This window comes from Musa acuminata, chromosome BXJ2-8 (assembly GCF_036884655.1).
Source record: "Musa acuminata AAA Group cultivar baxijiao chromosome BXJ2-8, Cavendish_Baxijiao_AAA, whole genome shotgun sequence".
Taxonomy (NCBI): domain Eukaryota; kingdom Viridiplantae; phylum Streptophyta; class Magnoliopsida; order Zingiberales; family Musaceae; genus Musa; species Musa acuminata.
In genome coordinates this window covers 41,750,341-41,822,429 of record NC_088345.1, presented here as the reverse complement: position 1 = coordinate 41,822,429, position 72,089 = coordinate 41,750,341, and the positions used below count along the sequence as shown (strand labels likewise).

Genomic DNA, 72,089 nt, shown 5'->3' with positions numbered 1-72,089 from the left:
CTAACCTCGCTCAACTCTATCATGCTCCCACTATCTCCACCAAGAATATGTTCCTTCTTAAGAAACATCGCTCTCTTGGCTACAAAGACATTTTGGTCCTTAAATGATAGAAATAATACCCATAAGTTTCCTTGGGGTATCCCACGAACTTGCACCGCTCCGTCCTTGATTCCAACTTATCGGGGTTGTATCTTTTAACGTGGGTAGGGTAGCCCCAAATCTTAACAACCTTAAGATTGTGCTTCTTCCCTTTCGTATCTCATATGGTGTAGGTACTACCGACTTAGTTAAAACTCTATTCAGAAGGTAAGCTGCGGTCTCTAGGGTATATCCCCAGAATGAGATAGGTAGGTTAGCGAAACTCATCATGGATGGTACCATGTCTAATAGCATACGATTCCTCCTTTTAGACACACCATTGAGTTGAGGTGTATAAGGAGGTGTCCATTGGGATAAAATCTCATAGTTATTGAGGAACTGGGTAAACTCTGTACTTAAGTACTTACCTCCTCGATCTGATCGAAGAGTCTTGATACTCTTTCCAGTCTGATTCTTCACTTTATTCTTATACTCTCTGAATTTCTCAAAAGCCTTGGACTTGTAATTCATTAAGTACACATATTCATTCCTTGAGAAATCATCAATAAAGGTAATGAAGTAGGAGTAACCACTAATGGCATGAGTTGACATGGGTCCACATACATCACTATGTATGAGTTCCAACAACTCAATAACTCTCTCTCTAGTTCCAATAAATGGAGAGTTGATTAATTTTCCACAAAGGCAAGGCTCGTAAGTTGCATATGACTTATAGTTAAATGGATCTAGATATCCATCCTTTGGTAACTTTTGAATCCTTCCCTCATGGATGTGACCTAGCCTACAATGCCATAGGTATGCATTGTTCACCTCATCTCATTTCCTCTTAGACACACGTATATTCATGATATGTGGAGTAGTATCTAGCATAAATATACCATTATGCAAAGATCCTTATGCCAATCTCCTAGGCTTTGCTAGAATTTGCAACAAATTATAGATATAATAAGCACTGCCGATATCCAATACCATGCACTATCATAAAAATCGAACAACTAGAGACAAATCATGAATGTACCTAAAGCTTCTCCAAGCTTCTGTTTCGCCCTCTCTATAAGGTACTCTTTGCATAACTTCTTCCAGTACTCATCTTTGCCATAGTGGAAGCATTAGCCTTTGTCTTTTGCTGGGTCTTTCTTAGCAACCTTTGCTTTACCTGGTCTTCCCTTGCCCTTGCCCTTCTTAAGGGACTTTTCTACTTTCCTTTTATTTCTAGTCTCACTAGTGTAGAGAACTAGCTTCTCCTTTTTTATAGTGCTCTTTGCCTCCTTCAACGTATTAAGGAGCTCCAAGAGAGTCACCTCAAGCTTGTTCATTTTAAAATTCATTATGAATTGTGAAAAGGAATCTGGTAGGGACTGATGTACAATGTCCATACATAAGTTATCCTCTAGGACCATTCCTAGACCTATGGGTTTCTCTATCCACTCAATCATTTTTAGGACATTATTCTGAACCGGTGTCCCCTTAGTCATCTTAGCTCGAAAGAGGCTCTTGGATATCTCATATCGTTAAGTCCTTCCCTGTTCCTCAAATAATTTACGGACATGTAGTAGTATGGATCTAGCATCCATCTTTTCATGTTATCTTTGTAACTCAAGAGTTATAGAGCCCAATATGTAACACTGAGCAAGAGTGGAGTCATCAATGTACTTCACGAAGTAAGCGATCTCATCCTCACTTGCCCCTTCCTCGGGCATAGGCTGATCAAGGACATATATGATTTTCTTTGTCATGAGAAAAATTCTCAAATTGTAGAGCCAATCCGTATAATTTGGACTAGTGAGGCGGTTGACATCAAGTATGTCACGTAAGAGATTTGAAAGCGACATTTTCTTAAAATAAAGATGTAGAAGAAATAAATAACATGCAAATTTTGTTAGGATCGGAGCGGCACTAAGAGGGGGGGGGTGAATTAGTGCAGCGGATTAAAACTTCGGTTTTAGAAAATCTTTCGTACGATAAAAATAATGTTTCGTATGAAATCGTCTTAATTGCGTTGAAAGCGTACGTAATAAGATGAGGGCAGTGAACTTAGCAAAGTAAAGGTTTGCAGAAAGATAAATGCAGTAATGAAATGCAAACCAGAGATCACGCCGATTTTAGAGTGGTTCGGTCAAATGACCTACTCCACTTGCGAGGCCCCTCTTCGATGAGGCTACCACCTTCCACTAGCAACTCTCTTGAAATGGAAGGGCAAATACCCCTCTTACAACCTTTTACAAGCAGTTCAACCTCTTACAAATTTTCAATAAGAAAGAAGGAGGAGAACTCTCTAGCAAATTGAAAACAAGACTTGCTAAGACTTTCTAAGACTTTTCTCTCAATCAAAATGCTTCTCAAAAGTTGTAATCTCAGCTGAGATTTGAGGGGTATTTATAGGCCTCAAGAGGATTCAAATTTGGGCTCCAAATTTGAATTCTCGTGGAGTTCCCGATGCTGGCGGTGCCACCGCCTGTCAGTGGCGGTGCCACCGCCTGCTACTGTCAGACGTTGACAGTGCTGGACGGTGCCACCGCCCAGCCCAAGCGGTGCTACCGCCCAGCTCTCGGGCACTAGGCGGTGCCACCGCCCAGCCCAGGCGGTGCAATCGCCCAGTCTGGCAGTGCCACCGCCAGACTCTTTGGTTGACTTGGTTTGGCTATAAACTTAGCCCAAACCAAGTCTAATTTTGGGCCCAGTTGGCCCTTAACTAGGATATAGGATTGTCTCTTAATCCTAATCCTAATTACAAGTTAACTACATAACAAAACACATCCTAAGCAATTTTTAACTGCGAGCGTCGAGTCTTGATCCGGCGAGCTTTCCGACGAACTTCTTCCGACGGACACCCAGTAAGCTCCCGAACTTTGTGATGACTTTAATGAGTAGCCGAGCCTTCTCGGTGATCTCCGTGAACCTCCGACGATCTCTTCGGTGAACTTTTGAAAATTTCAACAGGTTCCCGATTTTTTCTTGGTTGGTTCCAGCAGCATCTCCGACGATTCTTCGGACTCTTAAACGTCCATCGAACTTGACTCCGGTATCCTTGCTTTGTGTTTTCTGGTTATCGTAGTTAATCCTGCACACTTAACTCAATAATATGGATTAGATCAAATAACCCATCAATTGATTTTATCATCAAAATCTGAGATTCAACAATCTCCCCCTTTTTGATAATGACAATCAATTGATGACGGAGTTAAACATAACTTCCCCTATCTATATGCCATATTATGAGAAGATAAAACACTTGAATTCCATCCCATTGAATTCAAGCATAAACTGATAAGTTCTAATCGTATAACTTATCGTTGTTCTCATTAATTATAATGTAAATGCGAAACTTCAATCTTTTTCATGTCGAAAGAGAAGAGACAAATTTTACTATTACAAATGATTTTCAACATGAATTTCATGATTATACATTTTAGACACGCATTCAATATGATCAATCGATTGTGCGATATACTCAAAGATTAAGCAAGGCACATAATACATTCATGTCACATTAGCTTATGTAAGTCGTCACTTTTCTCCCCCTTTGTCATCAACAAAAAGGAAAGAATAACCCTTTGAAAAATTCATCAATACAAGTTTACCAAAAATACTTATCCAGAATTCAGCTTAAAAAGAAAAAGATCAGCATTCTATCAGAAGCATATATCCAGAATTTTAAATATGCATTTAAGAAGAAGGTTCAGATTTTGTTCAAAAGATGACCCGCTCGGAACATGAGATCAAGAGTAAAACATAACATAATACAAAGATACATCAATCTGTAGGAGGAAACCCAAAGTGCTGATATATAACATTTATTTTTTGGTTTAGCTGTCGTAGCTCCTTTAAAATTTCAAGTTGCTGGAGTTGAATTTGTTCTTGCTGCGATTTGAGTTGGTCTTGTTGGAATTTGATCTGAGATAGTTCTGCCATAATGATTCCTTCAGAGGATGAAATAGGAGCTGGAGGCGCTTCATCAAAGGGACTAGGAGGAGGAGATTCATTTCCCATTAATATTGGTGATTCTGGTTGTTCTATTGGTGGAGGAATAGGATCTGTCCTTCTAGGTTGCCTTATCCATATTCCATTGTGAAATATGCACCTAAGTCTCTTCAGTAGATTTTTATTGATGACATTATATCTATTACTCTGAAGTGTTTCTTCATCGGGTGGGATGCAAATGTTATAGGCATGAAGAAATCTAGTGATTAAAACCCATATGGCAACATAAGATCTTTAGCTGTAATGTCCTGCATGTGTTGCCGTATAGAGTATCCAAAACAGTTTTGTTGACCGGTCATGATCCAATACATGGTGCTTATCTCTATTGTACTCAATTCATCAAGATGATATTGCTTAGGGAATAGTATGCTTGTCATGATATGATGAAGAATCTTAGAGTTAAAAGGTAGTAAGTGTTCACAACTCTTGGGTATTATTCCGAAGTTTGAGTTTGCAAAAATGGTTTCGATAGCTTCGGCGTAGGTTGCTCCTATTATATTAACATCCCATTTTCCTCTAAAATAACAGCCCCTATCTTTTTCAGTGATGCCGATGAGTTCACAAATAGAATTATCATAAATCCTAATTTGTGTTCCTAAGACGTAAGAACTTAGGCTATCGTTATCTACCCATAGGTTTGCATAAAAGAGCTTAACTAATCTAGGATAAACTGGTTCATCTATTTGTAAGAGAGGTAGAGCCTCTAGATGAGCAAACCACCTAATAGGTTCCAAATCTCCTAGTTCATCAAGATCAACGTATTTTCCCTTATGAACATATCTTTTTTCAAAATTTGGAAACCTAATGGCGTCTTCTTTGGATCTAAAAAGATTATGGTCATATGAATTTCCTTCAATCCTCTTCCCTTTTGATCTCTTAGGAGGCATTTTCTAGACAAAATGATAAGAGAAATATGAATTGTAATGAATAGATGAAACAAGAAGAGAGTTTAGGGAAGATTTTACCTTATAGAGTGTTTTTTTGAGATGATGGAGAGTTTGGACCAACAAAATTCCTTCTCCAAGGTCTGTAGCAGTTAGAATGAGAGATTGAGAGAATTTGGGAGGGTTGAAGCAGAGGTTCCACGGGTTGGGGGCGGTGTCACCGCCGGCCCTATCCCTCTTGGGTTTAAAAGGGCTCTCGGGCGGTGCCACCGCCTGGCGCCCGAGCGCTCAAGCGGTGCTACCGCCAATTCTGGTGGTGCCACCGCTGGCTGGCCTCGGAAGAATAAAAATTTCTTCCTTCTTGATTTCCAGAGTTCTTTGACGTAAGCAAAGGTTGAGATATTGAGTTGTAATTTCTTCCGTTTTCAATAATAGTCCAAAGCTCGAAATCCATAGAAATGAGGAAGATCCTCATCCGAGTCTTCCAATACGTGTAATCCGACCCATTAAACATAGGTGGACGTGTGATAGAATGACCCTCTTGCATGCCGGAGTAAGCCATCTCTCTTGGGTATTAAACCAAATATGAGAGAGAACCTGCCTCTGATACCAATTGTTACAATCGGAGCGGCACTAAGAGGGGGGGTGAATTAGTGCAGCGGATTAAAACTTCGGTTTTAGAAAATCTTTCGTACGATAAAAATAATGTTTCGTATGAAATCGTCTTAATTGTGTTAAAAGCGTACGTAATAAGATGAGGGCAGTGAACTTAGCAAAGTAAAGGTTTGCAGAAAGATAAATGCAGTAATGAAATGCAAACCAGAGATCACGCCGATTTTAGAGTGGTTCGGTCAAATGACCTACTCCACTTGCGAGGCCCCTCTTCGATGAGGATCCCACCTTCCACTAGCAACTCTCTTGAAATGGAAGGGCAAATACCCCTCTTACAACCTTTTACAAGCAGTTCAACCTCTTACAAATTTTCAATAAGAAAGAAGGAGGAGAACTCTCTAGCAAATTGAAAACAAGACTTGCTAAGACTTTCTAAGACTTTTCTCTCAATCAAAATGCTTCTCAAAAGTTGTAATCTCAGCTGAGATTTGAGGGGTATTTATAGGCCTCAAGAGGATTCAAATTTGGGCTCCAAATTTGAATTCTCGTGGAGTTCCCGATGCTGGCGGTGCCACCGCCTGTTAGTGGCGGTGCCACCGCCTGCTACTGTCAGACGTTGATAGTGCTGGACAGTGCCACCGCCCAGCCCAAGCGGTGCTACCGCCCAGCTCTCGGGCACTAGGCGGTGCCACCGCCCGGCTCTCGGGTGCTGGGCGGTGCAACCGCCCAATCTGGCAGTGCCACCGCCAAACTCTTTGGTTGACTTGGTTTGGCTTTAAACTTAGCCCAAACCAAGTCTAATTTTGGGCCCAGTTGGCCCTTAACTAGGATATAGGATTGTCTCTTAATCCTAATCCTAATTACAAGTTAACTACATAACAAAACACATCCTAAGCAATTTTTAACTACGAGCGTCAAGTCTTGATCCGGCGAGCTTTCCGACGAACTTCTTCCGACGGACACCTAGCAAGCTCCTGAACTTTGTGATGACTTTAATGAGTAGCCGAGCCTTCTCAGTGATCTCCGTGAACCTCCGACGATCTCTTCGGTGAACTTTTGAAAATTTCGACAGGTTCCCGATTTTTTCTTGGTTGGTTCCGGCAGCATCTCCGACGATTCTTCGGACTCTTAAACGTCCATCGAACTTGACTCTGGTATCCTTGCTTTGTGTTTTCTGGTTATCGTAGTTAATCCTGCACACTTAACTCAATAATATGGATTAGATCAAATAACCCATCAATTGATTTTATCATCAAAATTCGAGATTCAACAAATTTTACAGAAATAAATAATCAAGATATGGAATTCTATCTTAATATGCTCCCACTATTTTACTAGCGAGTCACGTGACACCCTCAACAGGTGAAACAGAAGTCTCCGGTAGACTTCTAGTAGGGATCAAGATCCAATCAGCGTCTCAATATAATCTCGAGGGACTCGACCAATCACACTATGCCCAAAAGATAGGCAACTCTTACCGATCATAACTCCGTGTGATTCCCGTCTTGTTCGGCCTCCGAATCACCATGGTCTTGAGGGACTCAACCAACCATGATGTTCGTTTAAGTCAATACCATCGTTACAAGATGAGTTTGATTCGATGATATACCCTCGAGTGACTCGACCAAGCATACCATGTCCTTAGGTTACCGGTGACATCTCTATATCGTAGGCAAGATAGTGAATCTCGATGTAGGTGACCCTCGAGGGACTCAACCAACTCAACCTATACCGGGAATCGGTCTCTATCTATAACGATGGAAGGCCATGTGGGTCAATCTAATTGCCTCACGTTTATCGACTTAATATTATCGAGAATGGTTTCTATGATTTGGTAATATATATATATATATATATATATATATATATATATATCTAGTAGTTGTATAAGCAATCACACCATATGATCATGGACCACAACCTAATGCGTTCAGGACCAAACGAGTGGGCCTAATCACATACATTAAGATCTAAGTGTGCAGCGGTGCATTTCCATACCCTATGATCGTCCATCTCGTCCTTGTCGGTTCCATTGCCATCTTGACGTATCTCCATGCATTGCGATCGTTCATCTTGTGGGTCCTACTATCGCTTTCACACTCCAACTGTGCCTCTTCGTGTAATTACAACTTAATCATAGGCACATAGGCCCAACAATAAATGAGAAATAAAATGTGTTAGGATCGGGGGTCGGCACTAAGAGGGGGGGTGAATTAGCGCAGTGATAAAAATTACATCTTCAAAAACTTTCATATGATTAAAACCATTTCCGACGTAAAACCATTTCGTAAAGGTAAAACTTTGAAAACGTATATAAGAGAGTAGTGGATGTAAAGAGCTAGTAAGGCGGTTTGCAGTTAAAGTAAATTGCTCAAAGAAATGCAAACCAGATTTTAGAGTGGTTTGGTCATCGTGACCTACATCCACTTCGCCGATTCCTCTTCCGTCGAGGCCACCGGAATCCACTATCGATCTTCGTTTAATAGGTAAGGATCAACCTCCTTCTTACACTCCTCTTCTCCTTTTCATAGGTTTAGGAGTCAACCTTTCCAAGCACTCACTCCTCTCTTATAGAATTCTAACACTTAGCCTAGAGGAGGATTCCCATAAGAGATTTCTATAGCGTTTTTCTATTTTCAAACTCTCTGTGCTTGTGTCTTTTAACCAGGGATGAGAGGGATATTTATAGGCTTTAAGTTGATTTAAACTTGGACCCTAAAAACATCTCATCTCGGGTTTCCCGGGCACGGGCGGTACCACCGCCTGCATTGGGCGGTACCACTACTAGTGTTAGTCTGACACTGGGCGGTACCACCACCCAGCCTGGGAGACTATGTTGGGTGGTACCACCACCCAGACTAGCGATGCCACCACTTGACACCCTTCCAGGGGTGGTACAATCACCCAAACTAGTGGTACCACCGCCTGACACACTTTCGGAGACTGTGCCACAATGATATCACCTCTTGGGGCACTGTTTGGGCCTCTCATTGGGCCTAACACTGTCCTTACATGAGCCTAGCTGGCCCCTAATTGGGTTGGCCCAAATTCAAACCCAATTACATGCTAACTACGAAATCTAAGACATAATCTGAGCAAGATAAGTCCGGTTTCTTCCGACGAGCTTCCGACGATTTTCCAGCGAACTTTCGATGATCTCTCGGCAATGTTCCGACGAACTCCAGGCAAGCTCCTGGACTTCACGAATGATCTTGTTGGCGAGTTCCGATGAGCTTCTCTAGCAAGCTCCGAGACTTCTTGGCTGGTTCCGCTAGAACTTCCGACGAACTCTTGAACTCCCAACAGAGTCGCGTCCTTGACTCCGGGACTTCATTTTGCTTCATGCCTTGCTATCATAGATAATCCTGCACATGTAAAAATATACTTCGATCTAGACAATTAATACTAAGCATTAATCATGTTGTTCGGCATGTCATTGGTCCCTTAATGCTTCATCCGATTCTTCAACGCATCGTCCTCTCTTGCAGCCTATTGCCCAATTGGCTAGTTGACTCCGCAACTCTGATATTCTTGGTGCAATATCCGCTCTTCTTGGCCTGATGCCCGAATCCATGGCCCAAAGTCTTCTATCGATATGTCGATCAATCCACCGGCTCGGCGTCCAATCTTCTTACATGTTTCCCTCGGCATAACATGATTCTTCCTGCTATAATTGTCTCATCTTGATCGAAGCATCCTGCATCACTCAAATCGCAGATTAAAACATAAATACTTATCAATTGGTTTCATCATCAAAATCCGAGATTTAATAATCTCCCCCTTTTTAATGATGACAACCAATCGACGACGGAGTTAATCTTATCTCCTGGAGTTTAAACAAACTCCCCCTATTAATATGTCATATTGATAGAACCTTGAATTCAAGCTGAATTAAAGTCATTGTAAATTTCATCATGAATATTTGCAATACGTCATCATGCATAACATGATCATACTTCTCCCCCTTTGTCATTAACAAAAAGGAGAAGTTCAATTCTCAAGTGTTTAGAAATACAAGTTCAAATCATTGTATAATAAATATAATTTCCAAGTTTATCATTATGCAAGCTAGCAAAAATTTTACAACATGCATGCTAGCAATTTTGAGATGTGCAAGTTGGCATATTTGCTTTTCTTTTGCAATGTGCAAGTTGCAAGTTTTTACTTGTTGAGATTGACAAGATGGCATTTTTGCTTGAGATTACAAGATAGCATTTCTTGCTTTTGAGATTAGCAAGCTATCAAGTTTACCTCTTTTCGAATTGTGCAAGCTAGCAAATTTACTTTCTAGCAAATTTTGCTCCCCCTTTATCATTGTCAAAAAGAAGGGAAGACCATTTACATCAATTTTCAAATCATGACAAAGAAAACTAGCATAGATGAAAATTCAAGTCATGAATGTCGAAACAATTATTTTATCATGAATATTTCATTATTGCATGCATCATTATCATTAGTTAAAGTATTGCATGCATAATACCAAATCATCATGTATATAAAATATAAAATCATCATTACATGCATGATTCCAAATCATCATTCTATAGTATTATTTTAGAAAATGATAATTATCGATTTTCACATTATTTTAAAAAATCACAGTGTTGCATGTATTTTTATCTAAGGGAAAAATCATAGTGTTGCATGCATCATTCCAAAACATTTCAAGTCATACAAGCCATCAATACAAAGAAATCATGTCATAAAGAATAAGACCAATTAAATACAAAAAGATATGATTCATATAGTAAATCTTTTTTTAAATAAAATACCAAGAAAAAATCGAAGATGTACAAAGAAGATATCTTGATTAAAAAAAATCTCAAGTAATAAATCAAAGAACTCGCAAGAAAAAATCAATATTCATTTAAAAAATCTCCTCTTAAGAAGATAACAAGTATAATCATAGGAGAATGATTAATAAAAAAATGTTGATCCATAACAAAACTTTCAAGTTATAATCAATTAATGAATATCGAAAGAACATTCATGATTCATTTAGATAATTTTTCTTTTTTGTAAATGACAAAAAGAAACATGGAAGTTGAAAAAACAAGATCTTGGTTCATAAACAATTTCATGTTATAAATCATGAGAAATCAAGATCATGGTTTCGATAAAAATTTATTCAAATATAAATCATCAAAATTATTTTCAAAGTCCAAGAGATACGTAAAAATGATACAAATGGATTCATCAAAATCAATAGAGAAAAATAATTTTCAAGAAAAATGTTTTCCTCTTTTTAGTTGATTCAATTCATATGATTTTATTTTATTTATGCCAAATAAAAACGTGTATTATGTTTAAAACTGAAAGTTCAAGATTTTCATGAAAAATAATTATTCTAAACTAAAAAAAAATACATCATGAAAGGCATCATTGATTACCTTATCGTCGAAAGCCGTTAAGGTGTAGTTTGCCTCCTTGCCTTTGTTGACTTTCTTCTCATCTTTGGAGGAGATCGATTCATCCAAGCAGTTGTATTCTTTTTAAGTTTATTTTTGTTCTTTAATTCTTGTTTCATGAACCTTTTAAATTTCATTATGATGAGTTCAAGTTCACCATCACTTGAGCTTATGCTCGAGTGGTCTTCGATTGTTTTAAGTCTGAAATCCTTCCTTCTTTGGAAGGTGGTTCTCATATTCGTCAAGTGCCACATTAATCATTTCATAGGTCATTAAAAACCCAATTAGTTCTTCAAGTGATAGGTTGTTTAGGTTTTTAGCCTCTTGTATTGCCATTACTTTTGGATCCAAACTCTTTGGAAGGGATCTTAAAATCTTATTAACAAGTTCAAAATCTAAGAAACTTTTACCAAGTCCTTTTAGACTATTAACGACATCCGTAAAACGGATATGAATGTCTCCAATAGTCTCACTTGGTTTCATTCGAAAAAGTTCAAAATCATGCATCAAAAAGTGATTTTCGAATCTTTTAATCTACTTGTGCCTTCGTGAGTGGTTTCAAGAATATGCCAAATGTCGAAAGCTTTTTCGCAAATAGAAACCCCATTAAACTCATTTTTGTCTAAGGCGCAAAATAGAGCGTTCATAGCTTTAGCATTTAACAAAAATGTCTTCTTCTCCAAACCATTCCAATCTTTCATTGGAAGAGAAGACCTTTTAAAACTAGATTTGACAATATTCCATAAATCGAGATTCAATGAAAGCAAGAAAACTCTCATTCGAGTTTTCCAATATGTGTAGTCCATCCCATCGAAAAAGGGAGGACGAATGAGAGAATGACCCTCTTGAAAGCCGAAAAGAGCCATTTCTCTTGGATATTAAACCAACATAGAAATCACAAGGCTCTGATACCAATTGTTAGGATCGGGGGTCGGCACTAAGAGGGGGAGTGAATTAGTGCAGCGGTAAAAATTACGTCTTCAAAAACTTTCGTACGATTAAAATCATTTCTGACATAAAACCGTTTCATAAAGGTAATACTTGAAAGTATACGTGAGAGAGTAGTGGATGTAAAGAGCAAGTAAGGAGGTTTGCAGTGAAAGTAAATTGCTCAAAGAAATGCAAACTAGATTTTAGAGTGGTTCGGTCATCGTGACCTACATCCAATTTGCCGATTCCTCTTCCGTCGAGGCCACCGGCATCCACTATCGATCTTCTTTTAATAGGCGAAGATCAACCCTTCTTCTTACACCCCTCTTCTCCTTTTCACAGGTTTAGGAGTCAACCTTTACAAGCACTCACTCCTCTTTTACAGAATTCTAACACTTAGACTAGAGGAGGATTCCCACTAGAGATTTTTACATCATTTTTCTACTTTTAAATTCTCTATGCTTGTGTCTTTTAACCAGGGATGAGAGAGGTATTTATAGGCTTCAAGTTGATTTAAACTTGGAGCCTAAAAACATCTCATCCCGGGTTTCCCGGGCATTGGCGGTACCACCGCTTGCGCTGGGCGGTACCATTGCTTAGGAGACTGTGCTGGGCAGTACCACTGCCCAGACTGGCAGTGCCACTACTTGGGAGGCTGTGCTTAGTGGTACCACCACCCAGACTAGCGGTGCCATTGCCTGGCACCCTGCTAGGGGTGGTACAACCACCCAGACTAGGGGTACCACCGCTTGACACAGTCTCGAAGACTGTGCCATGACGATGTTACCTCTTGGGGCACTGTTTGCGCCTCTCATTAGGCCCAACACTATCCTTACATAAGCCTAGCTGGCCTCTAATTGGGTTGGCCTAAATCAAACTCAATTACATGTTAACTATGAAATCTAAGACATAATCTGAGCAAGATAAGTCTGGTTTCATCCGGCGAGCTTCCGGCGAATTTCTAACGGTCTCTCGGTAATGTTCCGACGGACTCCTGGCAAGCTCCTAGACTTCTTGATGATCTTCTTAGCAAGTTTCGACGAGCTTCTCTGGCAAGCTCCAAGACTTCTCAATTGGTTCCACTAGAACTTCTAACGAACGTCCGGACTTTCGACGAACTCTTGAACTCCGAATGAAGTCACGTCCTTGACTCCGAGACTTCATTTTGCTTCATGTCTTGCTATCATAGTTAATCCTGCACATGTAAAAATATATTTCGATCTAGACAATTAATACTAAGCATTAATCATGTTGTCCGGCATATTATTGGTCCCTTGACGCTTCGTCCGATTCTTCAACACATCGTCCTCTCTTGCAGCATATTGCCCAATCGGCCAATTGACTCCGCAACTCTGATATTCTTGATGCAATATCTACTCTTTTAGGCTCGATGCTCGAATCCATAGCCCGAAGCTTTCTGTTGATATATCGATCGATCCACCGGCTTAGCATCCAATCTTCTGACATGATTTCCCCCCATACAACATGATTCTTCCTATTTTAATTGTCTCATCCTGATCGAAGTATCCTGCGTCACTCAACATGCAGATTAAAACATATCATCAAAATCCGAGATTCAACAATCTTTCCCTTTTTGATGATCACAACCAATCGACGACAGAGTTAATCTTAACTCCTAGAGTTTAAACAAACTCTCCCTATCAATAAGTCATATTGATAGAACCTTAAATTCAAGCTGAATTCAAGTCATTGCAAATTTCATCATGAATATTTACAATACGTCCTCATGCATAACATGATCATACTTGTCCCCCTTTGTCATCAACGAAAATGAGAAGTTCAATTCTCAAGTGTTTAGAAATACAAGTTTAAATAGTTGCATAATAAATATAATTTCTAGTTTTATCATTATGCAAGCTAGCAAAAATTTTACAACATGCAAGCTAGCAATTTTGAGATGTGCAAGTTGGCATATTTGCTTTTCTTTTGCAATGTGCAAGTAACAAGTTTTTGCTTGTTGAGATAGGAAAGATAGCACTTTTGCTTGAGATTACAAGATAGCATTTCTTGCTTTTGAGATTAACAATCTAGCAAGTTTGCCTCTTTTCGAATTGTGCAAGCTAGCAAATTTGCTTTCTAGCAAGTTTTGCTCCCCTTTGTCATTGTTAAAAAGAAGGAAAGAGCCTTTACATCAATTTTCAAATCATGACAAAGAAAAATAGCATAGATGAAAATTCAAGTCTTGAATGTCAAAACAATTATTTTATCATGAATATTTCATCACTGCATGCATCATTATCATAAGTTAAAGTATTACATGCATAATACTAAATCATCATGTATATAAAATATAAAATCATCATTACATGTATGATTCCAAATCATCATTCTAGAGTATTATTTCAAAAAATGATAATTATCGATTTTCATATTATTTCAAAAAATCATAGTGTTGCATGCATCATTCCAAAACATTTCAAGCCATATAAACCATAAATACAAAGAAATCATGTCATGAAGGATAAGACCAATTAAATACCAAAAGATACGATTCATATAGTAAATCTTTTCTTTAAATAAAATACCAATAAAAAATCATATGTGTAGAAAGAAGAGATCTTGATTAAAAAAAAATTTCAAGTAATAAATCCAAGAACTCACAAGGAAAAATCAAGATTCATTTAGAAAATCTCCTCTTAAGAAGATAACAAGTATAATTGTAGGAGAATGATTAATAAAAAAATGTTGATCCATAACAAATCTTTCAAGTAATAATCAATTCATGAATACCGAAAGAACATTCATGATTCATTTAGATAATTTTTCTTTTTTGTAAGTGACAAAAATAAACATGGGAGTTCAAAAAACAAGATCTTGATTCATAAACAATTTCAAGTTATAAATCACGAGAAATCAAGATCATGATTTCGGTAAAACTTTATTCAAATATAAATCATCAAAATCATTTTCAAAGTCTAAGAGATTCGTAAAAATGATACAAATGGATTCATCAAAATCAATAGAGAAAAATAATTTTCAAGAAAAATGTTTTCCTCTTTTTAGTTGTTTCAATTCACATGATTTTATTTCATTTATGCCAAATAAAAACATGTATCATATTTAAAACCGAAAGTGCAAGATTTATTACGACAAAGTTTAATAAGGCATAAATCACCAAAAATCATCATTCATAATTTCAAAATATAAAGCCATTAAACATGATTTCAAATTAATATGCTCAAGTTTTTGTATGAAAACCATCCATCTTATTTAAAACCGAAAAATTAACATTTCATCATTATAAAAATTCGATAATCCATAAATTACAGGAATCATCATGCATAATTTTTAAAATCTCATGCATAGTTTTGAATGATAAACTCATTAAGCATGATCATTATGCATTAAAGTTTTAAGCATGATTTCATTAAACATGAAGCATCTTCAATCAAAATCGAGAAATAATACGGAAATCAACATGATACACATTAATGCCTCTTAAAAACATTCATAGGATTTATCTTAAGCATTAGATTTAAGTCTAACATTTTGTTCCTTTATCATGCAATTTTCATGATCATTTTCAAAAAATTACTAGAAGGATAAACATGATTCCAAATTTTTTGCATTTTCATTACATTTTAAAACATACAATTTTCATGAAAAATAATTATTTTAAACAAAAAAAATACATCATGAAAAGCATCATGTAATTTCGAAATAAATTAGGGGGATTTTGATTACCTCATCATCGAAAGCAGTTAAGGCGTAGTTTGCCTCATCGCCTTTGTTGACTTTCTCCTCATCTTCGGAGGAGCTCGATTCATCCAAGATTGCTTCCTTCTTCTTGCATTCAAACCAAGTAGTTGCATTCTTTTTAAATTTATTTTTGTTCTTTAATTCTTGTTTCATGAACCTTTTAAATTTCATTGTGAAGAGTTCAAGTTCACCATCATTTGAACTTATGCTCGAGTGGTCTTCGATTGTTTTAAGTCTGAAATCCTTCCTGTTCTTTGGAAGGTGGTTCTTATATTTATCAAGTGCCATATTAGTCATTTTGTAGGTCATTATAGACCCAATTAGTTCTTCAAGTGGTATGTTGTTTAGGTTTTTAGCCTCTTGTATTGTCGTTACTTTTGGATCCCAACTCTTTAGAAGGGATCTTAAAATCTTATTAACAAGTTCAAAATCTGAGAAACTTTTACCAAGTCCGTTTAGACTATTGACGACATTCATAAAATGGGTGTACATGTCTCCAATAGTCTCACTTAGTTTCATTCGAAAAAGTTCAAAATCATGCATCAAAAAGTGATTTTCGAATCTTTTAATCTACTTGTGCCTTCGTGAGTGGTTATAAGAATATGCTAAATGTCGAAAGCCATTTCGTAAGTAGAAACCCGATTAAACTCGTTTTTCTCTAAGGCGTAAAATATAGCGTTCATAGCTCTAGCATTTAACAAAAACACCTTCTTCTCCAAATCATTCCAATCTTTCATTGGAAGAGAAGACCTTTTAAAACCGGATTTGACAGTGTACCATAAATCGAGATTCAATGAAAGCAAGAAAACTCTCATTCGAGTTTTCCAATATGTGTAGTCCATCCCATTGAAAAAGGGAGGACGAATGAGAGAGTGACCCTCTTGAAAGCCGAAAAGAGCCATTTCTATTAGGTGTTAAACCAATTGAGAAATCATGAGGCTCTGATATCAATTGTTAGGAACAGGGGTCGGCACTAAAAGGGGGGGTGAATTAGTGCAATGGTAAAAATTACGTCTTCAAAAACTTTCATATGATTAAAATCATTTCCGACGTAAAACCATTTCAAAACTGTAATACTTTAAAAGCGTACGTGACAGAGTAGTGGATGTTAAGAGCAAGTAAGGAGGTTTGCAGTTGAAGTAAATTGCTCAAAGAAATGCAAACCAGATTTTAGAGTGGTTTGGTCATCGTGACCTACATCCAATTCGCCGATTCATCTTCCGTCGAGGCCACCGGAATCCACTATCGATCTTCCTTTAATAGGCAAAGATCAACTTCCTTCTTACACCCCTCTTCTCTTTTTCACAGGTTTAGTAGTCAACCTTTACAAGCACTCACTCCTCTCTTGTAGAATTCTAATACTTAGACTAGAGGAGGATTCCCACAAGAGATTTTTACGGCGTTTTTCTACTTTTAAACTCTTTGTACTTGTGTCTTTTAACTAGGGATGAGAGGGATATTTATAAGCATCAAGTTGATTCAAACTTAGAGCTTAAATAAATCTCATCCTGGGTTTCCAAAGCACGAGCGATACCACCACCAGTGTTAGTCTGACACTAGGTAGTACCATCGCCTAGTTTGGGCGGTACCATCGCTTGGGTGGCTGTGTTGGGCGGTACCACCACCCAAACTGGTGATACCACCGCCTAGCACCCTACCAGGGGCGGTACAAATAAAATCACTCAAATAGAGATTTTTTATAAAGTTTTGGCTCATTTTAGTCGATTATTACCTCGGAGATTAGAGGAGATCTTTTGGCTGAGTTAGTCAAATGGAGCTGGCCGAATGAGGGCTGGGTAAAATTAAATGTGGATGGCTAATATGTCAAGCAAACAAATGTATGAGGGCTTGGTTTCATTCTTAGAACTCATACGGGCTCTTATATTCTTGTTGGGGATAGATTTATTACAGGGAGAAAGAGTTTTTACTATTAAGGAGGGGTTGAATTTTGTTGGACAAACACACATATCTCAAATCATTATGGAATTATATTTTAGAAAAACAAACTGAGCGTCTGTGATAGGCTAATGATTTTCCTAATATAATGCCCTCCCATATATTTAGGAGGGTAATGGATGTGCTAACTAACTAGTAATGCATGCTAAGACTTCTGAATCTACTTTTGTTTGAGGAGGGAAAAGAATTCTGGTCTTCCAAAGATTGTTTTTTTTTTTTTTTGTGATGACCTTTTGAGCATAGGACATATCTGATTTTTGAATTAATATAGCAGCTATTTTTCTTTCTTCCTAAAAAAATCCTATAGGAGCAAAAACTGTGGAGAGCACACCCCTATGGGCCCACGATGTGGGGCAAAAACGTGGTTGCAAGTTCGACCAGGATCAATGATGGATTGCCAACCAACTTTTCGACAAAAGAAAGTGATGATCTACGTGCGTATGATCCGATCACATGGAACACGTCAGGTGGGACCCAGTCTGACATAAGCATTAGTCTCGTCTCTCTAGCTCTACGAAACATGAGGTGGCAAAGACCCAATCGTCAAACGCGTCTTAAAACCCACAAGCTAAAAAAGGCGATTTGATTGGGTGCAAGCAGGGAGGGATCCAATTCCAAGTCAAAAACGTCGGTGGCTACGTCCTTGTCCATTGCATCTCAAAGAAAGTTCCGAGTTCCAAGTTCAATGTTTTTGGACTCCGAGCTTGCTGACCCACCGCGAGTCAAAGTCTACTCCATTCCCCAAAGGCAGTCTTTGATGCATTGGATCAACCCACTCCAACCCACTCTTCCACCATGAAAGAGTTTGCCGTGTTGAACACCAACTCGCATACGAAATATGAAATATGAAATATGAAATATGAAATATGAGAATGAATTAATTGTATTTTTGTCCATTTCATTTTACCAGTATCAAATACAAAAAAAAAAACAGCTACAAGTTTATCCTTAATGTTCTTAACATGATATTGTGCTAAACCAATGGATTGCTGAATACCAGAGAGTTTTACACACTTCTTTAACCAAGTGCAGCAGGGAAAAGTTGTTCTCCTACAGATTGCAGTCAAGAAGCCAAAAACAACTGCAACAGGAGTAACAGAAATCAAATCACTAGTTTGGACTTGTCTCTCTGGCTTTTTGCATCAGCGTCTTAGCTTCATTTGGTAGTCTTGTTGAGTTGTATCCTTTTTGTTCTGTCATCAGGCATAAAGAACATTGCAGTAGTAAATGCACTAAGTTATTACACAGCAAGGAATTCTATCAGAAAATAATTTATACTCAGAAAACAGATGACCCTAATTGAAGGAATGTGATCATCCATTGTTTAGATTCATCAATTAGATATTTTCAGCTTCACTTCATGAAAGCATGAAATTATCGTGTGCCAAAACCAAATTTCAGACTTGGGATTTATAATGACACCATTCTAATAGCTAAATAGAAAATTTAGCTGTTCAAGATACATTTAATAAGTATAGCTTCTCCAATGAGAAGTAACATAACAAAGGACTTAGTTCAAGGCTTCTAAGTATATAACCAAAGTTCAAACCAACAAAAAACAAAAACAAAAGCTTGGAAAATTAGCCAAAGTTCAAGAGGTAGGTTGAGTATAAGATAAGAAAACTAACCATCTTATGAATAGATAGCATATCAGATTGAACCATATCTCCTCTCATCTGTTCTCTGGCTCCCTTGTGCTGAAGCAGCTGGACATTCCCAAGATGCATGGTTTGCAAAATTACGGCTATCCTCCTCTCCTGCTGAGTAGACCCGAGGCCTGGTTACCTAGTTTGATTTTAGAACATAATTAGATGCTCATAAAGTTAACAGATTGAACAGAAAAAGTGTTGGGGAAAGCATAAGCTGAAGAGATATCAATCCTTTCACAGGTCACCCACTGTTTCCAATAGAGCAGAAAGGATAGTCATTCCAGGCAACGCATCGAGACCATGCTGCAGAGAAGTTAAGGCTATTTTTAGGTCTCATTTAATTTCTCCAATGCAAGGAAGTTTATAACATATTGCTATATCTAAATGGATGAGAGTGAACTAACCTGAAGTTGTACATGAGTCTTGTAGATAAACCCTCCACAACAAATTAAAGCAGATGACACAATGAAGCTGGAAGAATCAGCTCAAGTAAATCTCATAACTGAAAGAGATACTTGGAAAAGAACTAAAAAAATAGATGATGGTTGCGGTAGTAACAATTCTCAGCTAAATAGTGATAACATTGGTATACATGCAGGAAAGCACTCCAAATGTAGCCCAGCCACTAGTAGCATCACCTTCTCTTCCTTGCTTATAATCTGCAAGAGATTAACAAGGAACTTGACTACATTTGAATTAGAAATATGTCTTTTACTAAAAATGCATCTAGAGTTTCAAACTGTGAAGAAATTTGCTTGATATCGCTTAATAAAAGCAATGATACCTGAAATAAGTAGAAAGCATCGAAGGACAAAGTAAATATTAACCTAACAAGACACTCAAGCACCTGCTATAATATGTAATCTTGACTTACTATTAAGACGACTTATACATCTGCAGGTTTGGATGATTATTCCCCTCAAAGTTTCGTGAGTCTTGGTCCAGAAGGTTTACTGATAGAAGATTCAGAGCAACAGAAGACTTTCCAATCAATTCCTTCCATATGTCAATGAAGATCATGCTAAAACATCACTTAACCAAGGGTATAGACAAGGAACGCCATATCCTGCCAATGGGGCAAATCAGTCACTCGGCAGACTGGTACATACTGGTCGATACTGGTTTTCTGAAAAATGGCCAGAAAATAGCCAAAATTTCAAAAGCCCCTTTTTTAGGGTTTTCTCCTAATTTATTGGTATAAAAATTATATCTAGATAAAGATAAAGTGTCCCTAAAGGATAAATAAATAGAAAATCTAGGTTATAAGGAGGAAAAATTGAATTGTTTTCAATTAGTAACTTTCTAATTTAGAGATTGAGTTAGTGTGAGCAATTACCACCAATCGCCAAGTAGGAACTTTAATCACAAATTAGGGTGTGAGAAAGTGCGAACAAGAATGAGTGAAAGAGGGGGAGGGAGGGGGATTTAAAGCCCCAAACGACCCCAACGGTCAATTTGACCATTAGAGCCAGATTTCACCTGTTATGGGTCAGTATAGATCAAAATCCGACTGTGACCTATCCATATCAGTCGGAAATGATTGAAACTTGATCGCATGACTGATACAGCACTGATACCAACTGATATCAGGCCAGTTTACTGCATACAACCTGAAACAGACTGGTCCACATACCGGTCAGCTAGCAAACAGGCACATACCGCCTGTCTCGTACTGTTTCGAGCGGTACATCAAATCTTGGGTACAGATTCAAAACAATACAGTAGCTCTATTTTGAAGTATCTTGGCAGTTTTCAACATCCCAGTTCCTATGGTAAATATCTCCTGATGGATATGTTATACCATTTCATTATAGAAAACCACATATTTAAAAGAACAAGTTCAACAACATGGTCCAGCTAGGATAGGTCAGTATTCCTGGAACTTCCAAACCATCTTAAATTTATGACAATAAGTGGCAACAAACTAAACCATGGGCTTTTATGACAATAACTTATTTTGGTTGTTTCATTGTTAATATTGCATAACATCCTAAATCCTTAAGATATTACAGGGTTTAATACTAAATAAGAACCAGAACTAACCGCATAACTTTGTGAGGGTGAAACCAATTGGGTCATAACCATCAACTGGTATCAAGATCTCGATCTCATAAGGAGTATCACGAGCCTGCTCACCTGTATATAAGTTAAGCAACATTCTCATAGTGACCAATATCCAGAAATGCTATATGTAGCATAAGCCTATAAATAAACATACATCTCCAGTATATGTTTAGAACTGTAGGAGATAAAGTTGTAGGGGCTCTGCCACTTTCTGCTGAACCTGTCAACTTGACCTCAAGCCCTTTATTGGGGTTAACCTGTGGAAGCCAAGTGACATTAACTAAAAAGCCTAAAAGACCTTGGACCAGAATGCTAAATTTTGTCTACCTTGAAATGTGGCTTTTTGACAAGACGAGAGAGAGAAGAGACTGCCGTCAGATAGAGAGATACATGTGTCTGCTCAGTGCCAAAACTGCAGAATTTACCAAATTCAGAATCTCTGGTGAAGAAAATGATTGTAAATGCATATATTTTCATGCAAAACTCAACATGCTACTTCTATAATTTCATGCCATAACTTAGCAGTGACAGATGCAGTAGGAGACATTGATTTACAACACCTCCATGCAGAAATCAGCAGGGCGAAAACCTGATATATGCAATAATTAAAGCAAATTGTAGTTCTCTACTATTTGCGGGTGGCTACATGCCTACATGGCAGTTTCCCATCACTGGGATCATTAGACAAATCAAGAGCCTCAAAGTCCACTGCTTCTAGCATAGAATTCACGAGCTTTCCTGTAACTCTATTAAGACCATTAATTTACACTAGTTCACCTTACCTATGCGGTGCATTTATGTGTCTTCTTTGAACATGCTCAAACCATCTTAATCATTCATTCCACGGTTCATTTCTGGTTGGTGCTACAGCTGATCATTTATAAATGTAAGCATATCTGATTCATCTTCCCTGGTAAACTAATGTATTAAGGTGGCTAGTCTCATGTCTAATTTGCATATAGGTTTTATTAGGGAATTTAAGTTTAATTTTATTATAGGTCTAAACTTATAATACAATTGGGTTTTGGGTTAAATTGAGTTGTTTTATAGTTTTTTTAGATACTTTGATGTTAATTCAATTTAGGTTTTAATTACGTTTGTGTCTTGTATTTCTCAACAGACTTCCTACAAAAGAAACACTAAGTTTGCAGTTCCCTGTAATTTAGTATGTGAACAATATCCAGTAATGTAACATGCAATGCTTCTATGTTGGGATTAATTATCAGCTCCAATTTGATACAAATTTATATTTTTTGGAACTAGTGAGAATATGTTCCTATTTATTAATAGGATTTTGGTTCACATGACCCACTGCAGCAAGTGCTTGCCAAAAAGCGTTTGTAACTAATCGTGTAGGTGATTTTGGTCTATTATTAGGAATCTTAGGTCTTTATTGGATAACAGATAGTTTCGAATTTCGGGATTTGTTCGAGATAACTAATAACTTGATCCAAAATAATGGGGTCAGCTCTTTATTTGCTACTTTGTGTGCCCCTTTATTATTCATTGGTGCAGATTTCTTATCTCTTCATATTCTACTTGAACCACTTGTTAATAGTTTCTCAGTAAAATGCCAACTTTATTTTTATCCAAGTCTGTTAGGACTCTAGCTAGGAGAATCTTAATTGAGAGGGACATTCTGTTAGGACTCTAGCTAGGAGAGTCCTAATAGAAAGGGACACTCTGTTAGGACTCTAACTAGGAGAGTCCTAATTGAGAGAAACATTATGTTATGAGGTTTTTTCTTAGAGAAGAATTAAGAGTTGTAAGGGAATAGGAGTCTTGAGTATGAGTCATATTAGGAGTTGGTTAGAAGTAAGAGTCTTAAGTAGGAGTCCTATTAGGAGTTAGGGTTTAGAAGCCCTATAAATAGCCATGTATTCCTTCTCTTTTGATAGACAATAGATGAATCTTTTCAGCAGCCTTTGAGCAGTAACTTGGAGGGAGAACCCCTATAGAGTTCCAAGGAGGCCGATCCCCTAAAGAGATCAACCCCAAGTTTAGAATCTGCAAGGGTTCTAACACCTGGTATCAGAGCAGCGTTCTTGGCATCTCGCTGCCCTTCCACTGCCATCCATCAACCCTCCACAACCGCCCAAAGCAATTCCCACAATTGCTTAAAAGATCGTCGCCAAATTCCACCGTCATCTCCACCACCGCAGATCATCCTTTGATCTCCCTATGAATTCCAACAGGTTCTGGTTTCCTACCTTACTGCTGCTGCAATTTAGTTATCCATATTCGAAAATCCAAAAAAAAAAAAAATTTGTTCCTATATTGCTGCAAATTTCATCGTAAGTTGCTGAAATTTTTCGACGAGAATTCTGCTATCGCAACTTACACCAATTTTCTTGCTGTTACTGCCGAAATTTTCTTGATTAAATTGGACATCCTTGCTATCATATAAACTGAGATATTGCTGTCAATTCCCTCCTCAAATCTCTCAAATTTTTTGTGGAGATTTCGTCGAGAAACCGCTGTTTCTTCGACGTTAATTCTGCTCTTACAAGACAACACAATTCTGCAACAAACTTTCACTGATTTCTATCAAACCTATACATGCCTTTAACCCGTCAACAAAAGAGAGATCTTAACATCACAGATTTGGAGTCATATACTATGGCATCTGAGGACGCAATCAATGCTAAATTTGAAGTCTTTGAGGCATGAATGGAGGATAAGATTCGGACTCTCCTTACCGAATTCAGTTTGGGCCGACCACCAAGCCCGAAGAAATCACATCAAGGAGAGAGCTCTAATCAATCAAATCATGCCCAAAGAGATGACTTCCAAGAGAGGGGAGGTTCTATGACCGACCCTAACTATTCGCGCATGAGAGTGGACTTCCCTAGATGGGAAGAAGGAGACCCAATTGGTTGGATCTCGCGCGCGGAGCGATATTTTCGGTACCATAAAACTGCGGATGCATCCATGGTGGAAATTGCAGCTATACATCTTGAAGGGGATGACATACAATGGTTTGATTGGTTTGAACACACTTATGGAGCCCTTTCATGGCAACAATTCAAAGAATGACTACTGATCCGCTTCGGACTAACTTATTACGAGAACATTGACGGACAACTAGCAAAGATCCGACAAACCTCCACCATTCAGGAGTACCAAACCAGGTTTGAAAGGTTATCTAATCAAACTCGTGATTGGTCTGAAAAACAGTTATTGGGGACTTTTATTGAGGGCTTAAAGCCGGAGATCCGGGGAGAAGTTAAGGCGCGACAACCATACACGCTTATGGCAGCCATCTCTTTCGCACGACTTCAAGAGGAGCGATTGAACCATGAAGCCCGAAGGACAAGGATCACTCCACGACCTACAATACTAAAGCCCTCAGCCCCCCTACTATCAACCGAGTCCCTGCACCGAAAAGGTTAACAAGAGAAGAACTTCGGGAGCGATCTGCGAAAGGGTTATGTTGGCATTGCGACGAGCCGTGGAGCCGTGAGCATCGCTGTAAAAAAGGTAGACTTCTTATGATTGAACCAGTAGAAGAAGAGGTCATTGAACATCTAGAAGAGAGCCTTGAACATGAAGAAGAAGATATGGAAGAAGAGCCACAGCCGACCGACATTACGGTACACGCACTAGCCGGCTACTCAAATCCGCAAACGATGAAAGTTGGAGGCCTTCTCAAACAACAGCCGATCACTGTTCTCATCGACACGGGTAGCACTAATAACTTCCTAAATAGTAATGTTGCTGCTCGGATGGCACTGCATATTGAAGGTTGCAGCAAGTTCGATGTAAAGGTTGCCGACGGCAGAATCCTAAAGTGCGACCAAAGATGCCCGCAGGTGAAACTATTACTGCAAGACCAAGAAATTATCACCGATTTCTTCCTCCTACCAATCGATGACTATGAGGCAGTGCTTGGTATCGAATGGCTGACTACACTAGGTGATGTCTCTTGGAACTTTTCTAAATTAATTATGAAATTCTACTATAAGGGCAAACAGATCATCCTACGCGGGAAGCGCGGAAGCAACGTTACCACTGTTTCGACCCAACGAATGGAGAAAGTTTTACACAAGGTAAATGGTGCCTTTTTTATGCACCTCCAGCAGCAACCAGAGGGGAAGAAAATAGAATTTGAAGATCAAAATCTTGCCCAATTGCTTACTGAATTTGCCGACATATTTGCTGAACCGCGCGGTCTTCCTCCTTCTCGGCAACAGGACCATCGAATTCCAATCCTTCCGGGCAAGCCACCAACGAACACTCGACCATACCGATATCCTCACCTCCAGAAAGATGAAATTGAAAAGATCGTAAAGGAGATGCTTGAAACAAGGGTGATTCGACCAAGTTGCAGCCCCTATTCCTCACCGGTGCTACTTGTACGCAAGAAGGACGGAACTTGGCGGATGTGCATTGACTACCAAGCTTTAAATGGCATCACCGTCAAGGACAAATACCCAATACCAGTGGTGGATGAACTTCTTGATGAATTGAAAGGAGCTCGAGTCTTCACGAAGTTGGACCTCCGATCCGGTTACCACCAAATTCGGGTATATGACAATGACATTCCAAAAACTGCATTTCGCACACATGATGGCCATTATGAATTCTTGGTAATGCCTTTTGGACTCACTAATGCTCCTTCAACCTTTCAAAGTCTCATGAATGATATACTTCGGAGCTTTCTTCGTAAATTTGTGCTGGTATTTTTCGATGATATTCTCGTTTACAGTCCTTCTCTTGAGACTCACTTTCAGCATTTACGGATTGTTTTGACGATCCTTCGGGAGAATACTCTTTTTGTTAAGCAACCAAAGTGCAGCTTTCTCCAGCAAAAAGTAGAGTACCTTGGGCAAATAATATCAGAAGGAGTGGCGGTAGACCCAACAAAAATTGAGGCAATGCAAGGCTGGCCGAAACCTACAAACGTGAAATTACTACGGGGGTTCCTTGGACTAACGGGCTACTACCGAAAATTTGTTAAGGACTATAGGAAGATCAGTGCACCACTCACTTCTTTACTGAAAAAAGATGCTTTCCAATGGTCGGACAAAGCCTCTGCTGCCTTCGACAAACTTAAAGCAGCCATGACAATGACGCTGGTGCTTGCGCTACCAAATTTCAATGGACCCTTCATCATTGAGGCCGACGCATCTGGAGTCGAAATTGGAGCCGTTCTCATGCAAAACGGTCGACCACTCGCATACACTAGCAAGGCATTATCTCCCTCCCATCAAAACATGTCAGTATATGATAAGGAGATGCTTACCATTGTACACGCAGTAACGAGGTGGAGACCCTACCTGATCAGCCGGTGATTTCAAATTAAAACTGACCATAAAAGCCTCAAGTACTTTTTAGAGCAAAAGATATCATCCCCTGAGCAGCAAAAATGGGTAACCAAACTTCTTGGATTTGATTATGAAATTATTTACAAAAAGGGGAAAGAAACGTTATTGCAGATGCACTCTCACGGCTACCTGAACAAGCTAAGGTTTCAGCCATCTCCCTTCCTACCACCAGTCTCCTCGAGGACATTAGGGAAGAATAGAAAAAGGATCCAAAGATCAACAAGATCATAAAAAAATTGGAGGATGATCCAAGTGCAATAGCCCACTACACTTGGGATTCGAGGGATTTACGCTACAAAGGTCGCATTGTGCTTATACCTGACTCCCCTTGCATCGCAATCATCTTGCATGAAATGCACTCTATACCTTCAGCAGGGCACTCTGAATTCCTAAGAACCTACAAAAGAGTGAAACAAATTTTTTATTGGAGAGGGATGAAAAAAATTATTGCTGAATATATGGCACAATGTGATATATGTCAACAGAACAAGGGTGAAACTGTGGCAAATCCAGGGAAGCTACAACCACTACCCATACCAGACTCAGTGTGGACTGACATCTCCATGGACTTCATCGAAGGGCTGCCATCTTCCAAAGGTAAAAGCACGATTCTCGTGGTGGTTGATCGACTTACGAAATATGCTCATTTTTGTGCTATGAGAAATCCCTATACTGCTGCTAGTATTGCCCAGATTTTCATAGAAAATATTGTTAAACTGCATGGGATGCCAAGGTCCATCGTAAGTGATCGTGACAGGATCTTCACTAGTAAATTTTGGATCGAGTTATTTCAGTTACAAGGCACCAAACTCAAGATGAGCACAGCATATTATCCACAAACTGACGGCCAAACAGAGGTGGTAAATAGGTGCTTAGAGATGTACCTCCGGTGTTTCGCTAGCGACCGACCAAAAGAGTGGGCGAAATGGCTTCCCTGGGCCGAATGGTGGTATAATACTACATATCATTCATCTACAAAATGTGCCCCTTATGAAGCATTGTATGGTCGACCAGCACCTGTGATTCCAAAGTATGTAATTGGCTCGGCCAAGGTAGATCAGGTTGACCAAGAATTGATTAATAGGGACAAACTCTTACAACTGTTAAAAGATAATCTCTCTACCGCTCAAGCCAGAATGAAGCAGCAAGCCGACAAACGACGAAGTGAAAGAGAATTTTCAGTGGGAGATTGGGTTTATCTTCACCTACAACCATACAAGCAACTCTCTATCAACACTCGAGCCTCCATGAAGCTATCCCCACGTTTTTATGGGCCCTATCAGATCACAGAGCGTATTGGAGCCGTGGCATACAGACTTAAATTACCTGAGGATGCCAAAATTCACCCTGTCTTCCACGTATCATGCCTAAAGCCCAAGTTGGGAGAACACGAGTCACCCCAGATCTAACTGTCCAACACAACTGAGGATGGAGTTATTCAAGCCCAACCACAGGCCATCCTCAATCGCAGGATCGTGATGCGTCGCCGACATCCCTCTACTGAAGTACTAGTGCACTGGAATAATCTACCACTTGAAGACGCCACATGGGAACCATATGAGGAGCTGAAGACCCGGTTCCCTGAGTTCATGGAATCTCAACCTTGAGGACAAAGCTGATTTGAAGAGGGCGGGTCTGTTAGGACTCTAGCTAGGAGAATCCTAATTGAGAGGGACATTCTGTTAGGACTCTAGCTAGGAGAGTCCTAATAGAAAGGGACACTCTGTTAGGACTCTAACTAGGAGAGTCCTAATTGAGAGAAACATTCTGTTATGAGGTTTTTTCTTAGAGAAGAATTAAGAGTTGTAAGGGAATAGGAGTCTTGAGTATGAGTCATATTAGGAGTTGGTTAGAAGTAAAAGTCTTAAGTAGGAGTCCTATTAGGAGTTAGGGTTTAGAAGCCCTATAAATAGCCATGTATTCCTTCTCTTTTGATAGGCAATAGATGAATCTTTTCAGCAGCCTTTGAGCAGCAACTTGGAGGGAGGAACCCCTATAGAGTTCCAAGGAGGCCGATCCCCTAAAGAGATCAACCCCAAGTTTAGAATCTGCAAGGGTTCTAACAAAGTCCTAATTATTTGCAGAGCATTCACAACCATGGTTTGCAATACCATATTGTACCACTCGGTACGGGTGGTACATATTGATCCGATAAAGGACCGGTACAGGCAGTATATTAATACACCTTAGTGTACCATGTGTCGGTATGCTTGGTACAGCTTGGTATGTACCATACCAACAGCTGATTGGTACATCAGTACGATACGATATTCAGAATCTTGTTCACAACTAAAATGATTACCATAGATCCACCACCGTGAACAGCTAACAAGAATACAAAGTCTGGATTCTAGTTTATTATTCCAAAGTTAGAGCATACATGTGCAATTATTGGTCATAAAGAGAATCCACTTGTATAGTATATAGTAAATGAGGTAAATAACTATAGAAGTTCATATCACCATTTTGGTCCTAGTCTTCTGTATTTACTTATATAAGAATAACTTGCATTAGAGAAAATTGATAGTCTCATGTGAACATAACTGGTTTTAGTGAGTTAAACAGGTTAAGATTAAAAACCTCATAACATATGACTTCGATTGTTATAGGAAACTGGAACTGATAATGCTAAAAGAAGCACAACACCTGAATTCATTATGAAGTTTCTCATATCCTACTTGGGTCATTCCATTGTACACCTACTCCAAAAGTAAAATGAATCAGTTATTTTTTCCTTCAAAATAAACTACAGAACCATAATAATAAACAAAGACAATGACAAATTTGTTCTTACAACTTCCCATGTGCGAGGATGAAAACCAACAGTGAAACCTTCAAATACTCGAGAACCATGTTTAACACATGGGATTGCAAGTTCAACCAAAACCCTAGTTCAAAGAAATATCTGTACTTAAGAAAGAGCTAAATGGAATAGAAAATAATACATGCAACATGTGCAATCAGACCCAACCAGATAAAATTTCAGTGAAAATATATTTATAAATTTGAGTAAACAGGTTGAGTTATATGATTAAATTTATATAAGCAATTGTCCAAAACAATATAACGATCTTTAGATATGTAGCTGATTCCATGATTTCTCCTGCCTCATACTTGGCAATGGTAGGCAATGTATATATGCATAGTATCACTTAGAAGGATTTAATACCAGTCTTCACAGTATCAGTACAGTACTGATAACCAGGTGTTATACCAACTTTGTATTACCTGATATCATTAAATAAAATAATAAAAAATCAAAATGAGTAGTATTGTACCAGTATTGAGCTACAGGTTCCAATACACTGGTACCTTTTGTCAGAACAGTAAATACCAATTGAACTAGGACCATAAGTTTTGATATTAGTACTTGGTTAGACCGAAAAACATTTGGTATAAAATGTTTAGTAGTTTCCATGCATAACCATGCACAAATTGGTATTAGAAAAATAAAATCATTGCACCTGAGTCCATCAGAACTCCACTGTCAGAACTTACGAGATATGGGAGTGAACAAGTAAAACAGGAAAACACATTGCAAAAGGGTCTGACACAGCTGCAAAGGCATCTTTCTTTCCTGTTCCAATTTAGTAGCACACATATTTCCTGTTCTTTGCTTGTGCTTTTAGCAATTTTGCAATCTGAACAGCTCAGCTATCATCATTCAAGTACTCTATAGCAATAACATTTATCTGACCATATTTTTAATTTAACATATATCTACCATTTCCAGGTATACAATTTTTTTAATTGTCTAACATCAATAGAATTTAGAAGTTGGAGCAAAGAGCTTGAAGATTCTCACATCTTTAACCCCAATGCATTCTGTTCTTGCTAGCTAACAAATATATCATTGTACATATTCATAACACGCTAACGAAAATTGTGATATTAAAATCATTACCCACATTCAATTCACTAATGAAAGTAGATCATCATATATTCGAAAAAAACAGCTTTTCTCTTGGGATTGAAGAAAAGCTGTCAATGACATCAACAAACAAGAAGGTATACACTAGTAAATCATAAAAAGATCAAAATACATGTGGCACAATTGAGATACCTGCACATTGTTTGATCATAATTTACACTACATATGCAGCCAGGTTCCCCTGCAAAAACTCTAAATATAAGTATTCTCAGGCAGAATAACTGGAAAAAAGCTACTCACGTATATAAATGTCAAACATTAAGATCGTGGTCCACTATTCATAAAGCCACACCTGAATGGTTGTGGCTTGCGAATGGCTAGAAGCACTGGAAGTTCAACAAAAGTTTCACTAACAATAAACTAAAATTTAGGGTGCATTTAGAAGATTCATGAAAAGCAGAAAATAACAATACCATTTTGTGTGCACGATTCAACATACAGAGAACTCACCAACTACAAGCCATAGTTACCAGATACAATATGTTTTGCAGTTTTTTAGGTAATATTTTACTAGCCATAATATAATGCCAACCATGAAGTCTCACATTAAGCCACCTTCAGTAAATTTCATATATTTTTTTAATCTAATACAAATTTAGATTAGTGAAACTGTTCAGAAGATTACAATACCTCATAAAGCTGAAAATTGAAAATCACCAATCAAACAAGAAAAAATAAGAAAGATCATCTCCAGTCAAAGAATTAATCATAGCTTTTATACAAAATATCACCAAAAATAAACTATATGATAATATCGATAATATTTGTGCACAATCGATGAGGGAATATGATTATAGGTTTTATGCTCTTATCCACTTTTTTTTCCCCCTTCAAGCTGTAATTTTATGTCACCAATTTGGAAGACAAATGTGCACTTAGACAATGAAACTATGGAAGATTGATAAAAGCCAAAATATATACAAAACCAGATTAGTCAAAGATGCCTCTCTTCTCCCCAATTTCACCTCTTAATCCTTACCCCTTTCTTTCACCCTTTGTATTCTTCAAAACTTCCTAGATATTAAACATACCGTTAAAGAACCATATCTAATCAAAACCTGTATTCCATCTTTCACCTTACTGTGTTCTACCATCTTTCACATATTTAATCATCATATACCTTGGAAACCAACATCTTCATGACAACGTGGAGCAGCATCAACACTGGATTGGATTGGAATTACTATACCATGCAGCATAACAAAACCATGTTTTCCCTCAAATTGATTTCCTATAATATTGGTTATATTTACACTTTTCAGATAATAGTGTCTACATACAATTGAAGCAAGCTCTAGGTGAGAGTTAACCCTCGTTTCTTGTCCACATTTATCCCAAATCTAATTCCAATATTTATTGAGTACTAGAACCCTTTAGATTGTTCTACACCAATGTTAAGACAATGACGTTTTCACAGGAATATGTGAAAAAGCAACTTTAATCTTTAAACCATTGACTGATGCAACAGAAGAGTTAGGCATCACAAGTTATCTCCTTGTGCAGGATATGCCATGTGTGAAAGAAAGATAAGAAGAAAGAAAGACTAACTTGGTGACGCACAATTAAACATAAGAGGGATCCGGATGAACTACTTCAAGGTTTTCAACATAGTTATAAATTTATAATCTCTTCTAAAGTATTTCAGAGTCAGCCTACTCTAGGTAAGTTATAATAAGACACTTATAATCCAATAAGTGAGAGCAAATGCTTACAGTTGGAGCTGTGAAACGCTTAATAAAAGCACACACACAAACAAATACCCACAAAAGCAAAGAATCAAGTGCCACATAAAAAGGAACCCACAAAAACATTCTAAATGAGTACTAAGAAAAATGGTTTGAATTTACATAGAATTATGATTCAACTGAGAAAAAATGCTTACAATTAGAGCCAATAAAAGCTAAAGAAAAGCAAACTTCACAAACTAATGTCAATTATTGAAAAAGGATCAAGTAACACATAATACAAAGCTCAGGAAACATTCTAAATTAAGACAGAAGATGAATCTATTTAATTTTGAAGGATTGATGGAGCAATAAGGATATAACAAGGATGAATTTAACTTCTAAATGGCTATTAGAAAAACTATAATAGAAGTAAAAATTTATTTGAAAAAATAAAGTTCACAAACCTTTACATGCTCCATTTAAGCAGCTTCCACATATAATCTCTACCTTAAAATAGCATAAGAAACATGTATGAATATATATGTCATCAAATAGGTTGTCTAGTTTATAACAAATCCAGCAAGTCCAAGCATCTCATGACTATTTGGAAAATCGGAGGCCAACCTGAGCTGTACGGCCCATTTTGTCAAAGCTACTTTCACAATTTTTTAGGTCTCCATTATAATACCCCTGAGGTGACACATAACAAGTCAGACAAGCAAGTACCTAAACAGATATTATTAGTATCACAAACTAACCAAGTGAAAGAAATGAATGATAGTTAAAGCATATCATAAAAAAAAACAATCACACAGAATAAAAGAAAATTGTAAACAATCTACCTGTCACCACTAATAGAGAAAATGAAAATCTAATAAGCACATTACAGCAAGTAGCCTGAATTGTAAAATTTAGGAGTTTGAATATGTCATTCATAAATATCATGAATGATTCATCCATACATAAACGTATATGTATCATGAATATTTGTCATTCATGTCTATTGCAAGTATGTACAAGGAAAAAGATGAGCACCAGTAGTTAAGCTCTCTCACTCATGATCAAACTTATTATAAAAAAAAAGTTCTAGAAAAGCTCCCTCACTCATAATCAACCTTGTAAAAATTAAAAAAAATAATAAATTCATCACTTCATGAATTGACCCTTCCAAGGCATCGTATTGGCGAGAGCCTCATGCATTGGGTATGTTTACACTTTCTTTTAAATTCATCATTTCATAAGTGATGATTCAGTAAACTAGATGACCAATCTAGTTCAATTTCCATGATCTCCATGGAGTATTGAGAAATATATTACCCACAAAATATTTCCCAAGCTTGTTACTCAACTGAAAAATAATGCTATATGAAAGTTTAATTGTTTTCCTTGTTAATTTCTAGTTTTCTAAGATCAAATCTCCCCATTTTGATCTCCAATGGGCCATCATTTACATCATCTTGATAGATGTATCAATGCATTCCTTTAAGTTCTTGCTTATGTCAATTGAACTTTATGAGCTAAATGATACAATTTTAGGTGATACTACACCCCACTTGGATCTTGGCATTGCTCACTATTGTTTCAGGTTAGCAAGTGAATGAATGAATCCTTTGTTAAACTCTAGTGAAGACCTTTGAAATTTAGCATCTTCTATCACATTGATCCTTATAAATGCTTATTCTTCTATTTGTCAAAGTTCTTTCTGAGTTGATCTACAGGATCCACTTTTGAGTTTCAGATTTATATATATATAATATATATATATATATATATATATATATATATATATATATATATATATATAAAAACTAGGGGTGCACTAGTTTGGAAAAAACTCTAGTGGTTTCCATGAGCTTGTTTGTTCCTCATCTCAAAACAACTAGAAAACTAGGAACATGGGTACTCATTCATTCACATAATTCCAACTAACAAGAATACCTTAAAGTGATGACAGTACACGAAGAAAACATTATATTGTACTGAGTCACATCATTGTCTATAACAACACAACAACAATAAGCTGTAATGTCAACTATCTGGGGTCAGTTGGAAATTTTGCCACCATTGAGCTCCTTCACATCAATGTCTCAAGTTAATATTTAAATCTGGTTTTAGATGAGCAATTCATAGCACAATAGTGCCTGCTGATCATTTAAAGTAGTTGTAACATAGACCTTTTGCTGATACCTTTGTATTGGTCAAGGTTTTCTATATTCTTCAACAGTAGGCCTGCCTTTTGTCATATTCATTGTTTCATGGTCTTACAGGACTTATCTTTTGATCTAGGCATGACAGGATTACACAGATTAAGCAGGGAAAACTCATGGCCATATATATTTTTAATCAGTGGATATAACAGATACTAAATGTTGTAACTACAACTCAAGTATTTGAAAAGGATAGTAAAAACTTGATATACAACAGATACACAATAGAATTGGAGTTTTGGTGGATATAAATATGAATAATGAATGAATCTAGGATAAAATAAAACAAATAATTGTGATACCATTTCAAAATTATTCATCAGTTTTATTTGATAGTGAAGTTCCAACGAAATCATGAAAATCAAAGTAAGCATGAAATATGTGTATAATGTCACTCCATAGAAACATCAATAATAACAACTTATCTTAGGTTAATGTAGATAACTTTTATATTTTATAAATGTTTTAGAACTTTAGATAATTGGATACTTGGAGATGGTTGCAACAAAACCTTTATCTCAAAACTCATTTCTGCCTATGTACCAAAAATTCTGGATAACCAGATTTGCATAAAAATTACAGATGTGTTAAGGATAGACACTTATGTAACCATATCCAGCTCCATTTTAGTATGGAAACAAACTCGGATGGTTATAACCCAACGTAGTTTCAACTCTACATTGACATATTCACCTGAACAAAGTCCACTGGCCCTGAACCGGATACAAAATAGTTGGAAGTTTCATAACGACCAAAATCAACATACCCCTGCAAGAATAAGGATATTTAGGATATAGAATTCCATGCAAACTACCAATTTAGTCACATATGTGCAATATAGTTAGAGTTAGCAGCAAATAACTTAAAAGGCATCATCACTTTCATTAAAAGACTCTTGTTTCACCTCATCATTGTTTGACAAATGGTAAAATCAATTATGTATACAAGATAAATACAAAATCACATTCCCTCTTCCCTGGCATTATTGGTTAGATGGTTTGATCATTAAATATTAGAGCAAATAATTTTTATAATTGTTAGAGTAGATTTTGGTTGTCGGAGTTGGAAGCTAACTCAGATCCAACCTGGTCGCTCTTTGAGCTGGTCCTAAGGTGAAACTCACGAAATCGGACATTCAAAATCCTACAAAATTGAGTTAGAGGATGTTCTCGACAACGCCCCTCTAATGCTTAAGTCAGTAATCCAATCAAACAAGTCGGATTCAAATTGTTCAGTGTGTGTTGGGCATACCTGTGCGACCCCTTTTATAGTAGGTGCTTAGGAGGAGTGTTGCACAGTCCGTTTAGTGAGAACCAATTATAACCACCTTCGTTGATCTCGGGCTGTTGCACTCGTTTTTTACCCTAGCTGGAGTTGCCATTGGTTCAAACTGCCATCGATTGGAACTGTCATTTGTTGGAACTATCGTCGACTGATATCGAGTTGTTTCATGTGTTTAACTCGACCATGTGTCAACCAGTAGTTTGATCATATGGCAATAATGATGCCATCGAGAACTGACGGGTTAGCCACATCACTCTAACTCGAACATATGCCCCCCACTTCCCAAGCTGAGCATCGTGGATAACTGATCAGGAAGTATAGTTTGGTTGGTACATATCATCTATGTAGGAGTTGATGACATACCTGACCCAGGCCATCCGACTCGAGCTACCCAACTCAGTATGCCCGACTTGGCACATTCGACTTAGTATTGCCGGTGTTACATGTTAGCTAAGTACCCTAGCTCGATAGGTCCCCGATCGGGTGTAGTGGTGCATGAAGTGCCAATAGGGCCACGTGAGGTGGCGCTAGGGGCTAGAGAGACCAGGCACAGTGACACACGATGGGCCAATAAGGCCGTGTGTGATCGTGCCAGGGGCCAACAAGCTAGGTGCGACAACACACAAAGGACCGATAGGGCCACAAGTAGTGGCGCCAAGGGCTGGAGAGGTCAGGCATGGCAACACACAAAGGGTCAATATGGCCACATGTGGTGGCGCCAAGGGCTAGAGAGGTTAGGTGCAACAACACACAAAGGGCCGGAGAGGTCCAGCACGACGATGCACAAGGGGCTAATAGGGGCATGTGCTACACGTGCCCCTTCCTTTGGCGGGCTGGAGAATCCAAACGAATCAAGAAAGGTCTAACACCTAATCTACGTTAAGCCTGCCCACGGCTATGGGAAAATGTGGCACAATGGTCTCTTGTCACATGGCCTTTGTTAAGAGAGTGGTGGATTCAACATGAGTTCTCTGACGATTCGAATAACTGTTGAGCTGTTAGGATTGCACCACGTGTCCTAGATCACGCTGGATGATGTCACTTGTCCCACTCTCATCGAGGCGTTCGGGAGCCGAATGGGCAACCAGGCAAACAAAGCATATCTTCAACCTCTATAAATAGCTGATTATTCACCCCAAATACTCCTCATCCCAGCTTGTGATTAGAACTTTCATGAACATCACCCTTAGGGCTTCACAACAACCTCAACTTCCATAGGTCTACAATGTCATCCGCAACCTTGTCCTCTAATACCTTGGACTCGGATAGGTCACCGACCTCATCACCATCCTTGGTGCGAGCAGCGGAAGCTACAATCTCGAAAGGAGTAGAGTCAACCACGCCAATGGAGGTTGCCCCCCCTCCCCTGGAGACGAATCCATCTCATGATGTGGCTCCGCCGCCTATGGCAGAGTCCTTTGACTCGAATTCGATGGTGTCGGACATCGACCAAGAGATTCTCCGGGATGTTTATCATATACTAGCTAACTTTTATTTGGTGCCTGCTCAGTTGGCTGACCGACCTTATGTGTTACGTCACATGTTTTGCACAAGTATAGATGCATTGGTGATGGGGCTTCGTTTCCCCCTCCACTCATTTTTTGTCGAGACTTTCAACTATTGAAATTTCTCCCCCACCTAGATGGTGCCAAACTCCTAGCGCTTTCTTGCGGCATTCAACAGGGAATGCGTGAAGGCCCAGATTTCCCCGAAGCCAACCCTCTTGTTTGCCTACTATAGTCTGTGATTTTAGGGGGTCAGCGTATTTCCTCTCTATCGGACCTGACTGTTAGGTCAAGGGCACTCCTACCTCCTGTAAAGGTTGGAAGAGGAGATTTTTTTGTTCTTTCGAGAAACGGTTGGCCAATCAACTTAGATTGGTCCAACCATAAGTTTTTCAATGTCGCCTCGAGGTTGCATGAGATGGAAAATGAGCAGTTTCGTAGACTGTCTGTAACCTTGTCTGAGTCCACTACCATCCTATAAATGAGAAAACAATAGCTCGTTAATGCAAGCCTAAGTTCAGCTCCTCGAGATAAGAAGTTGGAACTTTCCCTTCTTAATTTAGTTAACTTTTAATTCTTATGCAAATATGGATCTTCAAAGGAGTATTCTCAAATACAACACCCACTACCGAGGTGGGAGGACAAAGAGTGTCATCTCTTAGCCCGGGTCAACCTAGGCCCAACGAGAGGAAGTCGAAAGGGAGCATTGTCGACCTATCACTAAAGTAAGGGGGCTAGCTAGACCTCATATTGAGCAAAAACACTCGTCGGTTCCTCCTCCATCAACACCACTGCCCAACTAGAGGAGTGTTAGAACCCTTGCAGATTCTAAACTGATAGCTTATGACCGATAGCTTATGACCTCGGTCTTTGACCGAGCTTGAGACTCCCCGACCACTATTGGTCATCTCCTTCGGGAGGTTGAAGCTGTGAAACAGGAGCAAGATGACATGATTGCTATGAAGTCTCAACAGGAGAACATATGGGCCCGGCTCTAAAATTGAGTGGACGAGTTGGAAGGAGTAGCTATGGCGGCGAAGGTTACAACGGCAAGTCTGAGCCAGGCCGATTCCTTGAAGGGGTCGATTGAGGTGGTGAAGGTATAAAAGGAAAGGGTGTATCAAAGAGCCTTGAAATCTAAGGGCGATGCCGAGTATGGGGGTAGAAAATCACCATAGGAAATATTCCAACAATTTTATTACAATTAAAGGAAGAGTTACAACCATAGATTTCTTCAAGTTTTGTCACTATTCTCGAAGGAGTTACAAGTTCTTTTGTAATCATGTGGAGAATGGCAAAATCAGGGATAGTATTTCCTGAGGTGGGAAATATGTCAAGTTCTAGGAACATCTAACCCGTCGAGAGTCTCGAGTTGGTAGGTGCCGAGTCGGACTTCCTCTGTGATCCAATATAGTCCTTCCTAGGTTGGCGCCAACTTACTCTTGTTGTGAGTCGGGTCATTGACCTCAGCTTTTATGAGAACAAGATCCTCTTTCTTTAGCCGACGAGGGCAAACTTTGATGTTGAAAGTTTTAGCAAGGGCTCTTTTATAAGCCAGGTTCCTAAGGTGTACCCGAGCTCTGACTTCATTGATTAAGTCTATGTTTGCTTTAAGCTCGACCTCCGATTTCTCGATAAAGTGAGAGGTGCATGAGGTTGGCAGTGTTAGCTCAACTAGGAGTACAGCCTCCATCCCATAAGCCAAGCAAAATGGTGATTCCCCAATGGAGGCTTTTGGTGTGGTCCGCTAACTCCATAAGATGCTCGATAGCTCGTCTACCCAAGTTACTTTTTCCCCCGAGACTCTTTTCTTTAATCCCTTCAATATGGCTCAATTGGTGATCTTAGTCTAACCATTGGCTTGAGGGTAAGCTACCAAGCTGAATCTGAGTTGAATTCTGAATGAATCACATAATTCTTTGAACTTAGCATTATTACACTATGTTCCGTTGTCAGTGATCAATGTCCGTGGAACTCCGAACTGAGCGATAATATATTTCCAAATGAATCCTTCCACTAGTCTTTTGGCAATCAATGCTAGTGGCTTGGCCTCGGCCCATTTAGTGAGGTAAACTACTCCGACTATCAGATACTTCCTTTGGACTGAAGCAGGTGGGAAAGGCTCAAGAATATCTACCTACCACTGTGCAAAGGGCCAAGCTACATCAATCGGAGTCAACTGTACTACTGGTAACCTTTGGATTCGAGCATTGCGTTGGCATATGTCGCATCATCGGACATACTCCTCGATGTCCTATTTGAGGTTCGGCCAGTAATAGCCTTGTCATAGTATCTTAAATGTCAATGACCTAACACTGATATGCTCTCCATAGGTTCCCCTGTGGACCTCAGACACTACTTAAGCTACTTCAGCAAAGATGAAGATAACACAAAAACGATTGAGACAAGGATCGTTTGTAAAGCACTTCATCCAAAATATAGTACCACGCCTATTGTTGGCGTATTCTCCTAGCTTCCATTGGGTCTCTCGAGAGAGTTTCGATTTATAAGGTACTTCAAAATGTTCCTCATACATATTATTTCTGTGGATGTAGTCACTACTTAATCCTTGTGAATGCTTCTATGAGCCAATATTTTGATGACGATCCCTCTTATCGACAATAGCGAGTCCCCAACAGTGGACCTGAAAAGGGTATTTATTGCTACATTATTTGCTCTAGGGATTTGCTTTATGTGAAATGTCAGGATGTCAACTATTATCTGTTTTGCCTTTGCTAGATACGAGACCATGGTTGGATCACAAGCCTTGTAGGTACCAATGACCTGATTAACGACCAATTGGGAATCACTATAAACCCTTAGATTTTGTATTCTCATACCCTTACTGATCTAAACTCCCATCAGTAAAGCCTCATATTCAGCTTCATTATTAGTGACCTTGAAATCAAAATGAAATGCATGTTTGTAAATTTCTCCTTGTATGTTTTACAAAACAAGACCAGCCCCCCATTTGTTGAGGCTATTGATTCGTCAACATGAAGAGTCCAATATCTGGCCTCTCCAGGTGCTTCCTCATAAAGGGTCATCTCTGCTACGAAGTCGGCAAGGGCTTGAGCTTTGATAGCATCAGGTTTAGAAAGAATTTGGCGCATTGACTAGTCAATCATGACGATAATGTGATAGGCTTGGAAATATGAACAAATCTTCCTTGCCGTAAAACCCAATCCATAGGTCAACTTTTCAAAATTAAAATATCGAGTTTCCACATCTTGAAGTACATGGCTGGTGTAGTAGATTGGTTTTTGAATCTGGACTTCTTTGTGAATTAATATCATACTGACCATTGTTGGTGTTATAAACAGATAAAGATAAAAGTCTCCTCCTGGGAGTGGACAGGAAAGCTGGGGCGAAGCTGCTAGATAACACTTGAGCTGATCAAAAGCCCCTTGATATTGCTCTGTCCACCGAAAATCCTTTGGGCGCTTTAGAAACATAGAAAAGGGTAAGCATCGATCACTTGTTCAGGATAAGAACCGATTAAGCAAAGCCATTTGGCTTATCAGTCGCTGCACCTCCTTAATCGAATCTGGAGGTTTCATATTGATAATGGCCTAAACCTTTCTGGGTTGGCATATATTCCCCGTTGATGGGTGATAAAGTATTTTTACGAACTGATGCTAAGCGCACATTTTGCTGGGTTTAACCCTATACGGAATTTTTTGATAGTAGAAAATGCTTCTCCTAGTACGATCAAATATGTGTCAGCACTATGACTCTTTACCAATATATCATCTACATATACCTCCATGTTCTGCTCGATTTGATGCTGGAACATCTTGTCAACCATCCTCTAGTATGTTGCACCAGCATTCTTAAGTTTGAATGACATATTCTTCTAGCAATATAAGCCCATATTCTTCTGAACAGCAATATAAGCCCTTAAGTCTAAATGACATATTCTTCTAGCAATATAAGCCCTCATCTACATATACAGTGCTCTTTATCTTCTTGTGCCATTTGTATTTGATTGTATCTAGAAAACGAGTCTATAAAGGTCAGTAGTTCATGGCCGGAGGTCGCATCCACCAATTGATCAATCTGAGAGAAGGAAGTTGTCCTTTCGACAAGCCTTGTTGAGGTCTATGTAATCAACACACATTCTCCATTTCTCATTGCTTTTCTTGACTAGGACTACATTGGCGAGCCATCTTGGATAGTGTATCTCATGGATAAAGTTGGTGCACAAGAGTTTATCAACTCCATCTGCAACCGTTGACTGTCGTTTGAGGGCAAATCTCCGAGGTTTTTGTCAGATCGCCCTGCACTCAGTATTGATGTTGAGCCGATATTGAGCTAAGCCTCAATCAATTCTGGGCATATCATTGGGCAACCATGCGAACACTTCTGAATTAAGGCGCAAGAAGTTGACTAGCTCTTCCTTCCTCTTCAGGGTCAATGCCGACCCTATCTTGATTGTGTGATCCGACCTTTCAAGGTTCAACAGGATTTCCACCAAAGGTTCTCCAACCGCAGGATGCGGATTGACAAGCAAGGGTTCTCACGGATAGTGTACAATGAGATAGTGAACCAACCAAACTATACTTCCCAACCACTAATTCATTGTGTTCTTCAGCTTGGGAAGTGGGGGGAATGTGTTAAGGTTAGAGAGTGATGTGGTTGACCCATTAGCTCTTCACGCCATAATTGTCGCCATCTGCTCAACAAGGGCCTCCTCACCACATGACCAAACTATCGATTGACCCCATGGTCAAGTTAAATAGGCGAAATAGCCTGACATCAATCGATGGTAGTTCTAACCGATGGCAGTTCTAACTAATGGCAATTTCAATCGATGTAACAAATGGAGGCAATAGCCTAGGATCAACGAAGGTGGTTATAACCGGTCCTTACTAAACAGACTACGCAATGCTCCCCCCAAGCGTCCACTATAAAAGGGGTCGCATAGGATTTCAGACATCTAACTTGGCGAGTTTCACCTTGGGACTAGCTCAAAGAGAGACCAGGTTGGATCCAAGTTAGCTTCTAGCTTGGACAGCCGAAATCTATTCTAACAACAATAAATGAAGATTATCTATGACATTGTGTTTGATTGCATCAGATGTTAAAAAGATTATTTGGTTGGTATATAACTAAGACTTTCTTAGGCTACTTATTTTCTTTTTGTCTTTGGGTAAGAACTCACAATTACATCAAGACTTTAACTAACACCACAAACTTGGTTTCTTGTTCTTGTTTTGATAAAACTGCCAAGATTTTGTAGCCTAAGCAACATTAATAGCTGAACTTTATAGAAGATGAACGATGACAATGACACAAAATCTTAATGCTTCAACTAATTAAGATTGGCTAGATGGATCTTTGCCATCATTGAGCTTTCTTGAGAGCAATATCACTTGTCAAAATAAGGGTCATTATCTATTATATTATTGTTTGTAATAAAAATTAGCATTTGAACTTCTAAACCTGCACTGATCTAGAACAGTGCAATATTGCTTATTTATTTCTATATCTATTTTGTATAAATTAGTATGGCAATGGGATGAGTCACGTGCAATGGCCTTCTAGTTGACCTTTCGTCTTGGAACATAAGGGTGGGAATTCCTTCTGTCGCCTCCAAATGACCACTTGGCATCACCGAAATTCAGCGAAATTCCATGTTAGTAAGAAATGAAAATATCTTATACTTCTTGTTAGCTACCTAATGCAATCTTCTTTTTCCAGGCATGGGTGGGGCTAACAGTATAAAGAAGAAAAAAAAATCAACAATAAGCATGCACATATTGTGGCATTGCCTTCATTCAAAATAGGCTATAATATCTAAAAAACCAAGGAAGATTTATTATTGTGGCATTGCCTGCTACTTCTCAAGATATTACTATTCACCAACATGTTAAACTACTTAAATCTGCATGTTCCACAACATGATTTCTTACAACAGAACTGGTAGGCTATGCACCTGAACAGAATACATCATAACCACAGAAGTCTAGTTACAATGAAGCATATAAAATATCTTTGAACATACCACTTGAGATCGATGCTCCACATCCTTGCAGAATCGAACAACCAAATCAGCATCCTATTTATTGCAAATGGACAGCATTAAATTTCTTAATACACAATTCAGACATTGCAAGTTATTTGATGCCCATATTAAGCTTTTGGTATTACATCATTAAACCATATACAAGCAGAAAATTTCTAACATGAAGCAGGGATGGGTAGTATGATAAATAATACATAATAACACAAGAGACACAGAAAAGAAAATAAGCTAAATCTTTACTTGTTGCAGCCCTATCCTTGGGGGAACTGATGTTCCACGACAGATGCTTCACTGAAGCTTTGAATGAGAGATGTTTTCAAAATCAATTAAGATCAACCCTAAGTAAAAATTAGAAAATGTGAAACTTATGTGAAACCAGCCTTCCTTTTGAGATGGTCTGAACCCATTAATCATATACAGATTTCCTTAAACATCAAACTTGCAAACAGAAGCTTTATTTGCATCTTGCAACTTAAATTCAAAGAATTTATTTAAGAAGAAATGAGAACCTTAGTCCTTCAAAAAAAAAAAGGCCCTGTAACATTTTGCCAACACTTTTCCCTTAAGACCAAAATGTCCAAAACACATCTCCAACCATGTGTTACCATTGCCAAACTATAACAAATTAGCAACTTGCTTCAAGAAAGTCATTACAAAAATGAACAATTGATCAAATGGAATTCAGCCACAATTTCAATTTGATTTTCAATTTTCATCAGCATGCCCCCATGCTAATAACATGCAGCACTACAAGGCATGGTTATGTGCCTGACAGAACAAATCAATATCTCATACAAAGTTGTTTCAGGCACTATCAGCACAACATGGTCGGTCCATGATGGACCATGTGCTTATATCATGGTGTTGCTGTATAGTATGGGCAAAACTCATCAAGACTCAAAACTCTAAATCATTATGGTGATACAGACAAACTAGTCTCCTGAAATGTGCAATTTTGATGATCATATAATAGATGATACATTAGCTAAGGGGTTTATTAAAAGCTAATCAAAGATTTTGTAAGTGTATAACAAAAAAAGTAAAATGATATGAAAACAAAAATATAAACCTGCACATTTATACATATCAGCATGTGCACCATGTGAGAGTGCACACACACAATCATAGATGCAGATGTAAAAGAGAGATTTAATTACCAATGACATTCTTATTATGTCCTCAAACAACATTCAGCCTTGTTCCTTGACAAGAATTCAACTCTTTAAGTTCTTCTATCATGATACTTCTATAAATTTTAGCCAATGCCATTTAGCATGGAATGTTATAGTTGGGTAGATGCACTTGCACCAAATAGTTCAACTCTAAGCATATGTTGGGAATTTGTGTTAGGAAGCTTGTCTAAGTAACAAAAAGAGGTGCCATAGTATCAGCACATGCTTGTTCCTCAAAGTTCCAAAACAATTAAGCTTTGAAAATTTCCAGTTATCATTGTATCATATAACAGGGTTGCAACTAGTTTTGTGTTTGTTCATAACAAAGCTTCAAAGAGACTACAAGAATACAATCAGATCCTATGTTATCTTCTCCAGTATATCAAAATTTACATCTAGTTATCCATTTCCCCCAAATTTTTCATCCAACTACTTGGTTTCCTACTAATAAATTAATTAATTCTTCTCCTATTAAGAACTCACCCTATGCGTTCATCCATGCAAACAACAAAAGATTATGCAACATTCAGTTAAGCCACAGATTGTATTTACAATCTTCAGACTTTAGCACTTTAAGAAAATTCCAAACACTGAGCACAAATAATCAGAATTCTTAAGGTTTGAACCTTAAGAAAGTTGACTAAAATAAGTTTTAATACATCTAGAAATTTAAGCAAAAAAGACAAACAAAAAAGGAATAAAAGGGGTTCAATACACTGCCACAACCTCAGATTCCAAGTTGCATGAAAGCATTTTAACAACTAAATTGCAATTCCATTAATCATGCTATATAATACCTCCTATTTATTCAAGACACTCCAAAACATATTAAAAGACTCAAAAGCCTCTATACTACTGATGCCCATACTAATGGGCAGTCTTCTTCCTCAAACAACAAAACTACCTCTTGAAATTCTGTCACCCCAAGGATTTCAAAAGCGAAACAGAATAATATATTATCATCATTAGGCATCATAGCAATAACACACAACCAATATTAAGACTTTTCTTGATTCATAAGAAAGCTAAACTATATGAAGCACCAAATATATAAGGTTATAAGATACTAGTCAGAGAGGTTTTATTTAAAGCCTTCATTCAATGGTTCTCAAACACGGATAGAAAAACATCTTCAAAAAGATTTTGCGGATAAATTTGTTACCTTTCCATCAAATTCAAAAGGATGGCCAATCCAGTCAGTCTGAGTAGAAGCTCAGAGAAGACAATCCATAAAAAAATTCCAGATGATGTTGCTTTAAACATGCGGACATGTATCAGTTGATTCTGACTAGAAATGAGAATAAAGGATACAAAATCAACGAGGCGACTGGTATTATCCAGGGCATAACAACCAGAGCCCGGTACCACAACAGATACGGCGGCAATAAAATACATGAAGAATGCTGTTAAAAGGGTAACACGGCATTAGAAATGGCAAAATAAGCAAATAAGAATATTACATCCACAGGCTTGATGTAAAAGTTAAACGACAAAAAAAGCATTAAGCTCCAATCATCTTCCCAATATAGTTATTTTCCATGTGGATCAAGAAGGTAGACAACTACTTAGACATATAAACTCAAATTTATGAAGCAATATACATGTGAACTCCGTCTAAACTTATATGTGTCTAATTTTTTGGTCCTTGACACCAGAAAGTAAAGCTTTGAATATCACTAATATGAAGAGGAGATGCACGATAAATCAGCAAGTATCTTCTAGTGTTTTCAAAAGGTGCTTAGGCAAGGTGAGGCGAAACCCAAGCACCTCGGAACACCTCAGAGTGAGGCATTTCAATGAAGCGCCACTCGAGCTCGCACCTAGGCCAAATCGAGTCGACTTCAAGCTCGGATTGACTGGGTGAGTAAGTTGGTTCAATCAAACCAACTAATGTCACCTACCATAACACCCCATTGCTAAAAAATAGTTATTAAAAAACATTGCTTAGCAGTTAGCAGTTAGCAATTAGCACCATGGTTCGCCTTACCAATCCATACTGGTGTATCAACCATCTATCGATATGGTACATACCGAGCTATATCGAGTCATACTGAGTATACTGACATATGGTACATAGAGACGTATCAATATATCGCCCATATCGATCTTCTATTGGATCGATACGTACCACCTGTATCGAGCGATATGCTACGGTACGATGAACCTTAGTTAGCACTCACCTCAAATTTCATCCTTTTTGAAAATACTGCTTTAAACATAACAATATACTCTAGGTAGGAACATCACATTGATTTTTTCTCTTATTTCTAGCAAAATAGCATCCTGATAGAATTTTCTATTACCTTGTTCCATGGAAATTAATTTAAGACCTTATTAGGACAAACAACAACTTAGAATTGTAGGCTTGCAGCATACCACATCATATGCTGTTATTTACATATTTCTTAATATATGTTGTCTTCAATGTTTGATCGTTTTTATATTTTAGGAATAATGACAAGTGTCTAGAGTAATTCAAAAGATTCATCGCCAAAAAACTCAAGAAAGGATCCTATTTGGAAATACAACTACCCAAAGGATGTTAAAGATCTTAATGTTGTGACATATTTTTTGCGGGAAGACTACTGGAGGTGGTATTTTCTGTGCAAAGCAACATTAAGTAAGAAACTTTAAGAATGTATCATCATGCAAAAAGTGTCCACAAGTGTCCATCTGATGTAAAAGAAAAGTTGCTGACTTATATAAATAAGACAAAGATACAAAGGAATGAAACTTATGGAATTTTACCCAAGGATGATATTCAATATATTAGAGATGATGAAGAAGAGAAAGATCATTCAGAACATGTAAGATGCTAACGAGAAAAAAATGTCTAACAGAAAAGGAAAAGAAGTTGTGATTGTTAAGAAGGCTAAAAAGGGGCTAATGGACTTGAATATGTATCAAGAATCATAAAAGCAACAAGGTAAAAGAGAAGTAAAATTAAAACAAACAAATATAAACAATGCTTATGATAAGGAAATAAGGGCAAGAGCGATTCAACACATTGCTCGCTTACGTTGGAATTCCCATTAATGCTTGTCATTTAGACAATTTTACAGAGGTGATTGAAGCTATTAGAAGACATGGTTCTAAATTAAGAACTTTAAGTTATCATAAGTTGAGAGTTTCATTACTAAAAAAAGAGTTAGAGCACACAAATGATTTATTGAAAAGCCACAAAGAAACATAGGTAAAACATGGTTGCTTTATTATCACAGATGGTTGGACCAACAGGAGACAATGGAGTATCACTAATTTGATGATCAACTGTTCTTTGGGAACCATGGTTGTGAAGTTAATAGATACATCTTTTATGAAATCTGGAGAAAAATATTTGAGTTGTTTAACAAGTTTGTAGAAAAAATTGGTGAACAAAATGTTGTCCAAGTTATAACCGACAATTTGCTAAGATTTATCTTTTGAGTATTTTAAACTTCTAACTACTCTCTGTCTCTAATTTTTCCAATTTAAATGGAAGAGCTACGTGACTCTTAGGTCTTATCAATTTTAATATCCTCTTTCTTAGGTATATTATTTCAAGCATAAAGACAACACTTGTATTAGACTCCATGTGTTGCATAATACATTGAACTAATATTGAAGGATATTGGAAAGATTCCTAGCATCAAGAAGACCATCTAAAGCACAATTTGTCATTGAAATTCTATATAATCATAGTTAGGCTTTGAATATGATGAAATTCACAAACAACAAGGAATTGGTGAGATACGATGTCATGTGATTTGCTATTTCATTTCTAACATTACAAAGTTTGTACCATTAAAAGCATAACCTAAGAAACATATTTAGCTCGGAGAAATAGGTGATAAGGAAATGGGCAAAAGATATGAAAGGCAAGAGGGCTAGTGATGTCATCTTAATGTTACCCTTTTGGAATCGTAGTCTATACATTAAAATAATAGACCCTCTTGTTCGAGTTCTTTAGCTATCTAATAATGAAAAGAAGCCTGCAATATATTTATGAGGCTATAGATAGAACCAAGGAAATGATGCAAAAGTCTTTTGGTAGAAATGAAGATTAGTACAATAATATATTTACAATCATTGATTAAAGATAGGAATGTCAACTTCATCATCCACTACATGCAGCAGGACATTATTTAAACCCATAATTGTTTTATTAGAAATCCTCCATTGAGCTTGAGGCAAAAGTTGTATTCGGGTTATATCAATGCATTGCAAGGTTAATTCTAAGCATTAAGGTTCAAGATAAGATTGGACATGAATTATCTTTATATAAGAATGTCAAGGGTCTTTTTTAAATTCTTATGGCAATTCGATTCAAGGATAGCTAAATCCCTAAGTATTTATAACTTTATATAATTAACATCATATAAATGCATATAGTATGTTATTGTTAATAATGAAGTTAAAATTTGCAATTGAATGATGGGACTTATTTGGAAATTTCATCCCGAGCTTGCAGCAATTAGTTATCAAAATTCCCAATCTAACTTGTAGTGCTATAGGTTGTGAACGAAATTGAAGTGTCATTAAGAATGTAACTATATAAGAATATTTTCATTTCAACTAATTTATTCTTTTTTAGATGGATTTATTAATATATCTTTAATCTATATGACATGACAAATTCATACAAAGAGAAGAAATTGGTTGAAGCATCAACGATTACATAATCTGATTTATATAAAGTATAATCAAGCACTGAAAGCTCATTATAATTTATAAAATAGTATTGATCCAATCTTATTATAAGATATTGATGATTCAAATAAGTGGTTGATGGTGAAAATAAGTGTGAATATACAAAATGCCGAAGATGAGTTTGTATTTGATCCAATCTCATTACAATATATTAATGTTTCAAAGGAGATGTAACAAAAACCTCAAGTGTTGGAGAATTACATACACAAGACAAATAACAAAAGCAAAAAATAAATGCAAAAGTCTCGAGTTCATCACTTGTCATCATTAAAGAGGAGGAAACCTATCTTGCTTAAGATAAATGAGAAGAATATAAATCAATTGAAGAGGAAAAGGAAGATGATGATAAGTTTAAGAACGATAAAGTTGATAATGATGATGACTGAATTTGATGGTAAACTTCACTGTTTTGACATTTTGTTATTAGAAGATGGACAATATAATTTGGTACTTTATATGATTCCAAGTTGATATGCTACTATTATTTTTGTGATCATATTTATCAATCATAATATATATTTTTAAATTTTAATATTTGAGAGCCCCTCGTTTCGCTCGGGCAGGTGCCTAGACGAGCGCCTAGTACCTCGGGTGTTTTGGGACCATGGCACCTAGCACTTTTAATAAGACACTATCTTCACATCACCAAATAGCAACAACGAGCAACACAAAATACAAGCCTCAACTCTTTGTAAAAATAGAATAAAGTTGTTTCGGTATTCATTTAAATTACCGTAACAATACCGACATATTCCCCTTTAATTACATCAGCCAATTACAGAGAGAAAAAAGCAGTAGTTTTCATTTTTACCTAGTAATTATTCTATCATTAGATTTTGAACCATATAACAAGAAACAATAAATAGTTAGGGAATGCCAGATATGTGTGTCATCAGTTAACAAACACAGTAAGATACTTCCACCAGTGATATCATGAAATCTTATAAGACTTTGTGTGTTTATCAGATGTAAGGGAGATCAGTTTCTTATTTACGTCGGCCAATTACACCATTTCTACCTAATAGTCACTCTATTGCTAGATTTTGAACCATATGATAAGAAACAATAAATAGTGAGGGCATGCCAAATGAGTGCCATCAGTTACCAAATACAGTAAGATAATTTCACCAGTGATATCTTGTGATCTTGTAAGACTTTTTGTGTTTATTAAATGTAAGGGAGGTATATACCTAGAAAAAAACAAGGAAGCACAGAAGTGTAGGAACAAAAGCTTGGAGAACTTCCACCATGCAACATTCCTGCGAAACCAGAAGTCAGTGATAGCTACAATGAAAGATGACGCTATATGAAACCAATCAAAGCACAAACAAAACCATGACCCACTGCCGTTGTAAATCCCTACAGTGTCTGTTCACCGAGAAGGTATTGTTCATGGAAATCTTTATTTTGATTCCCTGGTCGTTTGTTCTGTAAATTTGTGTAAGGAAACAACATAACCACCACTCATGCACCGCATAGTGACCGATCACAACAGGAATATTTGATCAACGATAAAAGGCTTTGATTACTTCAATCAGTAAGAAAAACTAATTGATGCTTGTTGAAAGAAATAAACAAGGCGTGTCGATTTCTAAAGGGAGGAAGAAAGAAGGCCGCCACATTGATCTGCAAATGATTCTCGAAATAGAGGTGATATCATCTGTGCTTGATAATTTATGACGTTAAAGGAAAGGGTTAGACGAGGAGATCGATTGACCTGAGCACCTGAGCTCAGGTAGAAAGATCCAAATAAGCGGGTAGCTACACATTGCAAGAAAAGAATCGCGGTGGGCAAATGCGGCAGCGGAGAAAAATGCGTACCTGAAGAACTCGGCGGAAGTGCAAATCGAACGGAATCGAGAGAAAGGGGATCTTGGGATGTTGTTGCGTGGTCTCGTCAGTTCAATTTTGAGTGGTAAAAGAACAGGGAGGATGGGCATGCACAGGGAACGGCAACCCTTACTCAAAATTTGATGTTTTCACTTAGACAGATTCTTTATAAAAAATCTCATATTTTAATTTGAATATTTTACCTAAACAATATCTAGGTTTTTTTAGAATTTTACTAAATCACTCCTCGTAATACGTTTTTTTACTTTATGGGCTTTTTTTACCCAAATCTCTTACCCTCTACCAACGGCCTCGTAATCTCTTACCAAAATTTCCTCGGGCAGCGTAATCAAATCTTCTAATTAGTAATTAGTTTTTATTTTATTACTTACCGATTTAAAATATATTAATTTTATTTCCTTGATTATCATTATAAATTAGGAAATAACTATTAAGCATTTCAAATTAAGTTATATCATATTTATTTAGTATATTAAATGAAAATTTATATTAAAGAAATATAAAAATTAAAAAAATTCCTTAAATGTTAAAATTTTTATTGTTAGATTAAAATATATTAACTGAATTTTTTGATATTCTTTGATCCATTTTAAGGTTTAGAATTTTATTGTTTGATTAGATGTTAAAATTATTCATGTTATATATATTATATATTGAAATTATGATTTCTAATCCTTATTTAATTAATATTATTATTTCTTTATATTAAAATTTATTTTTTAATTTTATATTTTAATATGTTGTTATGTTTTTAATTTATTATTATTAATGAATATATGTTGTCACAATTTGATATTGATTAAATTGGATAGAAATTTGGTTGAAATGACTCGTATGCCAAGCCCAACCCATAGGTCAAGCCATAGGCCACTAGTTAAGCCTACTTAGCATACCGAGCCCAACTCGCCTAACTCATACGTCAAACCCTAACTCACATGCTAACTTAACCCAACCTAACATCGGCGGTCACGTGTGATGCACATAACCAATCCATGAGTCAAGGGCTAGCCTAGCTTAGTGTTATGCATGCACAGTCATGTGTAGTACACATGACTAGTATACAGGCTGGCTCAACCTAGCCTAGTATTATGTAGTTATTTGATTTGAACCCAAACATTGATTTAACCAAACTAGATTTGATCAATTAGATTGATCATAGTGATTTCGAATTGGTTTGACTTATTCAAATCTGTTTAATTTATATTGAATCTAATATAATCCAAATAGTACTAGTCTAGAGTTGTTCCAAACTAGTTAAATAAGGATTAGAGATCGATTCAATTGGATTATGGTTAAACCAAATTTAATTAGATAGATTGAACTAGGGTTCAAGTCGATTAATGAGATATTATTTGATATTGATGATGTTTTAAATATAATATTTCATCCTAATATAGACATGACCAGTATGAGATGATATTATTTCCTTATCAAAGGCAAGTAAGACGATTCTTTTTGGGGATTAACAAGCCATCGGACATGACAGTAGGACGGTTCCTCCATATGTTATTGGAAGAAATATGTTTCCACTTTGGCGGGTGAGAGATACCACTCTATCCGCTATTAGGAGTGCGATATGAGTTTGCCTCCATCTGCTGTTGGGAGTATATAAACTCATCCCATAGGATAAAGCCTATACATCCATTGTTGGCGGAGTGCTCCTTCGTGTATTTAGTATATGGCAATAGGATGATTGATTTTCAATTATATATTTATTTTTAGTTGATTTATAGGGGTTCCTACTTAGCGTTGTTGAATTTTTTTTGTTTTTTATTTTTAGAACAACCTTCCACTTATTGAATCTCGGATTTTGATGATGAAACCAATTGATAGAGTTTATGATTTGATCTACGTTTTGAGTGACGTAGGAAGCTTCAATCAGGGAGAGACAATTAAAGTAGGAAGAATCATGTTGGGCCAAAGAAAAACATGTCAGAAGATTAGACGTCGCACCGAAGGATCGGTCGACGTATCGACATAAGGCTTCGGGTCATGAGTTTGGGCATCGGGCCAAGAAGAGCGGATATTACGCCAAGGAAATCAGAGTTACGGAGGTCAATTAGCTAATTGGGCAATAGGCTACAAGAGAGGATGATGCGCCAAAGAATCAGACGAAATGTTGATGAACCAATGACATGCCGGATAATATTTGATTAGCTTAATAATAATTGTCTAAATCGAAGTAGATTTTATGTGTGCAGGATTAACTACGATAGCAAGGCATAAATCAAAATGAAGTCCCGGAGTCAAGAACGCGATTTCGTTGGGAGTTCGAGAGTTCATCGGAAGTCCGTACATTCGTCAAAAGTTCTACCGGAATTGACCGAGAAGTCCAGGAGCTTGCCAAAGAAACTCATCGAAACTCGTCAAGAAGATCGTGGTGAAGTCCAGGAGCTTGTCGGGAGTCCGCTGGAACATTACCGAGAGATCGTCGGAAGTTCGTTGGAAGATCGCTAGAAGCTCGCTGGAAGAAACCTAGACTTACGGACTTGTTTAGCTTAGTAAATATCTTAAATTTTATAGTTAGTACATAATTGGGATTGGAATTATGCCAACCGAACTAGGGGCCAGTTAGGCCCATGTATGGACTATGTTGGGCCCATTGAAAGGAGCAAATAGTGACCCAATAGATGGTACTGTCATGACATAGTCTCCGAGACTGTTTCAGGTGGTGGTACCGCCCAATGGTAGGGTATCAGGCGATGGTACCGCCTAGTGTCAGTGCTGTAGGTGGTGGTACCACCCAACACAGACGGTGGTACTGCTAGGACCCCGAAAACTAGGGATGAGATATTTTTAGACTTCAAGTTTGAATCAACTTGAGGCCTATAAATACCACTCTCATCCTTGGTTAATACACACAAGTATTAAGAGTGAAAAAGAAAGAAATGCTGTCGTAATCTTGTGTGAACTCCTCTAAAAAATCTAAGTGTTAGAATAGTTTGAGAGAAGAGTAAGTGGGGGTGTAAGGGTTATCTCCTAAACCTAGTAAAAGGAGAAAGAGTTGTAAGAAAGTGGTTGGTCTTCGCCTATTGAAGGAAGACTGTTAGTGGATGTCGATGGCCTTGACGGAAGAAGAATCGGAAGTGGATATAGGTCATGATGACCGAACCACTATAAAACTCGGTTTGCATTTATATTTGAGCAATTTACCTTTACTGTAAACTACTTTACTTGTCTATTACTTTCACTATATATACGAACATGTTTCAAGTTAAGATCTTTACGAAATGATTTTCGTCGGAATCGGTTTTAATCGAAATGAATGACTTTCGAATTGGTGATTTTACCGCTGCACTAATTCACCCCCCCTCTTAGTGCCGACTAGTTCCTAACAGTTGGTATCAGAGCCTCGTTTTTCTCATTTGGTTTAACACCCAAAGAGAAATGACTCTTTTTGGCTTTCAAGAGGGCTTTTCTATCGTTCGTCGTCCTCCCATGTTTAATGAGTCGGACTACACTTATTAGAAAACTCGTATGAGAGTTTTCTTGCTTTCCTTGAACCTTAATTTATGGAATATTATTAAAAATTATTTTCAAAGATCTTCTCTTCCAATGAACCATTAGAATAATTTGGAGAAGAAGATTTTTTCTTTAAATGCTAGAGTTATGAATGCTCTATTTTGCGCTTTAGACAAAAATGAATTCAATCGGGTTTTTACTTGCGAAACAACTTTTGACATTTGGCATACTCTTGAAATCACACATGAAGGCACTAGCAAAGTTAAAGATTCGAAAATCAACTTTTTGATGCATAATTTTGAATTGTTTCATATGAAACCAAGCGAAACCATTGGAGACATGTACACCCGTTTTACGGATGTTGTCAATGGTCTAAAAGCACTTGGTAAATATTTTTTGAATCTTAAACTTGTTAATAAAGTTTTATGATCCCTTTCTAAAAATTGGGATTTGAAAGTAACGACAATACAAGAATCAAAAGATTTGAACTATTTTCCAATTCAAGAACTTATAGGGTCTTTGATGACCTATGAAATGATATGTAATGCACGTGGAGAACTCAAGAATAACCTTCCAAAGAACAAAAAGGATTTGGCACATAGAACAAATGAAGACCACTCGAGCGAAAGCTTAAGTGATGATGAACTTGAACTTCTCACTATAAAATTTGAAAGGTTTATTAAATAAAAATTAAAGAATAAAAGTGAACTTAAAAATGTTAGGATCAAGAGCACTAAGAGAACTTGAATTAGTGCAGCGGAAAACTTTCGATAATTTAAAATGATGTTCGTATGATAAAAATGATTTCGGTAAGAAAGCCGATTCGGAAATCACTTTAACTTGTGATCAAGCGAGATGTAGTTAAAGTAAAGATATAGAGGCAGTTTGCAGTTAAGATAGAGAACAGAATGTAATTGTAAACCGAAATACGACGTTCGTACGATAAAAGCGATTTTGGTATGAAAGCCGATTCAGAAATTACTTTAACTTAAATTAGGCGAAGTGCAGTTAAAGTAAAGCTATGGAGGCAGTTTGTAGTTAAGATACAAAACAGAAAGTAAATGCAAGCCGAGATTTAGAGTGGTTCGATCAATCTTGACCTACATCCACTTTTGGCTTCCTCCTCCGATGAGGTCACCGACGTCCATTAGAGGCCTTCCTTCAATAGGCGAAGGCCAACCACCCTTTTACAGTTTCACTCCTTTTGACGGGCATAGGAGACAACCCTTATAGAATTTTCTCTCCTCTCTTGAAAGATCAAAACTTGGAAGAAAAGAGGGAGGAGAACTTCTAGCCTTTACAACACTTTTGAGCTCTAAAATCACATAGTAAGATTGGATTTTCGATGCCCTTTCATGCAGGAAAGGGTGGGATATATATAGGCCCCAAACCGGTTTGAATTTGGAGCTTAAAAATGTCATCTCCTGGATTTTCGGGGTCCTGGCGGTACTACCGCTAGACTGGGCGGTACGACCGCTTGACAGAGCTCGGAGATCGAGCTCTGGCGGTGCCACCGCTTGACTGGGGCAGTTCCATTGCCCAGTCTTGCTAAGAGACTGAGCCCAAGCGGTGCCACCGCCTGACTAGGGTGGTTCCACTGCCCAGTTTTCCTGGGAGACTGAGCTCTTGGGCGGTGCCACCGCCGGCCAAGAAATCTAGGTCCGAATGGGCTGATCCATTTAGCCCAATTTGGGTCTGTCAAAGGCTCAATTGCCCCCAGATTAAGTTAATAGGATCACCTCCTATTCCTAGCTTAATCTACATGCTAACTACGATATTTTTTAAGACATTTACTGCAACTTGCTCCGGTGCGTCAATCGCTTCTTCCAGCGAACTTCCGGCAAACATCCGACGAACCCTCGGCGATGTTCTAGCGGACTTCCAGCAAATCTCCTGGACTTACAACGATCCACTTGGCGAGTTCCGATGAGCTTCTTTGGCAAACTCCTGGACTTCTCAGATTTATTCCTGCAGAACCTCCGATGACCGTCTGGACTTCCGTCGAACTCTCGAACCCCCAACGTGATCATGGTCTTGACTCCAGTGCAACTCCTACTGCATGTCTTACTGCCATCGTAGCTAGTCCTACACATGTAAAACAAACTTCGATCTAGACAATTAATACTAAGCATTAATCAAGTTGTCCGCCATGTCATTGGTCCCTCAACGCTTCTTCCGATTTTTCGGTGCATCGTCCTCTCCTGTGGCCTATTGTCCAATCGGCCAGTTGACTCTACAACTTTGATATCCTTGACTCAATACCCGCTCTTCTTGGCTTGATGCCCGAGTCCACGGCCCGAAGCCTTCTGTCAATACGTCGACCGATCCACCGGCCCAACGTTCAATCTTCTTACATGTTCCTCCAGCCCATCATGATTTTCTTGCTTTAATTGTCTCATCCCGATCGAAGTATCCTACGTCACTCAAAACATAGATTAAATCATAAACATATATCAAGTGATTTCATCATCAAAAATCAACAAAAATAAGTTGCCAAAGAAGAAGAGAGCACTCAAGGCAACTTGGGATGAATCAAACTTATCCGATGATGGGGAGCAAACCGATGAAGACGAAATGACGAACTTCGCCTAAACAACTCTCGATGATTAGGTAAATGACTCACCCAAAACCCCTTTAATTTATTTTAAAATTACTTAATACATTTCATATGTTGTTTTTAAATTAGTATATAAAATGCAAAATAATAAATAAATAAAAGGGGATCATGCTAGTAATTTTGAAAATGATAATGAAAATTACATGTTTTATGATAAAGGAATAAAATGTTAGATTTAAATGATAGTCCTATGTATGTTTTTTTAAAGAAGAAATAATATGTATATTAATGATTTCCGATTTTGATTGAAAATACTTTATGTCCAATGAAACCATGCTTGATGTCTTAATGAAAATGTTAAGAGGTTTGATATCATGCTTAATGTGAAATTTTGCATATTGTACCTTAAAAAACTTGAACCATGTTTTGATATCATGCCCAACGTAATGATGCATAATGATCATGCTTAATAAGTTTATATTTTAAAATTATGCTTGATGATTTTTGTGATTCATGGTTTATTGATCTTTGTAGCAATGAAAGTTATTTTTTCAGTTTTAAACAAGATGGATGGTTTTATATAAAAAAAACTTGAGCATATTTATATGAAATAAATTACATAAAATGAAATACATAAAAAGAAAAATAAATTATCATTGTAATTAAACTGATAAATCAAATCTCTTGCTTAAAGAAGCCATATGTTTAATGTGTCATATTTTTTAGTCGTGATGATGAAATTTATTTTTCGGTCTTAAACCATGATGCATGTTTTTATTTGGCAAAAAAAATTCAAAGGCATGCTTGTATGAAACAAACAACTAAAAAGAGGAAAGCTTTCTCATTGAAAAATTTATCTGCTTTATCGATTTTTTAAAAAAGAGAGATTAATGAATCTATCTATGTTTCTTTTTTAATCTATTGAAAATGATTTTGATTTGACGATTTGAATTTGAATGAGCTTTATCTTAATTTTTTGAGATTTATAACTTGAGATCTTTCTATGAATTGAAATTTGTTTATCCTTGTTTCTTCTTGTCATTTACTAAAGAGGAGAATTTTCTAGTTGAATCATGATTTTGATGATTGAAGATTTTACATACATGAATTAATATCTTGTTCTCCTACGATTCTTTTTGCTATTCACTAAAATGGAAACTTGTTCTTGTAAACCATGATATGCTACTTGACATATTGATAATTTATAATTTGAGTCTTTGTTTTGAATCAAGATTGTTTCCTGTCATGCTTTTGTTGAATCTCGGATTTTGATGATGAAGTCAATTGTCATTTGTTATCTAATCTATGTGTTGAGATAAGTGTGCAGGATTAACTACGATGAGATTAAGACAAGCAGCAGGAGTTGCCCCGGAGTCAAGATCATGATCACGTTGGGAGTTCGAGAGTTCGACGGAAGTTCGGACGGTCGTCGGAGGTTCAGAGAGAACAGATCCGAGAAGTCCAGAAGCTTGCCAAGCGAAGCTCGTCGGAACTCGCCAAGTGGATCGTCGCAAAGTCCAGGAGTATGCCGGATGTCCGCAGAAGGATCACCGAGGGTTATCGGTTGATCGACGGAAGTTGGCCGGAAACTCGCCGGAAGAAGCGATTGACGCATCGGAGCAAGCTGCAGAAGTTGTCTTAGAGATAATCGTAGTTAGCACGATGATTAAGCATGAAAATGGGAGGTGATCCCATTAGCTTAATCTTGGGGCAATTGGGCCCCTGAAAAGATTCAAAGTGGGTCGAATGGAGTGAACCATTCGGACCCTGATTGCACCAGGAGGTGCAACCGCCCCAGCCAAGAGGTGCAACCGCCTGGGCTGTGGGGTTGAGAGGTGCAACCGCCCCAGCCAGGAGGTGCAACCGCCTGGGCTGTGGGGCTGGGAGGTGCAACCGCCCCAGCCAGGAGGTGCAACCGCCAGGGCTGCACGGCTGGGAGGTGCAACCGCTCCAGCCAAGAGGTTGCACCGCCAGAGCTCAAGTTCCGAGCTCTGCCAGGCGATGCAACCACCAAGCTCAGTCTTCGAGCTTTGGCAGAGTGGTGCATCAGCCTGAGCTCAGTCTCGAGCTTTGCCAGGTGATGAATTCACCAAGCTCAGTCTTCGAGCTATGGCAGAATGGTGCATCAGCTTGAGCTCAGTTTGGAGCTCTGCCAAGTGATGCAACCACCAAGCTCAGATTTCGAGCTCTGCCAGGTGATGCAACCACCAAGCTCAGTCTTCGAGCTCTGCCAGGTGATGCAACCATCGAGCTCAGTCTTCGAGCTCTGGCAGAGAAGAAGCAATCGGCAGAGCTCAGTCTTCGAGCTCTGCCAGGCGGTGCCACCTCTCCAGTTGAGAGGTGCAACCGCCTGATCCCAGAAATTCTGGGATTAGATCGATTTGATTGTTTTGAGCTCGAATTTTGAATTGGGTTGGGGCCTATAAATACCCCACCCATTCAGCACTGAAAAGACACAGACCTATACCGAAATTGTGATCTTTTCTGTGATTCTAAAGAGCTCAAAAGTGTTGTAAAGCCTTGAGTCTCCTCCTTCTGTTCTTCAAGTTTTCAACTGTAAAGTGAGGAGAGAAAGGTCTATAAAGGTTGTCTCCTAAGCCTGTCAAAAGGAGAGAAACTGTAAGAGGGAAGTTTGGCCTTCGCCCATTGAAGGAAGGCAGCTAGTTGACGTCGGCAACCTCATCGGTGGAGGAAGCCAAAAGTGGAGTAGGTCAAGGCTGACCGAACCACTCTAAATCTCTGGTTTGCGTTTATTTTCGAGCACTTTATCATTACTGCAAACCTCCCTCATCACTACTGCTCTCTGCGCTTTCACGAACAAGTTCTAAGTGCTGTTCTTCCAAATCTGCATTCAGACGTAAACTTGTATTTTCGTACATTACAGTTTACGTTTACGTTTGATTCTGCAGAACTGTTTTCTGCGCTTTTACGAACGAGCTTCCTTGCAGTTTACGCTTACATTTTAATCCTATTAATAACTGCAATCTGTCCTCTACGATTTTACGAACGAGTTTCAACTTTTAGACGTAAAACTGCATTCGGACGTAAATCGGCTTTCTTCGCTCAATCATCAGATTTCAGTTTACGTTTACGTCTTGATTTCAACTGCATACTGCCTTCTGCGAATATACAAACGAGTTTCAAAGTTTAGACGTAAATCTGCGTCTAGACGTAAAACTGCGTTTAGACGTAAAACTGCGTTTAGACGTAAATCTGCGTTTAGACGTAAAACTGCGTTTAGACGTAAAACTGCGTTTAGACGTAAATCTGCGTTTAGACGTAAAACTACGTTTAGACGTAAAACTGCGTTTAGATGTAAATCTGCGTTTAGACGTAAATCTGCATTTAGACGCAAAACTGCGCTTAGACGCAAAACTGCGCTTAGACGCAATCTGCGCTTAGACGCAAAACTGCGCTTAGACGCAATCTGCGCTTAGACGCAAACTGCACTTAGATACAAACTGAGAATTTGCTTTTGCATCATAATCGTTTTTGAACGAACGCAGCTTTTTGTTTTTAAATTATTATAAGATTTCCGCTGCACTAATTCACCCCCCCCCCTCTTAGTGCTCTTGATCCTAACAATTGGTATCAGAGCTCGGTTAACTCTCTAAAGGATTAAAACCCAAGAGAGATGGCATACGCCGGAAACCAAGAGGGGCAATCGATTACACGTCCACCCATGTTCAGTGGAACGGACTACACTTACTGGAAGACCCGAATGAGGATCTTTCTTATTTCTATGGATTTTGAACTATGGAACCTTGTTGAAAATGGATTTTCAAAATCTTCTCTTCCAATGATCGATTGGAACGATTTGGAAAAGAAGGCTTTCGCTCTTAATGCAAAGGCTATGAATGCCTTATTTTGCGCACTAGATAAAAACGAATTTAATCGTGTTTCAACTTGCGAAACTGCTTTTGATATTTGGCACACACTTGAAGTGACCCACGAGGGCACAAGTAGAGTGAAAGAGTCAAAAATCAATCTGTTGCTGCATTCTTTTGAACTTTTTCGAATGAAACCGAGTGAAACCATTGGCGACATGTTTACCCGTTTCACGGATGTCGTCAACGGTTTAAAAGGTCTCGGAAAGAGCTTTTCGGATTTTGAGCTTGTTAATAAGATACTAAGATCCCTTCCTAAGAGTTGGGATCCTAAAGTCACCGCCATTCAAGAGGCAAAAGATCTGCAAAATTTCCCTCTTGAAGAACTAATCGGGTCATTAATGACCTACGAAATGACCTGCAAAGCTCATGAAGAGCAAGAAGACATCCTTCCAAAGAACAGGAAGGATATGGCACTTAAAACTTCTGAATGCCACTTGAGAGAAAACTCAAGTGATGAGGATTGTGACGATGACTTGGCACTGTTGACAAGAAAGTTTAAAAAATTCTTCAAAAGAAACAAGTTTAAAAACGATGTGAAAAATAAACTTGAACCTAAGAAGGACCAAGTGATCTGCTATGAATGTAAAAAGCCGGGACACTACAAAAGTGATTGTCCCCAAGTCAAGAAAAGAACAACAAAGAAGAAGGCGCTCCAAGCAACATGGGATGATTCGAGCGCATCCGAGGAAGAAGAATCCAACACCGAGCAAGTTGCTCATTACGCCTTTATGGCCATCGAAGGGGAGGTAACGGATTTATTAGATGCTGATTTATCTTTCGATGAATTATTAAATGCCTTCCATGATTTATTTGATGAATGCAAAGTTATAAATAGAAAATATAAGTTGCTAAAAAGGGTACATGATAATCTTACTTGTGAGTTTGATAAGTTAAAAGTCGAACATCATGATAGTTTAAACTCATGTATCAAATGTCATGATTTAGAAACTATACAAAAAGAAAACTTGCTGCTTAAGGACACCTTGAAGAAATTCGAGGTTGGTAGCAAGTCATTAAACATGATCCTTACAAACAAGGGTCATGCTCCCAAAAGAAGTGGGATTGGATTTGTGAGGAGTCCTCACCGAAATCCAACTACCTTTGTAAAAGGCCCCATCTTACACGTTCAACACCAAACCAAGTGCAACTTTTGTTGCAAATCTGGACACAAGACACATTGTTGTCCATTCAAGAAAATAAGTCCAAACAAATTAATTTGGGTTCCTAAAGGAACCATGATAAACTCTATGCAACATGATAGAAAATATAGATCTGTTTATGAGGCACCCAAAAGCAAATGGGTTCCTAAAGATCATCCGTTCCTATAAAAACATTAAAAGTCTAGGCCGGAGCAAGAAATAATATTCTGCTCCTTGACTCTCAATGGTCATAAAATCAAAAAGGAACTCGCAACGCTTAAGTAACAAGTGGAAGCTATGAAATCACAAATACGATACAATTAGAAACATATGATATCCAAATTCACATACCCCTGATCTTCAAAACCTGTTCATCTACGAATCAATTCTTGTAGAAACTAAACATGTCATAAAAGGGACACCAAACAAACATTCGTATACACCTTAAAAGATCTATCTTACAAAGAGCTTCTTCCTTAAATGAAAATTCATACGAAATCATGTAACAAACATCAATTGCTCTGAAACTCTCCTCAAGGCAAAGGCTCCCTAAATCAAAACATCCTAAAATGCTCACCTGCTGTAGGCGGTGGCACCTCTCCAGCTGGCGGTTGCACCTCCAGCCTTCACGGGTTGCCAGAGGTTGCACCGCTCCAGCCAGAGGTGCAACCGCCAGCAGCTCTGCCCCCTTAAAATCACGCTAGGGCCGGCTAAGGAACCGACCCCAACTCACCCCCATTCCCTCCTCTACTCTTCCAAGACTCCTCCATTCCCACTTCACTCCTCTAAGCCTTCCAAATACCTCCCATTTCGGAGCAAAACATCAAGAATCCTTCCTTCTCTTGAAGATTTCACAAAGGTATTCTCTAAGAAGCGCTTAAATTCTGTTTTGTTCTTCATTTTCTTTAGCTCATCATCATCCCTTAAAAACAGCAGTAGTAATGGGATCTAGAAGATCCTCAAGGGACAAGGGAAAGAGGAGAGTAGTAGAAGAGTTTGATCTCACTCTTTTTTCCAAAAACCATGCTGAAAAATTTCTCTCCTTCGAACTAAGAAGCATCAATAAGGGAAAATATGTAGATCTGAATGAACTAAGAGATGTAGAGACTATCCATTGGTTTGCAAACCTAAATCTACTTCCCATTTTGCAGATCAACGAACCCATTTATCCTAGACTAGTTCGATTGTTTTACAACAACATGCAAAAAGATGATGAAGAAAGGATATCAACCTATCTCTTAGGACAACACATTTCAATCACTGATAGATTCATTTGTGATATAATAGGTATCCCCATGAAAAGCATAGGACTTTACTTCAAAGGATCATGGGATGAAAATACTATTGGAACATCTTACGTTGACGCCTTAGGAACAATCCTTGCCAATCCTAACATAGAATCTATTTCTAAAAGTTGTGAACATCTAATGCCTTTTAACACTAAGATACTTCATCATATCATGACTAGTATAATTCTTCCTAAGCAATATCATCATGATGAAGTGAGTCAATTGGAATTAGGAATTATGTACCTAATTATGAAAGAACGTGACATTTGTCTTGGCTATCTGATCCAACAAAACATGTTGGAATTATCTACAAAAGATATGATGCTCCCATATGGTGGAATTATTACTAGAATAATGAAAGCTTACGACATTCAAATACCACTAGAAGAAGAAGTAATGAAATCAGATAGATACAGCATAATAAACAAAAATCTACTTCACCGACTGAGATGTCACTATAGAAACGGTAACTGGGTAAGAATGCCTAGAAGAACTAATCCCCCTGAACCTGAACCTGAACCAGAGCCGGAAACCCCAGTCTTTATGAGTACCCACTCTCCTCCAATCTGTCCCTTTGAGGAAACACATCCGGTTGAGCAAACTCACACATCATCCATCGAAGATATCGGGATTCGGATGGACCGATTTGAGCAACGACAAGAACGGCTTGAACTTCGACAAGATCAAATCCTAACCGAGCTACAACAAATCCATCGACAATTTGACACCTTATTTAGGCACTTTAATCTTCCACCTCATGAATAAGCTTGTATAAACATCTGATGTTTTTGATATGACATGTTGTAAACTCCTTATGTTATTCATGAAGGACTTTGTCTTTATGGTTACCTGATATGCTGTACATATGTTACCCTGATATGGTTATCTTTGTCTGTGTAAGCATATTTGCAAACATCTCTTGTTGTTTATCTCGGTTTTTGCACTGAAACTAAAAAGGTTTAAAAACCTATGCCTTGAAAATATGAAGCAACATACCAATGTAAGTTGATAAGTCAGCAGTATGACATTGATATGGTAGCTATTGCTAATATGATTGATATCTTACCATGTGATGCAATGCTACACTTGCTGAAATAAAAATCCTGCTATGCAATATGATATAATGCTGCACTTGAAATAATTGTGTTACTACATCAAAATTATTCGAATGCTATTACTATTACATGCCTTGACAACGCTTGATCAAATAACATGTTGCAAATTATGTGACAAATACTTGAGTTATTACTATTACATGCCTTGACAACGCTTGATCAAATAACATGTTGCAAATTATGTGACAAATATTCTTAACCAAATGCATGTAAAAAGTTCATTTTTCGGGTTGTATGCTAAAAATGGGATGTTCCCGTACACTCTTATGAAAACTCGTTGGAAAATGACTTTCCTCCGTCAAGCAAAAACAATAAAGTGATATATGTGTCATGACTTCCTTTATATGCTTGATCATGCTTTTTGTTGATGACAAAGGGGGAGAAAAATATGAATTGATAAACACTATGTCATAGCTGAACTGCCATAATCATATCTATGTCATAGTTACAAATACTTGAGTGATGCTATAAACAATGTTATGCCATCCTTGCATCACCAAGAGATATGTGAACATGTACTATAGTTTGCATCATATCTTGATTTGATATTGTGAAGAAAATGCAAACTTGCTAGAAAATCTCAAATGTAAGCATCATGTAAGAAGTCCTTCGTTGCTTTATATGATTACATGATGAATGGTTACAAACACTATCATACAAACTTGTTGATGTATGTCATGCCTTGACATAATTCTTGAAGAGATACATCATGATAGGCATCATGATGGGAGCATTGATAAGTTTAACTGATCTAACTTATCAATGCGTCACTTGAATTCTTAGGTCTTGAATTCAAGGTTGACTTATCTCAACTATGGCATATAGATAGGGGGAGTTAAGGATAACTCCTTTATCAATTGATTGTCATCATCAAAAAGGGGGAGATTGTTGAATCTCGGATTTTGATGATGAAGTCAATTGTCATTTGTTATCTAATCTATGTGTTGAGATAAGTGTGCAGGATTAACTACGATGAGATTAAGACAAGCAGCAGGAGTTGCCCCGGAGTCAAGATCATGATCACGTTGGGAGTTCGAGAGTTCGACGGAAGTTCGGACGGTCGTCGGAGGTTCAGAGAGAACAGATCCGAGAAGTCCAGAAGCTTGCCAAGCGAAGCTCGTCGGAACTCGCCAAGTGGATCGTCGCAAAGTCCAGGAGTATGCCGGATGTCCGCAGAAGGATCACCGAGGGTTATCGGTTGATCGACGGAAGTTGGCCGGAAACTCGCCGGAAGAAGCGATTGACGCATCGGAGCAAGCTGCAGAAGTTGTCTTAGAGATAATCGTAGTTAGCACGATGATTAAGCATGAAAATGGGAGGTGATCCCATTAGCTTAATCTTGGGGCAATTGGGCCCCTGAAAAGATTCAAAGTGGGTCGAATGGAGTGAACCATTCGGACCCTGATTGCACCAGGAGGTGCAACCGCCCCAGCCAGGAGGTGCAACCGCCTGGGCTGTGGGGTTGAGAGGTGCAACCGCCCCAGCCAGGAGGTGCAACCGCCTGGGCTGTGGGGCTGGGAGGTGCAACCGCCCCAGCCAGGAGGTGCAACCGCCAGGGCTGCACGGCTGGGAGGTGCAACCGCTCCAGCCAAGAGGTTGCACCGCCAGAGCTCAAGTTCCGAGCTCTGCCAGGCGATGCAACCACCAAGCTCAGTCTTCGAGCTTTGGCAGAGTGGTGCATCAGCCTGAGCTCAGTCTCGAGCTTTGCCAGGTGATGAATTCACCAAGCTCAGTCTTCGAGCTATGGCAGAATGGTGCATCAGCTTGAGCTCAGTTTGGAGCTCTGCCAAGTGATGCAACCACCAAGCTCAGATTTCGAGCTCTGCCAGGTGATGCAACCACCAAGCTCAGTCTTCGAGCTCTGCCAGGTGATGCAACCATCGAGCTCAGTCTTCGAGCTCTGGCAGAGAAGAAGCAATCGGCAGAGCTCAGTCTTCGAGCTCTGCCAGGCGGTGCCACCTCTCCAGTTGAGAGGTGCAACCGCCTGATCCCAGAAATTCTGGGATTAGATCGATTTGATCGTTTTGAGCTCGAATTTTGAATTGGGTTGGGGCCTATAAATACCCCACCCATTCAGCACTGAAAAGACACAGACCTATACCGAAATTGTGATCTTTTCTGTGATTCTAAAGAGCTCAAAAGTGTTGTAAAGCCTTGAGTCTCCTCCTTCTGTTCTTCAAGTTTTCAACTGTAAAGTGAGGAGAGAAAGGTCTGTAAAGGTTGTCTCCTAAGCCTGTCAAAAGGAGAGAAACTGTAAGAGGGAAGTTTGGCCTTCGCCCATTGAAGGAAGGCAGCTAGTTGACGTCGGCAACCTCATCGGTGGAGGAAGCCAAAAGTGGAGTAGGTCAAGGCTGACCGAACCACTCTAAATCTCTGGTTTGCGTTTATTTTCGAGCACTTTATCATTACTGCAAACCTCCCTCATCACTACTGCTCTCTGCGCTTTCACGAACAAGTTCTAAGTGCTGTTCTTCCAAATCTGCATTCAGACGTAAACTTGTATTTTCGTACATTACAGTTTACGTTTACGTTTGATTCTGCAGAACTGTTTTCCGCGCTTTTACGAACGAGCTTCCTTGCAGTTTACGCTTACATTTTAATCCTATTAATAACTGCAATCTGTCCTCTACGATTTTACGAACGAGTTTCAACTTTTAGACGTAAAACTGCATTCGGACGTAAATCGGCTTTCTTCGCTCAATCATCAGATTTCAGTTTACGTTTACGTCTTGATTTCAACTGCATACTGCCTTCTGCGAATATACAAACGAGTTTCAAAGTTTAGACGTAAATCTGCGTCTAGACGTAAAACTGCGTTTAGACGTAAAACTGCGTTTAGACGTAAATCTGCGTTTAGACGTAAAACTGCGTTTAGACGTAAAACTGCGTTTAGACGTAAATCTGCGTTTAGACGTAAAACTACGTTTAGACGTAAAACTGCGTTTAGACGTAAATCTGCGTTTAGACGTAAATCTGCATTTAGACGCAAAACTGCGCTTAGACGCAAAACTGCGCTTAGACGCAAAACTGCGCTTAAACGCAATCTGCGCTTAGACGCAAAACTGCGCTTAGACGCAATCTGCGCTTAGACGCAAACTGCACTTAGATACAAACTGAGAATTTGCTTTTGCATCATAATCGTTTTTGAACGAACGCAGCTTTTTGTTTTTAAATTATTATAAGATTTCCGCTGCACTAATTCACCCCCCCCCCTCTTAGTGCTCTTGATCCTAACAGCTTTCTATTTATAAAAGAAGAAACTTGTCAAAAATAATATATAGTCTTTTGACATTCATTTTTCATCTTTGTTGTCTATCTTTATCATGCTTGGGAAATTTTGTAAAGAAAAAAAGAAATACAAAATTATATTCTTCCCTTCTCTTTGACAATGACAAAGGGGAAGATAAAGTTTGCTAGCTTGTATACTTCAAGAAGAAATAAAAAATTACTAGTGTATACATCTCAAAAGAGAGATTTTCTAACTTAGTACAATTCAAGAATATGCAAAAATATGCTAGTTTACTCATCTTAAACGAGAAGCAAAGATTGCTAACTTGTATATTTCAAAAGTTGCCTTCTTGAACATATCAAATATTACTAGCTTACATTTTTTAAAATGATATAAAAAATTTGCTAGCTTGCATGTTCTAAAATGTTGTACGATTCACTAGCTTGCATGATGTAGAACTTGTTATCTTGAATTGTAAGCATAAAGTCTATAATTATGCTATATCTAAAATGTGGAAATAACTTATATGCCAGGATTGAAATAAAAAATGTATAAATCTAATTACGATGCGTACTTTTTGATGCCATCTCTTCAGAGATCTCGGTTGATCCGCTAAGCACCGTCTTTAATCCAAGATTGCTGCAGCCAACCACCGATCCGAAGTTGCAGGCATCGTCGCCGTCTGCAAGGAGTGCAAGGAGGAGTAGATCATTTCTCCTCTCTTCCTATCTTTTCACAGGACCCACACTAAGAGTGATGGATTTTGGGAGAAAGGGGTTTTTGGGGAAACTGAAATCCCTCGACGGAGAGATGCGTTTGTACGTAATGCCAACGCTCTAACACTCTCTCAACCCCTAGAGATCCTGTCCTTTTATAGGCGAGAGCAGAGGGTCTACGATGAGATCTCAAGAGATTTCCTCCCATCAAGGTTATCTCCCGAGGAATCGTTCCGTAGTGAACTTAGTCTATTGGCTAAAATATCTGAACGGAACCCAATTAGTTATTCTATTATATATATTATTCAATTATAAAAGGGTCACATATTCTAACATTCTCCCACTTGGCCCATTAATTGATAAGATATAAAAGAGATATTCAAAATCAAAATAAACAAAACAAAATTTGTTTAAAAAAAAATTAATTTTACCTAATTGGATTCCAACGAATTTTGAAAAGCATTTTATACATGGCCATGTTTTAAAATAAGCTAATAAGTCCAATAAACACAATAATACTATATTAAGTCCAACTATCAATGCGAGTTATAGTGGTTGTATTTCATCAGTGTCATACTCCTGGACTTGCGACGATCCACTTGGCGAGTTCCGACGAGCTTCTTTGGCAAGCTCATGGACTTCTCGGATTTGTTCTCGCAGAACCTCCGACGACTGTCCGAACTTCCATCAAACTCTCGAACTCACAACGTGATCGTTGTCTTGATTCCGACGCAACTCCTGCAGCATGTCTTACTTCCATCGTAGTTAATCCTGCATATGTAAAACAAAACTTCGATCGAGACAATTAATCCTAAGCAATTAACCAAGTTGTCCGACATGTCATTGGTCCCTCGACGCTTCGTCCGATTCTTCGGCGCATCGTCCTCCCTTGTGCTAGTCATAGGTGCCCAGCAAGCCAATCACGTGAGTGATGGCACGTGTGACTTGATACAGAATCTTTTTGCTTATTATATTTTGGCGTATATCACTTTATAACTATTGCATAAATGCATACATATATTATGATGTCCTTGGATTTGTGCAATGGGAATCGGATCGTGATGAGATCACGATAATGAGATCGATTCACCTTTAAACACATATCCTAAATAATCTCGGTCATAGGTTACTCGAGAGAGACATCATGATAACCGGACAGACCGGTGTGCTGTATACCCGTCCATATGATGGATGCAGTTAGTCTCATAGCTGCTCGTGTAGGGACACTAGGGATACAGTACAGGTGCTCATTAGAGAATGAGTTCACTGATTGATCCGCTTATGGAATGCTGGATGGTTGATGATGCCTTATTATCAGACAGCGATTCCGTCGTCCTAGTGGTGTATCTGGTCCTTAGACTTGAGACACCAAGGATGTCCTGTATGAGTGCTCCACTCTTTGATACCAGACTTATAGGTTTGGCTGTCCCAGATCTAGTACAGTTGGTCATTGGGAGTGGTAGTCAACCTTACAAGGGCTATTGAGTGTCGATAGAGGATCATCTACTCTCGGCGTCATGAGAGGAATATCCCAAGTGTTCTTGCTCAGACAAATCCCTGGCCAGGGTCATTCGGTTTGAGAGAGAAAGAGTTCTCCGGGAGAATCCGATTAGAGCGAGACTCGAGTAGAAACCGTATGGGTCTGACAACACCATGCTCGATATACGGTCTCTGGGATATTAGATGGATGAGGGACTATAGGTATACGGTAACTGAGGACAGACATGTCCAATGGATTGGATTCCCCTGTATCGTCTGGGGACTACGGCGTAGTGGCCTAGTACGTCCGTAGTCGATGAGTCGAGTGAATTATTACAGAGATAATAATTCACTGAGTTAGAAGGAGTTCTGACAGGTATGACTCACGGCCAGCTCGATATTGGGCCTAGAGGGTCCACACACATATGGTAGGCATTGGGATGAGTAGTGGTTCGGATATGAGATATCCGATGGAGCCCTTGTCTTATTGGATGCAGATCCAATACCCACTAGGGGAGGACCTATTAGGGTTTGACAGGGGACCTCTATAAATAGGAGGGATTCAAAGCCCTATAGGCTAGAGAGCTTTTGCTTGCCTTTCCTATTCTCCTCTCCCTCTCCACCTCAGAGCAGGCCTGGAGTTTTGAGGAGCGTCGTCGCATCCCTGCTGTGTGGATCACCGCTAGAGAGGAGGACGCTTGACCTCCTTCACCCTCTCCTAAGGATCTACAAGGAAACAGGGATATACGATCTCCCTAGGTAACACAATCTACTCTATACGCAATTTCATGTTTTGCGAATTTTTGCGTACCAATCTTCGCACGACGATGAACATCTCTTTGGGAATCGGGGATTTTGTTTTTCTTGTTCTTCCGCTGCACATATGATGTCACCCCCAGGATTTCCCAACAGTGGTATCAGAGCAGGTTGTTCGTGCGAATGATTGGTTTTGAACTGCGTGTGTTGTGTTTAGGAAGAATTTTGACGTCAAAATCGTTGACGCAAAAGCGAGAAAGGGCAGCAACAGATGATGCCCTCGATCTGCGTCCATGCAGCGCAACCGAAGGCAGGCAGCACAGGGGCTGCGTCTGCAGCAGCCGGCCGGTGGCCTGCTTGCAGCAGGCTTGTGTCCGGCGGGGCTGGCAGCCCACGGGCAGAGGCACCGCAGGGCAGCGGCGCTTGCCGCCGCTGCTCCCGCGGGCGAAAACCCCGCATAGGGGCGGTCGCCCGGCGGGACAACACCGCCTACGGGGGCTGCCCCGCGGGAAGAACCGCCTGCGGAGGCGGCGGCGCCCGTAGAGGCGCCAACCTACAGGGGCAGCACCGCCTGCGGGCGTTGCCCCGCCGGCAGAACCGCCCGCGGGGGCGCCCACCCGCAGTGGCAGCGCAGCCAGCGGGCGTGACGCCTGCAGGCGAGGGCAGTGCCCTCGCCCCGCCACACAAGCCGCCGCCGGCAGGGTGGCGACGGCGGCAGCAGCAAAGAGGAGTAGGGTGTTAGGATCAAGAGCATTAAGAGGGGGGGGGGTGAATTAGTGCAGCGGATTAAAATGTTGGTTTTTGAAATCGTTGGCACAAAAAAAAACTGAACTTGAAAAGTTTAACTTTGACGCGTGTTCGTAAAGAAGTGTAGCAAGATTATAAAGTACGTAAGAAAGTTTGCAGTAAGATAAATTGCGATAAGTAAACACAAACCAGAGATTACTCCAATTTTAGAGTGGTTCGGTCAAATGACCTACATCCACTTGCGAGGCCCCTCTTCGATGAGGCTCCCACCTTCCACTAGCAAATCTCTTGAAAGGGAAGGGTAAATACCCCTCTTACAACTCTTTACAAGCGGTTCACTCTCGTACATATTTTCGAGAAGGAAGGAGGTGAACACTAGCAAATTGAAAACAAGACTTGCTAAGACTTTTCTATGACCTTTCTCTCAATCAATTGCTGCTCAAAAAGTTATAAACTCAGTTGAGATTTGAGGGGTATTTATAGGCCTCAAGAGGATTCAAATTTGGGCTCCAAATTTGAATTCTCGTTGGGTTCCCGATGTTGGCGGTGCCACCGCCTGTCAGTGTCAGACACTGACAGTGGACTGTTGGGAAATCATGGGGGGCGACATCATATGCGCAGCGGAAGAACAAGAAAACAAAAATCCCCGATTCCTAAAAAGATGTTCGTCGTCGTGCGAAGATTGGTGCGCAAAAATCCGCAAAACACAAAACTGCGTATAGAGATTGTGTTACCTAGGGAGATCG

General features: G+C 38.6%; 1 protein-coding gene across 4 annotated transcripts; it reads right to left on the bottom strand.

Moving 5' to 3' along the window:
- Positions 1-19,218: 19,218 nt before the first annotated feature.
- On the bottom strand, positions 19,219-51,072 carry LOC103973999 (uncharacterized). 4 transcript variants are annotated; one of them, XM_009388709.3, is made up of 18 exons: positions 50,935-51,072; positions 50,304-50,372; positions 45,736-45,827; positions 45,587-45,625; positions 43,232-43,285; positions 35,129-35,203; positions 32,853-32,918; positions 32,693-32,735; positions 30,694-30,742; positions 29,425-29,518; positions 29,277-29,329; positions 21,631-21,715; positions 21,458-21,560; positions 21,283-21,375; positions 19,832-19,898; positions 19,644-19,710; positions 19,489-19,542; positions 19,219-19,375 (listed from the first exon to the last, which is right to left on the bottom strand). In XM_009388709.3, exons 2-18 carry the CDS (start codon positions 50,368-50,370, stop codon positions 19,241-19,243), a joined length of 1,236 nt encoding a protein of 411 aa, XP_009386984.2. In that variant the 5' UTR covers positions 50,371-50,372; positions 50,935-51,072; the 3' UTR covers positions 19,219-19,240. The 4 variants fall into 4 exon arrangements, with proteins under 4 accessions (XP_009386984.2, XP_018677213.2, XP_009386985.2 ...); XM_018821668.2 differs by lacking the exon at positions 50,935-51,072 and adding an exon at positions 50,458-50,901; XM_009388710.3 differs by lacking the exon at positions 35,129-35,203.
- Positions 51,073-72,089: the final 21,017 nt, after the last annotated feature.

What these genes read in the sequence shown, in the direction of transcription:
- LOC103973999 (XM_009388709.3), bottom strand. Translation starts at nt 50,370, where the DNA reads ATGTTGCATGGTGGAAGTTCTCCAAGCTTTTGTTCCTACACTTCTGTG. An exon ending in TCTAAACATATACTGGAGAT is followed by an intron (nt 21,376 to 21,457) that starts GTATGTTTATTT and finishes ACTTATATACAG; the next exon opens with GTGAGCAGGCTCGTGATACT. An exon ending in TTTCTGCTCTATTGGAAACA is followed by an intron (nt 19,376 to 19,488) that starts GTGGGTGACCTG and finishes AAATCAAACTAG; the next exon opens with GTAACCAGGCCTCGGGTCTA.